This window comes from Typopeltis vanoorti, chromosome 7, assembly GCF_054136105.1.
Source record: "Typopeltis vanoorti isolate ZY-2024b chromosome 7, IOZ_Tvanoo_1.0, whole genome shotgun sequence".
NCBI lineage: Eukaryota > Metazoa > Arthropoda > Arachnida > Uropygi > Thelyphonidae > Typopeltis > Typopeltis vanoorti.
The window spans coordinates 135,218,634-135,290,722 of NC_143555.1; the positions used below are offsets into that span (position 1 = coordinate 135,218,634).

The 72,089-nt window shown below is 34.9% G+C and overlaps 1 protein-coding gene across 1 annotated transcript; it reads left to right on the forward strand.

Annotated features, from left to right (window-relative positions):
• Positions 1 to 10,841: 10,841 nt before the first annotated feature.
• On the forward strand, positions 10,842 to 38,034 carry LOC150105097 (juvenile hormone acid O-methyltransferase-like). Its single transcript, XM_090396153.1, has 5 exons — positions 10,842 to 10,874; positions 17,382 to 17,672; positions 19,079 to 19,292; positions 22,284 to 22,443; positions 37,798 to 38,034. The coding sequence occupies exons 2-5, from the start codon at positions 17,389 to 17,391 to the stop codon at positions 37,971 to 37,973; spliced, it is 834 nt and encodes a 277-aa protein (XP_090252279.1). The 5' UTR covers positions 10,842 to 10,874; positions 17,382 to 17,388; the 3' UTR covers positions 37,974 to 38,034.
• The last annotated feature ends 34,055 nt before the right edge of the window (positions 38,035 to 72,089 follow it).

Here is a 72,089-nt window from a genome sequence, read left to right on the forward strand (position 1 = left end):
CAAATAATAATATGTTCCCCAAATTTTCGGTTGGCACATTAAAATCTTTTGGCACGCACAGTTAAAAAGGTTGCCTAACCCTGGTCTAGGCTGTATTGCGATATATTGCCATATATTTATTATTATTTTTTCACAACAAAAGGTAGAAATCTTTTCACATCTTTTTGACTTAGCAGCCAAGCGATGGGTATTAGCGATGTTTAAAAACAACTGCCATATTTACAGAGGTTTTCTGTTCTATATGATTGTGATGCAGTCGTAGGCGGGAATTTTTAACTAGTTACTGAGACTGCAATGTATCGTCCATCTACTTCGTCCGTCTAATTGTTGATTCCATAAAACTTCCACAGTGTAGGCTGTATTGCATTATCCAGAAATATTGCATAGTTATTGACGTCGAGTTCATCCTTTCAGGCACTAAAACCAAAAGCTTCATTACTAGCAGAAGAAACTTCTTAGGGCCATTACATCTCAGTCACCAGTCTTCCCAGATTGATTGCATTATGGAATAAAGTATTTCTCAGACATCTTTATACTTACACTCACCACATTGAATCACCAAGATTGTCGTATTCTCATTCAGGATATCCTCTTTGCTCCCTCGAAATTAACTTTCTGGATATTCTTGATTGATGTGATATTCTTCCATTCCTGTTAGCTGATAATATTGCCTACAGTTAAGAGTAATAACGAGGCCTACAATTGCCAGACCTTTAGGATAACGTCATTTTGCCATAATGTAAGTTTCATGTAAGTTTCATGTGCACTTTCAATACGCTGACGTATACAGTCGATTCTCACGGTATATATGTTTCTCGTATAATAATAATAATAATAATAATAATAATAATAATAATAACAGCATACATCTTATCTTTCCTGAGTGTTGTGTCACGTACACAGATTAATAAGTTTTACGTCATGAGTACAAATTAAACAACTTTTTTAAATGTCTTCACGAGAAATATAATATTACCGGAAACAAAATTTGAATACTTTGACAAATCTGTTTATTCCATACCTATCGCAATCTACCAGTCATTCGGCAAAGTATGTACCATACTTTAACCTAAAGAGCATTAAAGTATGCTATTTTTTCCTACGGTGGTTTCGATAAAAAACAAAAAACTTGTTTCTGACACACACAAAAAGGTCACTTGCCGAATATTAGTTAAGCAATAACAATATCGCTCTGTTAATCGCAACGATCTCTCCGGATAAATGGACTACTATACTTTGTACTCGTGAATAAAGTGCGACTTGTTCTTGGCAAAAAAAAACAAACAAATAAAATAAAATAAAATAAAAAATAAATAAGGATTCCATCTATGAGTCAGGCAATGACCTGTTATATTTATTCCTTATGTAAGCGAATCTCGGTAGATAAAGCTTTCATTGTTTACATATCGTTATTTTTAATGAGGACATAAAATATTGGAGATACAGGAACAAATTTACAGTTTGCTACTGTATATATTTTTGCATGTATTTTTGCGAATGAACAGGAAAAAATGGTATCATGAACGAAAATAAACACTTAAGTTTTTTTATGGAATGTACAAATACAATGTGCTTGTGCCAAGAAAGGCAAGAAGTTAATATCATCAAAGTATATTGGTATCGCATGATTACTGTTTAATTAAAAAGTTAGTCTATTTTAACTGATTTACATTTTTAAAGATTTTTTGTCCTGTTTTAATAAAATATTTCTGTTTTCCTAATATTGTAGGCACTTTCCAATCTCGCTGTGCATTTTCCACTCGTATCCCTTCAGAGCACCTCGGTGAATTCATACAAGATTTGCATGACATTGGCCAGAAAGTCATCAGGAAAACAGACGATGGAAAGCCAATATTGGACTACACTTTAATGATTATACACGCCAGTAAAGCGATTTTAAATAATGCATGACAACGTGCAAATAATGAAAACATGCATAGGGTGTACCAAAATTCACGCAAGATGTAAATTTTGCGCCATTTGTACTGTAAAGTGTTGCCAGCGAGAAAAAAAAAGACAGCGTGACAGCTTACAGTTCAGGGTTATTAAAAATGGAGCGCTACACGAAAGAACAACGCATTTTCATTGTTGAGCAATATTTTAAAAATAATGAAGGTTTGGCAGCTACAGTTCGCAGTTTTCGTACAAAATATGGTCGGAACAGTGATTTAACTGCATCAACTGTGAAAAGATTAATTAAAAAATTCAAGGAAACTAGATCAATTAGTGATCTTATACACTCTGGCCGTCCTTAAACAAGTCGTTCAACAGAAAACATCGAAGCAGTTCGTGAGAGTGTTGCTGAGAGTCCAGGAACATCAATTCGGCATCTTAGTCTTGAATTGGGCGTTTCGAGAAACTCTCTACAGCGTATTCTCACGAAAGATTTGCATCTTTATGCTTATAAAGTTCATTTGACTGAAGATCCGAAGCCTAATGACCACACACAGTGAAGAGAGTTCGTTGAATGGATTATGGAACAACAACAAGTGGATGCTTATTTTTCGAACAAAATCATCTTCAGCGATGAGACTCATTTTCATCTTGATGGCTTCGTTAATCGACAAAATTGTCGCATTTGGGGTTCAGAATATCCACGAGTGATTGTTGAGAAACAAATGCCTCCAAAACGTGTCACTGTTTGTTGCGGATTTTGGGCTGGATTCATCATCGGTCCATTCTTCTTCGAAAATGCGGCTGGTAAGGCAATAACAGTTAATGGTGCTCGCTATCGCGACATGATAATCCAGTTTTTTGCGCCTAAATTGCAAGATATGGATGTGGACGACATGTGGTTTCAACAAGACGGTGCCACATGCCATACAGCCCGAGAAACAATTCAATTACTGCATGAGTCATTTCCTGGTCGTGTCATTTCCCGTTTTGGTGATCAGAATTGGTCGCCCAGATCATGTGACTTAAAGCCGTTGGACTTTTTTCTTTGGGGTATTTTGAAGTCTAAGGTTTATGCCAACATGCCCACGACCACCCACGCCTTGAAGGAGGAAATTGAGCGCTGTATCAACGAAATTCAGCCACATTTATGCAAAACGGTCATGGAAAATTTCGACAAAAGAGTGCGTATGTGCCACCAAAGCCGTGAAGGTCATTTACACGATATGCTATTCCATGCATAACCCTATACTGTATACTTTGTGAATCAATAAGAAATTTCAAATTTTAATTAAAAACTTGTGTTTTCTATCAAAATTACTTCCTGCCTGAATTTTGGTACACCCTGTATTATTATAAAGTGTATTCGTATGTCCAGTGTTTGGTTACGGTTTCTATTAATCGGATGAGTCTAAACTTTTCAAAATAAACAAAGGTAAAAATAACGAAGGAGTTAATGAACACCTTTCTTAAATCCTCAACAGAAATATGGATTTGGAAAGACTTTGCGAAAAGTGACCTTGAATAAAACAGTTGTTAGAAAGATGCCATTCAGCTGAAATCTAATGATCACACACACACACACACACACACACACACACACACACACACACACACACACACACACACACACACACACACACACACACACACACACACACACACACACACACACACACACACACACACACACACACACACACACACACACACACACACACACACACACACACACACACACACGAAGAATCCTTAAATTGAATGAAAATTTTAGAAGTAGTGTTTCCGTATTTCATTACAGAGGATGGAGTTTAGTGTCTACAGAGTTTGTAGTAACTTCTATGGTGATTAATCTCAGAACAAAGCCATTAAAAGTTTGATTTGACAGCAATACTTTTTTTTAGCTTCTTTTCACCCGATTTCGAATTAAATCTTCGGTACAAGTAGATGATGAGATTGACAGTGCAGATATCTATTAGTATGAGTGGGGTTTCTGAATATAGAAATTTTTACTCTCTCAGAGCATCGTGTAAGAATTAAATCCAGGGATGGAAGGCAGTTATTACGTTTTAGTTACGCAGTGAATTTTATATTAGGATATTGGTTGTTAAGATGATGAAGAAAATCCATGAAAGATGTGTGCCCGTGTCTCCATATAATGAAAATGTCGTTAACATAACGTAACTAAAGTTTCAGTTTAAATGAGAAGGACGATATGGGTTTCGTTTCAAATTCTTCTACGAAAATGTTTCTTACACGATGCTCTGAAGAATTTAAAATCTCTATATACAGAAAACCCACTCATGCTAATAGATACCTCCACTCTCAATCTCATCATATTCTACCACAAAAGCTCAGAACTATTTCTCTCCTAGGACAAAAAGCACTCTCTCTTTTGAATGAAACAGATGAACTCCAAAAAGAAATTAATCACCTTTGTCTTATCTACAAACAAAATGGATATTCTAAAAAAACGATTACGAAATTTCTTCTGGATCCTCCAAGCAATGCACTACAGAAACTACTATTTTTAAAGGTAGAATCTCCATCCCATACATTACTTCAGTCTCCATTAAATTTGGCTAAAGTCCTTAAAAAATATATCAGGACGTTTTTCACTACACTTCCTAATATTCGTTCTCTTATAAGCCATCCGAAGCCTATTCATCATAACCTGAAATATCCAGGTGTTTACAAGTTATGATGCGACTGTAATATTCCTTATTTTGGACAGACTAACAAATCTGTTGAACTGCGTATTGAGGAACATAAGAGAGACATTTCCTATAAAAGATCACATGCAAATGCGTTATCCAGTCATGTTCTTTTCTGAAACAATCCTCATGATGATCTCCAATGTCACTCATTTTGCTGGGATAGATCAGAAAACACTTTTCGCTGCAGTGATGAGTTTGAAAGGAAAATTGTGGAATCCAGGGAAATCCCCTTTAATCCTGAACACTTAAACAACAATTTGAGTTACAACATCCCTGATAGCCATACTGCAGTTGTTCTATACTGGCGTTCACGAGAGCCTACAAGCACGCACGCAATAAACAATGGCACGTTGGATAGAACAACTTGTAAAAATACAACGTTTTTTATATGTCAACTAAGTATTGCCTTTTTACCTGTGATTCTCAGATTTCTTTAGAAAATTCAATTTTTATTATTATTTTCTACCTTTAATGGATACCTGATGAAGATGAAGGCAGTAAAAACCTGAAACTAGTTGTATCGTTCTCATTAAAACTTAATATAGATATTCATTTAAATAGGGATTTAAAGTCATTAAATCTCTATTTTTAAAAAAGATATATAAAAAGGATATATATAAATATTTTTTTTTCTTTTTTTTTTTTTAAAGCCTAGCTGTTCTACAGAAATGCGTCAGATTGCTTAACTATTTCCAAAATTTGGGACTCAAACAGTACTACCCAATTATTTTTTTCTGATAAAGAAGACTGAAAAATTGGGAGAAAAACTGTTATCAAAAGCAAATAATACTGAGGATTAATTCTCTCTTATTTGGTTCCTAAGCGTTTAAACTGTAAGTTACCTAATAAGATGCAGTGATCTTTGATTTTATTAAAAACTGTTTAATCATCAAGTGGTCGATGCTGCAATGGGTTTTTATTATTTTTTTTTTTATGAAGTACTCGGCAATTCTTTGAACCGAACACAAATTACACCCCTCTAATTTATATATGTAAATACCCTCCATGATAGCATCAATGTGAAAACATGTACACTGTTAAAAAAAAAAGTCAGATTTATTATGTAAACTACGACATATAATTAACTATATATTAATATTATTAATAATACCTTCATTAAATCTCTAAATTCATTAAATAGTTATGGCGCCCACCTTAATAAGATGTAGAAGCTCATCTTTCACTGCGATGACTTCAGCAATCATACGGGACATATTTTACATACGCTTACAATAGCAATCAATGGGAATTTTGAAGCCATTCTTGCTGCAGGCATGTAATGAGATCCTGGACTGTTCTAGGGTGGATATCCCTTGCTCAGTTCATCCCACAGATGTTAAATACGGTTGAGATCAAAGCTCTGTGGAGGACAGTCAAGTGTGGTGCTCATATCCGCAAAGCACGCAGTTACAAAAGTAGCCTTGTCTTGCTGCATTGTATTTCTGAAAGACACAATACCAGAGATAACTTTCAAAGTTCTTGCCACCACAAACAGAGGTCCAAGGCGAAACCAGGAAAAACACGACCATACCTCACACCGTCACCTACGAATTTCACAGCCGGTGTTGCGCACTCTAGTAAGACAGGTTCAGTGGGCATTTCCCATACCCATACCAGATAAGTGAATGTGATTCGTTGCTCCACATAACAGAGATTTCCAACTTATCACGTTCCACTGCACATGCTCTTTTCCCCGCAGAGGTCGAAGTTACTTTTGGTTCTAGTAATGTGATTCTTGCATATTGCGGCCCCGTCATGGAAATCCATGCTCTGTGCCTCGGGTCTGAATGGGTTTTGTAGATTAATGATCCAAACGATGCCGGAATTCCGCATTCAACGTGTCAACAGAAGAATGGCGATTTTTACATATCTTCCTTAGTAACACCCTACAGTGCGATGAGTCCACCAATACTGTTAGCATTACTGTGTGTTCACCTGGGATGGCCCAATTTCTCAACAATTTGGCGAACAGATCGGCCTGCAACATGTCATCCTACTACAACACCTCTTTCAATCTCCGTCAGTTCGCTTCTTGCAGCCATTTCACCCGGACACAGTTGCACTGACTTGAGAGCATCATATTCCTGCAATTTATACCGGCTATAAACACGTCACTCGTTACGTGCCACAATGTGCCTTGCTCATGCAGTTATCCCTTGATTTCTTGCCAAGCTGTGCAATTTAATGGTAACAACAAACTGATAATTTAAAGTAACACGTTATGAGATTATAACTTATAATTTGATCTAAAATTAAAGGCGACTAATATATAATTAATTAAAATTTATTGTCACGCAATTCAAACTAAACAACAGGAGTATTGTTATTATGGCATTCTTATAAAGAATATTGTTTTCTAAATTCATTTATATCCCCTTGAACAGCTCAATTTCAGAATTTCATCCTGTCTGGGGCGACGCACTGTTAAACAAGGCCCCCCGTTGATTTCGCCAGGGAACCAGGGCAAACAGCGAAAAGTCAGCTACTGGAACAAATCTGAAAGCACACCCCAACTCAACATCACCAGAGTTAAAGATCGGTTTTTTGAGGAATTAGATAAGTACCAGATCTACATAATAGGAGTGACTGAAACTAAAAAGACAAAAACTGGTGAGATGTTTCTGAGTAATAAATACAAAATGTTATATTCACGCAATGGCAATCAAGGAAAAGACGGAGTAGCCATAGTATTCAACACAAAATACGAGGCTAATCTTCTTTAATGGCAGGCAGTCGCAAGTAGAGTGATGTGGGCAAATATTAGAAGAGAGACCTGGACAATAAGACTTATTTGTGCCTATGGTCCCGCAGAAGGTTCTACTAAGGTAGAAGTAGAGGAAGTTTTTGGGCTTTAGAGAAAGCAACTGACACAATGGAAAATGAAAAGTTGGTTCTTGCGGGGATCTAAATAGCAGAGTAGGAAATGATTTTCAGACATACAAAAATGTTTGGGTAAAATTTGGAGAAGAGATTAAATCTAATAATAAAGGCAAATATTTGTTGGATTTCTGCTCGGGACACGGACTGGTTTTTACTAACACCATGTTCCAACATAAAAATGTGCACAAATTCACATGGAGAGAAGAGGCAAAGAATGAGAAAAGTCTCATTGACTATGTTATTGTAGATTGTGATGTTTAGAAAACATGCTGCAATAAACTATGCATACAGAGGAGTTGAAATTTGAAATGATCACCATTTAGTCTTGAGCAGGATAAAATTTAATTTCATAATGAAAAGAAGAACATGCAAGAAAGTTTTAAAGCGAATAAATGTTCTGCATCTTTCAGATGTGAAACAGTTTCAGAACAGGCACCAAACCTTGGAGATTCAGTGACAAGCCCTGAAGAAAATATTCATTCAGCCAGAGAGGCATGTGGTGAGGTTGTCTGCGAGGATAGAAAAATCAGAACGCCATGATGGACACAGGAAGTTTAAGAGGCAGTGAAGGAAAAGAAGAAAGCATATCAAAAGTTCCTAGCAAATAAGTCAGCTTGTACTCGAAGAGAATACAGAGACAAATGTAAGAAAGCTAAGTACTGTGTAAAACGGCTGAATTCATACAACTCCCTAGTAAAGCTTTATATATATTGTACTCTATCGCGGAATCAAGATGAAACCAAATGCCGAGTTGCAGACAAAACACCACAACTTTCCTATCAGAGACACAAAGGACAAAAATAGACAGGAGTTGAAATAGACCTAAAATAAGATGGTCATGGATACTGGAAGCTGAACAGGGGATACCACCAAAAACATTCTACGACCAAGATTCCAAAAGGTAAAGAAATTAGAAGCTATAGATGTTGTAGAAATATGATTCAAATTGCTAAAAGGGAAATTTTTTCTGATGAAAGCAAATTCTGCAATTTCATCAATTTTTACGAAATAGAATTCTAAAATAAGTATATGAATAAAATAATTGTTTATATATATATATATATATATATATATATATAAATTTTCAGAATAAAAGCATCTGTGGTTGATATCGTTCCTGGTATTACTGCCGTTAAGAACCACAGTAAAATCCAACTCACTAAAATATCATTCAATTCTATTACGATCCGTGGGGTTCTTCATCAGGAATAACATCCTAATTTGAAAAACGTGTTAGTTACGGATAAGTTACAATTTTTACTCAGTATTTTTCTGTTTTATCATACTGGAATTAAGATCATAGGAGAGTTTTATTAATTCATATCACTTGCACGTAATATATGATTGAAACTGCTAATGTTTCCGAGGAAATAGAATATTCCATCAATTCAGTCTCGTCCGTCCAAGGCGAACTGAATCTCCTGTTTAGAAGTTTTACGAGGGCCATCACTCTCGTAAAACCTCTAAATCGCCATCATCCTCTTTAGAGTTTTACGAGGGAGGAAGGTGATGGGCACTGTTTTTTGGGCCACTGTTGTTTGGAATTTCAAGGAATCATCATGAAAGACTATTTGAAAAAGGGTAAGAAAATAACAGAAATCTATTGTGTCATTGTTGGACAGTTTAAAAGAAGAACTGAAGAAAAAATGGCCAAAATTGGCACAAAAAAGTGCATCAGGACCATGCACAGTCCCACACATCGGCCGTCGCAATGGCAAAATTGCACGAATTGAGTTTTGAAATGGTTCCACATCCACTGTATTCTCATGGACTTGGCCCCGTGTGACTTTTTCTTGTTCCCAAACTTAAAAATTTGGCTCCGTGGGAAAACATTTTCTTCGAACGAGGATGTCATCAAGGCTGTCAATGACTATTTTGCACAATTTTACAAATCCGACTTTTTAGATGGGATAAAAAAGTTGGAAACTCTCTGGACCAAATGTGTAGACCTCGATAGGAATGTGTCGAGAAATAAAGGTGATTTTTTCCAAAAAAAAAAAATCTGTGTGTGCGCTATTTTCAGGGACAAAAAACCACGAGTTTCCGAGAGGGAAAAAAATTCCATTTGATTGAAAGCACCTGATAAAGGTCCCTCACTTCATAGATAGGATTCGAACCCGGGTCTTCCCAATTAAAGGGATCGTGTATAGAAACTAAGTTACGGAGGAAATAGAATATTAAAACAGAAAATAGAAGATTTTCAGATAATAAGCTTAATATAATAAGTATATATTGTATATAATAATTAATAATATAAAAAATATATATATATATATATAATGTTAAAGATACCAAGCTCTTTTATACCTGGTTTTACTCCATTTCCCAAGTAACCGAACAGACAAACAAGTCAAGTTTGTGCCTGCACGTATTGAGAGTCTAACTGACCCTAAAATAGCTTGGTATCTTTGACATTTATTATACCCATGGTAAAATACTTTCTACATTACGAACTAAAACGTATACCTGGTTTAATAGGCTAAAAGGTATCATGGTGCTGTGTTTGTGCCAGGATAGGATACAAGTGAAAGACAATACAAGAAGATAAAACTTGTCGGACTATCAACTGGGATATTATTTGAAATAAGGGGGAGGTTAAGCAAGATCTTGCTTTCAGGTAGGATTATTTTACTTAAGTACATAAGCATTCATTCATTTTGATATTTATTAAAAAGAAGCAAAATAATTGGTCTAGTGTCAAGATCTTTGTCTATGCGAACAGTACAGAAACAAAATAATTGAAAACAATTAAAAATTAGAGACAATCGGTTTGTATCTATTAGAATTCAAGGAAATACACTGAAATTATCATCATTGTAAATTATTCAACACAATCACAAAGAGTATCTAGTAAGATAACCTCCGAACACTAGGAAGGTTTAAGAGAGTCATTTTTGTTCAGGTTAGGATGACGAATGAATGATATAAGCACGGCTTTCATCATTCAATCTTTCTAATAAAAATCAGCTCCTGTAATACCTTACTGTTTTTCCAATGAATGCTGTATCCAACACGTATGACGAGACTGGCAAGACTTGACTTATCAGAATTATTGAGCTGGATGGTATTATAAATGTTCTCTAGATTTATTTGAGAAGGATGACCTTTGTGCTCATAATAAGATCGCGGTTGCTTGAATAAGTAATTCTGTAAACTTCTTGATATCAGAGAGAGAGATTTATCCTTAGAAGAGTGTCGAGTGATAGTACGCGATTATATGAAACACTTTCTTATAAGGAAATCTCTACTGTTTTTTGTGTCGTCATCAGTTTATTTATACATATCGACCAATCCATAACGAGTAGATAATATATAAGAGTGCTACTAATTGGACTTCTACCCTGATTTGAATACTGGATACAAAACGTATTTCTGTATCAAGAGGTAAGTTCACGTTATATCCTTTGATTTAACTGAAATTATTTTATCAGATTAGGAAAAAATAGCGCGATAAATTTATAAAAAAGCTACAGAGAAAATAACGCAATATGCAAGTCATTTTGAATACTATTGTTGTAAATTGTAACATCCACATATCATCATCGTTTTATTGATTTAAAAAAACAACGTTAATTAACTTATGCGCTCACTAGTGTAGGAAGCGATAGTATAATTTTTGCAATGCCTAACCCATCATATAACACAATAATCAACTTAAAAAAATTGAGGGGTCTGCCTGTTATTACTATAACTGTTAACAAAGCAGTGTCATCTACATATTGATGTATCTGACCTTGTGTTACTGTGCACGTCATAAATGTATGTGTTGAACACAGTAGATGATAATGTACCAAGTCTCTTTGAGGGACTTCGTAGATTATTTGTATACCCGCTGTGCTTCGTGCCTATTTTTGCTACTTTTATGTTCTGTTCGACTGTTAGATAGTTCGTTAACCAGGTAAGCAGTGTTCCTCCTATTCCTATTGAGTTCAATTTGGCCAGCAGTATGTTTTGGTGAAATGTGTCAACAGCTTTGGTTAAGTCATAAAGTAATAACGATATTAATAACAATAATAAGAAGTAACAATAACATCGATGAATAGCTCACAGACTTCTACGAGTCGCGGCTAGATGATATTCAAGTTTGTAATCAAAAATATCATTTTTTCAAAAAAATAAAATGAAATTAAAATTAAAATTAATAAAGAAAGAAAGAACTTAGCATAAAGAAATAAATTTGAAGAAGAAATAAGAAAATTCGAAATTTTTCTTATTTTAAAGAAATAATATTTTTTATTTTTAAAAAGCGACTTATTCGAAACCAGCAAAATAAACCTCTCATTGTTTCCATAAACCGAAAAGTGAGTCTTGGACAATTCAATTTATGGATTATCAAGGTTAAATATCGAGTGCTATTGATATTGAATGAAAGGTGTCTTATTTATTATACAGACCACCTGTCTGTATAATAAATAAGACGATAATAACAATAATAATAATAATTTTTTTAGATATTTTTTTATTGATTTCTAAAATATTTACACAATTACAATAATCGTCTTTAGTGACATTCCAACTTGTAATTTTTACAAAATTCAGCAATGAGTGCTGCATGTGTGATTCATTTTCTACATTGCATTTCATTTAAAAATTTTATAATAATACTGTTTTTCATCTCTGTTTACAACACGTGTTCTTCTAATATTAACAATGACGATTACACGGAATTTTTGAATGATGGATAATAATAATAATAATAATATGATGATGATGATGTCTCAGATAAATTACACACATAATGTATCTGAGATGATTATTACAGACAGTTTTTGCATGTTTACACATTATGTATAAAATAACAATTTTTCTGTTCTCATCGTACAGAAGTATTTACATATTTCCAATTAATCCATATTACACTTGCTGCTCTGTACATTATAGTGTATGCAGTTTAAGGCACATTATTTCTTTTCAATATTTTTTTTCTTTGGATACAAATTCATATACGTTTTTTATATCTGTATCTGCATTATTATAATACACTGTACTCACTGTTTTATTGCATAATTTGTAGTATTTAATTATGAGGATTACGTGTGGATGAATGAGGCGAACTAATCCCACATACTTCGAAGCTTGGGTTAGCTTTTATGAAGAGAGTGAGATTAGCCTTCACTATTTATGTTGTTGTTACTGTTTATGGATGGAATGTAGGCATTGGATGCTGGTGATTTGTGACGTGTATATTAGTATTAATGGTATATTAACTTCCGGAGTATATAATCCGGAGTTTGGTAAGTAGGTATTCTATATGTTTTGTCTATTTGTAATATGTAAATGTGAATTGTTCTACATTTTCTATATCGGTTCCATCCACTTGTATCTTTTGTTTCATGTTCTTCTCACCAAATACCATTGTCTTTGTTTTTTCCAAGTTCATAACAAGTCCAAAACGCTTCCCTTCCTCATTTAACAGTTTCAGTGATTTTTGTAGTTCTCTTTCGTCTTCTTCAATAATAACACTGTCATCTGCAAATCTCAGATTGTTAATTCTCATTCCGTGTAGTTGTAGGTTTGGAAATTATTAATGTTTTATGCCAAATTTCTGTGTCGTTTATTGCAACTTCGGTCAGCATTAGCGCATCTATGTTTGTCATGGTGTAGTTGAGCAGTGTTATGAATGTAAGCTAGTGTTTTTTTATACTTGTTATGTTTGTGTGTACGATTGTGAAGTAAGTATTGGTGGAAATGTTGTCTGACCATTTCTTCTAAGAGTCAAATAATAATAATAATAGCTTAATTATTGAAAATGAAAAACGTCAAAATATTTAGCATTAGAGCAATGATGATTTTATTTCGTTCTACGTGCGATGATATAAACAAAAATAAACAAATATAAATAAATAAATAAAAAAAGATAAAATAAATAAGTGATCTTTATTATTACACATTTTAAAAAGACTTAGTTAAAGTATGATTTTAGGTGATTCTTTCTCCAATTCTAATATCTTACCGAACTAATCAAATATAAACTACAAACAAGCATCAGATTCAAATCCAGCAACAATACATAGCCTTCAGTCAAATAATTTTTTGACACGGACAAGCTTTATTTTCATGCAGTGATACAATGAGACATATTTTCTGTACAAAGATTGACTAAAATGCAGAGTATTACTAAATTCTTTAAAAAATACAACACAGTTCAATAGTAACAATAATAATGATCGATGATTTTATATTAACATACATAATTTTTCTATATTTTGTCTTTTATGTTTTCTTTCAATGTTTTTATATTCTGTATTTAATACAGATCTTTTACTTCTTTACAAAAGATTGGTGTGCAAGTTGCTGAGTACATTCTTTTATGATATACTTGTTCGCATATAATCTCTGCAGAGATTATATGCGAAAGATTATATGTGTTTTTTCTGGTTTACCTGTAGAGGCGAGTAAATGGGCCCAAGGACTACCACAGCTTAGGCACGGTCTAGAGCCTAAAAGGTCTAGAAGGAAAGGCGGGCTTCTGGATTTAAATATGGCGTGTTTGTGTCCTTCTATTGGTATTTGAGAGGAATTAGTTTTAGATTGTGTGTGTGTGTGTGTGTGTGTGTGTGTGTGTGTGTGTGTGTGTGTGTGTGTGTGTGTGTGTGTGTGTGTGTGTGTGTGTGTGTGTGTGTGGTGTGTGGTGTGTGTGTGTGTGTGTGTAGCACCTGTTTCAGCTCTCTGTAGGTCCCTAGGTTTCTGTCGTCGAATGGCAGTTTGTTGATCATGTCAGGTATGCATAATCTTCAGGTAGCTTTTGATTAGTGATTTGTATATTTATATGTTATATAGTTTGTTTACTATGGTCTTGCTACCTGATATGTCGTTCTGGTTAATCCGTAGGTTGGACTGAAGTAATGTTTTAGCATGACTGTGTAGTGGCAAAAGTGTTTCAATTTAAAAATTTTGTGTTTTGTCCTTGCCTCCCGTATAGGTGTGGACTGTTCTATTTGTTCCCAGAATATTAGTTTTACCATTTTATTTTGCAACAATTGTAAGCTGTTAAGTTTGTAGTCTATGCAAAATGCATATGATATAATTGCATATCTTAAAATGTTTTCACATAATGCTTTTTTATTGATCTCGCAAATATTTATGTATACAATGAAAATCTTTGAGTAACATTCAACATATTACTTTGCAAAGTTCAACACTAAGTGTTACATATATTTTTCACAATGATGAGATTTCAATAACAGTGATGATAACATAGTTTTTTTGCTATTTTTTTAAATAATAATCACAGTAATAATTTACAATTATATAGTTCGAGTTATACAAGTTAAATAATATTAAATATTGTATTTTTCTAAACAATAATGTGTTAATAATAGTTACTATGGATGGTAATTTATAGTATGTAATTTGAAATATATTATGTTTTTAACAGCATTTGTAGTGTAATAATAAGTTATATATATTTCACACGTTTTGCGTTTAGTGTATTTAAGCGCTGTAACTACAACACCTCAATGTAATACATATATATATATATATATATATTTTTTTTTTTTTTTTTTTTTGTTTAAGTTAAGGGATATCCCTTAACTTAAACAAGTCATGTCGCCGAATTGAAGCCTTTGGCTCTTTATATATCCAATAATATATCTAATATATATATATATATATATTTTTTTTTTTTCTGTTGATTTCGGTTGAGATGTAATTCTAGGCTTTCATCCTCGAAGCTTTTTAATTAGCTTATCTGGGGATGACACCGGTTAGATATTTTTTATTGCTGTGTTGGAAGTAGGCTGGTGTTTGAAAAGTCAAATGAATCATCTGAAAAGTCTGATCAAAGTGATATTGCCGATAATTTCTGGTGTTATTGCATCTGTCTTGATGATTCACATTCATTTTTATTGTGGTCCTCTTTTTGGACTAATTAGGGGAGTTTTGTTTTCACTCTGGCAGCCTTTCTATGTCTTCTGAACTTTTAATTATTATTAGTTTTGATGGGTATGACTTCTTCAAGAATATCTCGGCATCTCTGATCCACAAAAATTGGTAATTTGTTTCTGTTTTTGCTTTTCTTATTTGGTATACCAAATTCTGGTTGAATGGTGTTAAATATTGGGATAGGAAGATGGTGTATTCTTGCAATGCGTTCAAGTCCTTGGCAACTGGTTTTTCCTGTCTGCTGGATTTTATGAGATCGTCTCTTGTGGACTTCCTTGTAAGGTGAACTATGACTGGTGCAGGTCGTGGCAAGCCTTGTTTTTTGCTCTTCCTAGGAATCCGATTTATAGCCTGAATGCGGTTAAGCTGTAGGGGGATATCAATTGCATGGCCTAATTTTAAAACTACGTCAGCGAGGTTTTCTGTAGGTGCAGTTTCAGGAAGATCGTTTTGAGAAGATCTTCTTTACGTTGTTGCTGATTTAAACATTCGTATCGTAGTTTTAGAGAATCAAGTTCTTGGCGGAGTTCGGATGTCTCTTTCTTCAAATTGTGTTGCCTGTCAGTTAGTGCGTTAATGCTGATTTTAATGTCTTTTACCGTTTGCAACACTTCTATCACTGCTAAATTATTATGTTTGACCAACTCTTCATCTTCGCTAGATTTGTTTGTTATTTGTTCGTTCTGTTTCTCAAAGAGTTATTGTACAAGATCTACTAAACTAGCTTTTATAGTCTCTAGACCGTTTTCTATTAGTATATTTAAAAGTTGAAATTATAGGACTCACCTGTATTTTTTGTCTGCTCAGTTCGTCGTTTGATTTTGGCTCCGGTATGATCGGCTTCGTCATAGGTGCTGCCTTAGACGCGTTTCTTTGTTCTTCCTACACAGTACGCACTTCCATTCCTCGCGTGTTGCATCAAATTTACGTTGCCGGGTTGTTTCTGAAAAGCAGGCACATTTTAAGTGTAGAATCCTATTGCATTTCGTACAGGTTATTTGATTTCCGTCGGAAGATAAATTCTCCGTAATAAATCTTCCGTCGGAAGATTAATTTTATCATCAACAATCATATACAATTATCTTATTTTGTATAAAAAATAATAAAAATCCATCTTTTTGCACTTAGGAGGACGCTAGCAGCACTGTAGCAATATGACACCACTGTGTCATATTGCCACGCACGCAAGCATGTGCACGTCATAGTGAGATGCGAGCTCTTAGCGTAATACAGCACTGTCCGTCGCGCAGTTCCACTGTTTTTTATATGCAGTTTGCGGAAGTAGTAGAGTGTTTGAAGTGCTTATTGTGTTTCCTCCGTCTCTTTAAATATTTGGACATTACAATTAAAGGATTTAATTATAATGTCCAAAAATTGTAAAACAATTCCTTTAATTACAATTAAAGGAATGGATTTTATTTTTAAGTAATTTTGAATTATATTAAACTGTATAATTTTATCGATAATAAAAATTATTTTTTTCATGTTTAATTTTTTTTTTTAATTTCATATTCATATGAAATTAAAAAAAATTTCATTCATATACCATAAATTTCATATTTTATCCAGACACATATACACTGTACTTACAGTATGTATGTATATTTCGAAAGTTGCAGCACCCCCACGATTTTAAGCCACAAGCCTCCATTGTACATTACGTACATTTGATTACATATGATGCATACGTTGAATAAAATTTTTAAAATTCAATCTCTTTTTATTATTGAAATTATGATTACATTTTGTGATTGAATTTTTTCAACAATTTTTTTTTTTTTTTGTAACAACGAAATTCGTACAGATTTTTTTTTTTTTCTGTATAATGTATTAATAATAGTTATTGTAGTTGGTAATTTATTGTTACTGTCGGATGTTTATAAACATATTATCAGCTGGTCTGGTCAGTGGATTTCGGAATATCATTAATTTTGTCTTATTTGAGTTTAGGTGTATGGAGTTTACATAATTGGCATGTAAATTTAATTCTGTTCTCTTCCCCAGCATCAAGATGAATCCAAATGCAAAATTATACACCGAAAACCACAACTGTCAGATCCGAGATGCAAAACAGCTCTTCCAAGAACTTCGTCCACTGCTGAAATGGAGCGAAAATGAGATGCTGATGGATATCGGATGTGGACCTGGAGACATCACCAAAAACATTATATTGCCAAACTCTCAGAAATTAAAGAAACTAGTAGGCATAGATATCATAAAAAACATGATTGAATTTGCTAAAAGGGAAAATTCATCTGACAAAATAGAATATTACCAGGCGAATATAGAAAACAAGTGAGTTTCATTCGTATACGCAGAGAGTTTAAGTGTGTATTATATTGTATTATTGCTCATTTCATTCAGAACAAAAATTAAGAGAAAATCTTTTCACTTATTATTATTATCGCTATTATTTATTTATTTATTTATTTATTTATTTTTATGTATTTTTATTATTTATTTATTTATTTTTATGTATTTTTATTATTTATTTATTTACTTTTTTGTATTTGTATTGTTTATTTATTTATTTTTATGTATTTCTATTATTTCTATTATTTATTTTATTATTATTATTTATTTATGTATTTTTATTAATTCTTAATTTAGTTTATTTTATTTTACTATTATTGTATTTTTTTTTCTCTCATCTAAATGGTGTGATTTTTGAGTGTTAGAGATGAAGTGAAAAATGGTCCAGCGAACCATTAAATTCGTAATTCTTTCATACCTTCGTAACGTTCTATCTTTGAAAATAATCCGACTGCAACAACAATCAAGTGACGAGATTTCTCTAAGAATTTCAAATACTAAATTTCGATAAAACATATATAAATATTTATTTCGATTAACTGATTATAGACGTTACTTTTTTATACGTGCGAGTGAAGTTTCTTCTGTTGGAAGAAACTCAAATTTTTTAATACTTTAACTCAGAGTATAGAATGCCCATACATACACAATTCAATACTTTTTGAAGCCACTGGCTGCCTCCTATAAGCTAGGAGACTATTACATCGTGTCATTAAATGCATTTACCTAAATATAACTGCATAAGAAACGCAGCCTATTGTTTGGACAGTAACAACATACGGTAACCACTCGGTCAAATACGCTAGTGTTTTTTTCTTCCATTTTTTATTTAATTATCTAAGATTCTAAGTGTTTGCTTATTTTAGAGCACGGTGAGATTAATACATGTATTTCAATTGTTCATAACAACAGTGTATGTTACATGAAATCGAATTTGACGTCATGACCATCAAACAGCTTTCACCAATTTCTTTTTGTACGGATTAAGTATTTCTCTGATATTACATTAGATGATAGCGCCATCTCACAGCATAGTGTGTCAATACGATAGCTTCGTGAGCAGCAATTTATAATAAATTATATGACATTACAATCAGAATTAGTACCAAATATTCACAAAATTTCGGGTATATCTGGAAGCACTGTATGTGTGATCATTGTGGATATTTTCTATTGGTTAAAAAATGTTGCATCATTTTCATCTGTAAATCTGAATAAAAAAATCGTTTTTTTTTTAAAAAAAACCTATTGCAAAAAAATTAAAGAAAAAACATGAATTGGAATCGTACATTCAGTGCTACAACAAAATTAATTTATTAAATTAATTCAGTAATACATTTGCTTGCCAAGACATAAACTGAGCAGATTTTCGTTGTAATTTCTTTTAGGGCTTCGTTTCTTCCAGAATGGAAAGGTCAATTTACAAAAATATTTTCCATTCACTGTTTTAATTGGTTAAAAAACCAGAGAAAGGCATTTGAAAATGTATTTTCACTGCTAACAGAAGGAGGGGAATTGGCCATGGTATACGCTTCTACCACACCTTTCTGGAACGTAGTCGATGACATATTGGAAAACAGCCGCTGGACTCAGCATTTAAAGGTAAGATTACATTAAAATGCAATTTGATCAGCATTTCTACAAAGTAAGATAGGTAGTGAAATAACAAAGTGGTTATTCTGATACATTTCCCAATGCAATTGCAAAATAAATGAATAACAATAATTATGAATTTAGACTCTTATTACACTTAATAAAAACTGCACAAAAATAAAAGAAAAATTCCTTTATTGCAATTATGTTTATGTATTTTTATCCAGAAGAGGTTTGTCGCGAAATTAGTAAGTTTCATTATTATTTTGTAGTTGTGAATTTCATTTATGTTTCCTACATATATTTACAGAACGTAACAATACTGTAATGTATAACAGTGCCAAATTATGTTTCATACAATAATATACAATGTTAGGGTTGGTGTCGTTGTCTACGAGGTGGTATCAAAAAGTTTCGAGACTAGCTCTGTTAACGAGAAAATACTTTATCTACGTTTACACACTATCACCTTCAAAATAGTCCCTTTGCATAGCAATACAGCGCTCCCAGCATTCCTGATATTTCCTGAAATGTGTACTGGAAGTCTTCTTTTCGAAGCCTGCCAACCATTTTCTGCGATTCGCGCTAGATAAACTGCGACCTTTTAGCTGGATCTTCATCATCGTGAAGAGGGCAAAGTCCGCAGGAGCCAAATCTGGCGAGTAATGTGGCGCGGAAGTGAGATCATGATGTTTCCGGCGAGAAACTCACGTGTGAGGAGAGCTCGTTTGAATTTTATGTTTGAACGTCATATCAGGTTATCAACTATCTATGAACCATAACACTTTGACTCCTTAATAATTTATATGCTATACAGTGAAACTTGACTTATTCAAAATATACAGAAAAGAAGTGACCGCCTGTCTCTTCTAGATGTTTTAGACTTTTTGTACCCTCTGTATAAAATTGCTGAAAGTGATGTCATATTTTCATACGTGGTTCTTCATATTCTTCACGTGCTGTCGGTATAGAGAAAGGTTTGAGAATCAGTTGGAGTAATAATAAAATGTCTCCAGGCTTACAAGGTTATCCCAATTGCTGATACTGATGACTGCCGTTGTTATTGTATAGAGATAATTCGAAGTTCTAATTAGCCCAATAGATACAGCATGTGGTTACGGTTTCTATTCTTAGCCGGCCAGTCCAATTCTCAACGTTATTTTGTAGAAACCAGTCTCAGACACCTAGTGCAGTATGGCGTTGTAGCGCTGAAACATGCAAGGGTCATTGCCAAAATACTTCCTCAGGGTTGTAAGCGAAAATTCCAGGTAGGTAGCTATCAGGCGTGATAGTTTTCGGCACATCCACCAACGGACCAATCCTCATCCAGCTGAATCACCCACGTACCACTACCGAGCCTTCACCAAACTTGACAGCTGAAGTGATGCAGTTCTTTCAGAACAATCCCGGGCAATCTCCAAGACCGAACGCAATCATCAGACTAAAACATTCGGAAGTGTGGTTAGTCGATGCACAGAACCGTTTTTCTTGCTCAAACTTCGTTCGGCGTTCAGGGGAAGATGTATGACTTGTTAGCAGCAACTCTGACACGATAGCCTAAGGCATGCATCGCTCTGCGAACAGTTCTAGTGCTAACAGATGTCGCTCAACATTTTCCAGGTTAACTGCGAGGTTCCCCACTGATTAGGTGCTGGATGCTCGAACATTCCGAGAGAGAGCTCGTGGTTCTCAGTAAGTGAGTGTCGGTTGCCTCCCAGAACGTTTTCCTGTTGTGGTAGCACTTTCAACTTTCCATCGATTATTGGCATAATCAGTGCTGGATTTCGGTTTACTGAGAGGAGTAGCAATGTCACGGATAGAAAGATCACTAATGTGATACCAAAATACCAACCCACGTTGGAAGACTGTCAATTCAGCTTTTTTCTACACCAATAAGGAATTCACAACTACTACTAATGAAGAGCTGTCCTCATCATTACCTGTTCTGTATTCCACTTTATTAAACCAATGTTTTGCTTAGCTTAGATTGGGACTTTGTGTGCTGCCGTAGCCAGCCGCCCATTACAATTCCAAACACTATAGCGCTACCCCTGAATAATGGATGAAGTGATGGACAGTAGCATAAAGCTGTCCCAAGTAAGGCAAGTATAATTATACAAAATATCAATATAGGAACCCACATTCTTCATTCCATGCATTATGATCCGTTACATAATCCATGCCTTCAGAAGCAACTCCACATTATTTCTTTCCTTTCTGCCTCAGCTTGGTCATTGAAACAACACGCTCAGTTAATTAAAAAAAAAGACATTTTTTTTCAGGCATCCTCCATATCCATACATATTTATCAAACTGGAAAATCATATAGCACATCTCATTCCTCTGTTACTTTACCTTGTTATATTGTCATCTGGTTCTCTCTATATTGGGCCCAGTCAATCGATGATCTGTGTTCGTTGGTAAAGCAAATGCTTTGATGTTATCTTCCCTAAACATTCATGGTATGCATTTCACTATGAGTGGTAAAAACACCACAGAAATGCTTGTAGCCATTTATATTTAAGCACAGATTTCAGATTACTGAGATACTCGCAGTAACTTAGTAATCTGGTAAGCATTATCAAAGGAATTTATCATCGGTCAGTGAGTTAGTTTTATATGCCCATTCGCATCTGTTTTCCGGCAATATGAAGAATATCCCCAGTGCTCTTTAGTAGGATATAAGCTAAAACTACGAAGTTCCCCAATTGGCTTATGAAAAGAACTAATTTTTTCATCTTGGCGAATTTCCATACTTTTCTTTTGTCATTTTTTAAGATGAGTTATTCGTTCCCAAACGGAGGAGGCTACTTTGCCAGTTCCCCCTCCTGAAAAACGAGTTTACCATCCGCCCAAAAGTCCATATAACTATAATTCATTATACTGAAGTCATTGGTAGATTATTTAAATGACATAACAAATTCTTACAGAAACTAATATTGAGTATGCTTAAATTAACATTGCTATTAAAATGAATGTTCATATATTTCCAATATTTAGTCACAGAATGCTGAGACCGGCATCCCAGAAACTCATTACATAGCAGAAGATCGCAGAGTGCAAATGTATAAGGAAATGCTGCAAGACATCGGATTTTCTATTGTAAGATGTGAGGAGGAAAGCCGAACTCACATTTATCAAAGTGAAGCGGAAATTAAAAGTAAAGAAAGTGATTATTCTAGAAAATAGTTATTAAGAGAGAGAAAACGTAATTTCAAAATTTTAAAGAAATAGATTGTTCACAATACAAATGAAGTTTCTCATAAACAGAGATGCTTCTATCTTGTAAAACCTATCTGAAGATCCACCGTGTTGTTCACAAACACTTTATTCTTGTGAACCACCCAGGGGATTTTGTTCAATGAATACAGGTAGAAGATAGGCCTGCTTCTTTCGCCTTTCAACTGACATTTCAGTTGTTGCCAAAATTCTCAATACCATTCATATCGGGCTGTGTTCTCACCAATTTTACCTGCATACTTTCCTTTTCTCATATCGTGTGTCTACACTCCATGAAATATGTTTAATCATAATACAGTGCACTATCACAATGAGGTTTATTTGGATTAATTCCATAGAACTGCCACATTATAGACAATACAAACATCTCCAGAATGTCAATTCTGGAGAAGTTTGAATTAAGATAAAACTGCGTTTTGCATTCATTTTCCAACTAACATAACTCCGAAAAAGCTTATTCCAGTTCTGGGTTATCACTTTCCAAGGATGGAGTAAGATGACTCAGTGGAAAACCTTTACGATAAATCTTCTCAATATACATTAATAAACATCACCTAAGTGATTTCTACCTTAATTTCTAGTTTTGTATTTTGAATAATTAAACACTAAAGAAATTATTGAAAATGATGCCGATAAAACATACAAAACTTCAAATATAATTAATTCTCCCATTCGAACCTATGACAAATTAACTGTGAGTACTCACTGTAGGTCCAAATGATTGGAACATTAGAAATGTTGTACAAGTTATTCTGGCGTCACTTTTTATTTCTCTAATACAGTGTTCCGATAATAAACCACGTGGAAGAATAAAGTATGATGGTTACGATGCATGAAAATTTATTATAGGTGTGTTTATTACAATATTGGAGAAGAAGGAAGTATGACTACCGCATGCTGCAACGAGTCCATATGTTGCAACATCAATAAACAGTTCATTTTAGGGAAAATTGCACAAATGCTGATTTCTATTGGGTTGTTAACTGACAAGTATATACGTTCATAGTAATGTGAAAATCATAGTAAAGAATAACAGGAATCATGTACCGAATTTATGCATACAAATTCATGTGATAAGTCGCATAGCATTGTAAAATCGCGCACGACAAGTTATTCTATAACTTACTATGCTCGGTTTTACAAGGATCGTGAGTGAGAAAATTGCATAAGATATAATGTGAAGTTGATGTAAAGTATATACGAACTAATAGTTATAATGTATAATACATGTATGATTTTTATATTACTTGTAAAACAATTGTGCTCAACAGCAAAGGAAGACAATCGCTCTTTGTTAAGAAATGAGACAGCAGAGAAGTTGTGTAGATTAGTAACGAACAAAGGTAAAGCCCTGAAGGAAAATATCTCAGCGACTTGCAAAGGTTAAAAATCATCAAGAATGACGACTATGGTAAACGCACGCGAATGTGACGTCGGCACGCCTGAGGATAAGCGCGAAAAATTGCGGAAGTAAAGACGAAGAAAGGACAGGATATTTAAGCGATCTAGTGAGTAGGAAAGGTTGTTCCCCGGGTTCACTCGTTTCCATGGTTCAGAAGTCCTGAAGTTGCAGTCTGTCATTGACAACAGGCATCTGTAGAAATGAACGGAAGGATAGTTCTCGCCGATGTTGTGCAATTCTCCTCAGGAATTATCCCAAGAGAAAAGCTTCCAGTCATCGACTACAGAAAAAAAGGAAAGGAAAAACACCACTCATAATTCGCATCGAGCCACCATAAAGGATGAAATGCATTGCGATGATAATATATTCTGTGCAAATTTAGGGAGCAACCAAACTCATACCAGTAAGCTTTTTGTCTCAAAGCAGTATGCATTCCAGTCTTGCAGTCAAATGAGTCACTTGACCCTGACAGCAGTACAGCTACGTCCATTGCTAACTTAAAAAGTATGATTGCGACTTAAACAAGGAGGTAATTGAACTAAAACGTTCTGCTGAATACACATCTGCCAAAGTAGATGAGTATCTATACGTGATAGTTGGGCTAACAGAGAAAATCAAAGAACTTAAATCTGAAAATATAGAACTGGGAAAATTCCAGTTAACACTTATGGCGTGAACTTAAATAATTAACCAAACTGTTCATGATCTCAGTCAGAAAGCCATGAACAAAAATTTAAAAATTGTACGTGGTCCTCAAGCGGACTTTAATGAAAAGGATATCTGAGCTCCCGACAGCCTGCATAATACACAAAAAAAGAAGCCGAAACATGTTATTGTAAAATTCAGGATAAAGGAGAGCAGGCATGGCTAAAAGGCACAAGAACATAAAATACAAAATAAGTACTAGTGATATTGTAAAATCTCACACGATAAGTTATTCTATAGCTTACCATGCTCGGTTTTGCAAGGGTCTCAGGTCAGAAAAATGCTTAACATATGTAATGTAAAATTGACCTAAAGTATATATGAAAATAACAGTTATAATTTATAATATATATATGATTTTTATATTATGTTTATTATATATATGATTTTTATATTTATATTATATTATATTGTTATGCAATGAGTCCATTTCACGACAATTGGACGACAGTCAACTGGTCGATTCATAAAGGACAATGATCAACTAGGAATCGCAATAGCCAAGCCGGCATCCCTCATTTGGGTGACAGAAAGTTAAACATTTTTGCACGCCAAGCAGGCATATGATTTTGAGGATTTTTTTTATAAATATTGGTAAAATATATATAAATATAAAAATGGTTAAGACTTATGAAGTGTGAGTTAGTTATAAGTTATGAACTGTGAGTTATGAGTTATTTCCACATAATTGGAAAAAAAAAACTAATCCAGAACTAATCCAGAACAGTAGTATGGGTGTCACTGTAAACAAGATCAAGATCAAGATAAGATAAGGAATTGTGATGTGATTTCTTGATAAGAAGATGACGTCATTGTGGGTGTGATGTCATGTGATTTGAATATTAGGAATTTCCCTGAGGGTATATGTTTCAGTGATGGGGTTTTTGTGTTTTGGTTTGCGTATGGAATTATGGGTGATGGTAGAGGATTTGTGGTGCAATTCTGACCAGATCAAGATATCAAGATAAGAAAAGGAATAGTGACGTGGGTGTGTTTTGTTATGAGATGTGGATATGTGACATCATTTGTTAGTTATAAATAAGTGACATTATTGTTTTGAATGGAAAAGGGAGATATCTTAGTGGATAAGGAATCGTCTCATGATTGGTCGGACACTTCTGTCAAGATCAAGATAAGATAAGGAATCGTGAAGTGAATGTTTGTTGTTATAGAGTTTGGAATGTTTGGAATTTCCCTCGGGCCCTCGTGTGTGAGGGATATCATGTGATGTGTTTGGTTCACAAATAGCATTGTGGGTTTATTTACAGATAAGAATCGTGACGTTATGTGTTTGGAAATTTCTGGGGAACATATGTCTCCCTGTGATATCACATGGTGTTTTGGTTTGGCTACGGAATTGTGGCCGATGTTTATGAGATAAGATATCTTGGAATTTTCCCAATGTGGCACACAACCATCACTGTCGTCATGTTTTGTGTTTGGTTGCTATAGATGGGTGTACTAATTTTCCAGTACATTTTGGGTATTTCTTTCCTGTTAAAGGGTGGGAATTCTTCGAGTAGAGTGGAGTCATGATGGAGGCCGTTTTTAGGATTTTCTCAATAATTTAATCATATGCTAATGTCACTCAAACATACAGTTTTTTATATATATATTTTGTTGTATTTCTTTCCTGTTAAAAGGTGGGAATTTTTAGAGTATACTAGATTCTAGTGGCGGTTGTGATTAGGCTTTTCTGAATAATTCAATTATATACTAGTGTCCTCAAACATATACTTTTTTTTGCTCCGATGTTATCACTATCAGTTGGAGGTGACATCACTAAAGGTTTATTGGCAAATGACAACCTCTTTTCGAATTAACGTTTCCTTGTTTACTAATGTTTGGGTAATGATGTTTTTTAGTTTACCTGAAGAGAAAAAAAAACAAATGGTATTTTAAAAAATAAATTAAAAAGAAACAGAAACTTAAACGCTTACAATAACTTTTTGTATATAGTCTAGAAATTCTACTTATAATTAAATTTACTTACGGTTTTCCAGAATGATTCTTTTTAATGCAAATATATATTTCAAAATAGTTGAATTTTTATCCACAGCAGCACACACACACAACACACACAAAAAAACACAAGGTTGAAAAAACGAAATTTCTGTAATAACCTGTAAAACTATTTGAATTTTGTTCCTTAGATTTTCTATCCATTTGCTACAACATTAATTCCTTTGCAATGGATCATTCTGTCCTTTGCTGACTAATATATCTGGCAGCAATAGTTAATTGTTGTGTCTACTTGTGAGCTTTTCTGAATGGGAGGGATTGGAATTCTCTTGGTCTTACTTGAGAATTGGATAATTCATTCCAAATGTCATCTTTTTGATGACTCATATTCTCCCTTTGATGTTGTGTGTGGTATTATCAGTGTCTATAGTTGAACTACTTAATTTAGATTACTATCCGATCGGTTCCCTGCTTAATTCCTTCCCACAGTTGCTCATGATATGTTTTCCCAAGTTTTTAGGGAAAGTCTATGCACCTTTTTGTTTAGCTAAAGTGTTATATCCTGTTTCAAATTCTGAGTGCTGTTAGAATATGGAATTCTGACAAGAAAAATAATTTTTTTTTTCAAATTGACTGGTTATTTTCTGTATAATACTTTTAAAATTCAGTTTAACTACATATTCTAATAGAAGAACTGAGCAATAATAATAAATAAATTAAATATACGTGAATTTATTTTCCAACACTGTAGATATCTCATTAAGTCTTATCTTAAAGATATCCCTTTTAGCCAGTTGCAAATTGTTGTACGTAGGTGAGAAATTATCTGTTTAGGTTGGAACTCTTGGTTCCAGGGAACTAATTGTTGTAGTAAACTAATGCTTCCATTTATTATTTTTTAAACCAATATTGACTATTAATTTTACCAGTGATTCCTTGTGCTCTTAAATTATTTCTGTAACTGGAATTTTTATTTATTTATTTTAGTTTTCTTTAGCATTAGTAATTTTAAGTAACGGATATGAGACAAACAAAGTTTTGAACTCTCTGCAGCATTTTTTACAGCAATCTTTTTAAGATTTTAGTAACGTGTTGGTTTAAAATATCTAATGGCTCTGTAAAATAACCATGTTCTAACATTATTGTGACTTTTCAGGTGAAATCTTCTCCACTAAAATTCTTGCTATTAATTTAATACCTGATTATTCCCTTTGCTTCCAAGAGTTGAAGTTTCATGAAATATTTCATGAAGTTTCATGAAAAAAATTTCACTGTGTGAAAAAAGAAGTCACTGGTTAGTTTGTGGCATGAAATTTCATAAGGAAAAAAAATGTTATGGTCTTACTTAAATTTGTATAACATATCAATGACACTCAGCTTGTTCATTTAAATTTACACACTTTATTTGAATGAATTATTATTTACAAATTGTATTTACTGAATCTAACATAGAGAAAATAAATAAATTGAAAAATATATCAAAGGTTCTTCCCATGCTTGTGGAATTGCCATCATGTAGTTTTTGACAATGTGACTCTCATCTGAATGTTAATTTTTCATTTGGTGATCTTTGGGAATTTATTACTGTAGTAAAATTATGGATTGTATATTTATGTTTTTGAAACCAATACATATACTTCTGAGAATTATTAAAACCACAGAATCTTTTGTTATGTTTTCAAAAGCATTTAAAAGTATGCATTATGTTTCATGTTATGTTTTCAAGAAAAAAAAACGCCATATTTTATTTTTTTTCCTCCAAAGTTATCAGCATCAGTTGGAAGTGACATCACTAAAAGATATCTGAAATGATTAGCTTGCTCATCTCCACTAGCCTGAGCAGACATCTTCTGCTCAGGCTATTGATGATGAGAGCAGAGGGAGAGAAGAGGGTGGGAGTGAGGGGAGCATTGCACGGAAGTCCTCTGTCATCCTCTTGAAAAACATTTCACTTCCACCAATGTCTCACAGTAAGATAATATTACATCATCATCATATCCAACACCATGTTGAAACATGTCCGTGAATCATCTGCATGAAAGATTCATTTTGGAAGGAACAGTCAGGGTTAAGGTTCAGGTAAACAGTACTATAAGGAAAAACAAATGAGTCAAGTGTCTTTGCAGTTATTCGTTCATCCAGTGCATATATCGTATTATGTTGTGGTGTTTGGCATCCAGGAAAGTAAATTAAAATAATGGGTGAGATACAAAAGTCATTGAAATTTTCTTTCTTCAGGAAAATAGCACGAAACAAAACTTTTCACATAGCTCTAAAAGAATGGAAACTGATTATTATTTTAGAAGACAAGTACATTGTGATGTATTTATCTATGATCACTTGGGAAAAGTTATGCAGGAAGTGGTCTGATATCCTCGGCTACTTAAAAAGAAGAGTTGACTACAAAATGGACCTCGGTGAGTGTTATATAATGAAATGCTAAGATGGGCAACTAATACTTGATGATACAGGAGCTCATGGAAGTAAAGTTTTTCCTATTAGTTGTGAAGAAGCTGAGAGATTTTCACCAAAAATGTATGACAATGATAATCATTTACTATTTTGTAAACTGAATTACTAGCTATTACCAGCTATTTGTATCATGGGGAAAATTATTAGTAATAATTTAAATTCATCAATGGTAAAATTAGACTTTTGAGATTTTAACCAATTCGCTAAATATTCTTTATTTTGGGACATTTACAAACATTTTACAAAAACTCTTTGTGTATATTTACTGACAAAAGAATACACAGAATGTTTAGGGAGGCTTCGTGTCATTTACAGACTGACATAATATCAAATATATGGAAGCGTGCTTATCATGGTATCTGATTTTAAAACTCTTTTGTGTGACCAACTATTTTCATGTAATGTTACCAAGAAACAGTGAGTAACAAAAATTTTATTCATTGAACTCTTTCGAAAATGTTAAGAATGTAAACTAAATATTGGGAAATATTTTTAGGTAATTAAATGTTTCGAATTTTTCTCAGTGAATATACTTGTAAATAGTATTTCAGCAAAATAAAATGTGCATTTGTAAACTTAAATGAACAAAGATGTGTGTTTTTGTTGTTGTGTTTTTCCACTGTGAATTTTTTACTCAGTTATTCTGATTAGAACTTGATATTTAAATCCACAACTTTATACCTTAATGCAATTCTGATTAATTATTTAAAAAAATTACAACTGTGAAATTAATGCCAGGAATGGTAAAAAAGTGTTGAAAACTGATATTCATGTATTGATCATTTTAGAAATTGTCTAATATTACCTATTGACATTGTTTGAGTTATCTGAAAACAATTCGTTCACATCATCGAAAATTCGAAATGTTAAAATTTGGTTGTTTTACAGGCACATACCAGATAACTAACCCAACACGTAACTTAAACTCTTAAAGTTTGGTATAGAAAAAATGTTTGTACTCACCTGATAACACAAATACAAATTTTACCTTTTCCCACACAAAGTAAGATAAAAACACATCAACAGTATATACAACAGCATGTGAAAACATGTCATTGAGTCATCTGCACAAAAGTTTCATTTTTGAAGGAACAGTCAGGGTAGGGTATAGTAAGGGTAAACAGTACTATAAGAAAAACCATGGAGTTGAGTGACTTTGGACTTAAGGTAATCGTTCATCCACTGCAGCTGCTGTTTTGTGTTGAGGTGTTTTGTGTTTGGTAATGTAAATATAACAGGTGAGCCACAAAATTCATTGATAGTTTCTTTGTGAAAAGTTCTAATTGCTTAGAACTTTGTAACAGAAAGTTAACATAAAATATAAGATTAGAACTAATAATCAGTGAAATAATAGTAATAATAATAATAAATAACAATTTATTAGTGGTGCCATATGAAGTAATCTAAGAAGAAGAATGAAGGAAAACGATTATGAAAAATTGACAGTGGGTGAAAAATCTGAATTTTCAGTTATCATTGCTATAATTGATTGCGAATTTCTTTTACATAAAAGTTCAAATTTATTTCCTAAAGAAATTTGTATTTCTGATGGAATTAGTGTAAGATATGCAATGACAAAATCACCTTCTAGTTGGAAAGGATTACCTGAAAGAGTTAAAAAACAGAATTTTGGTTAATAAAATATAACCATCAGCTGAAGTGGGATATTGGTTCGCTATCTTTGGACAAACTAAGAAATTGGATGATAGAATCAACATGCAAATATCAAATATTACATGCCAAAGGAAGAGAAAAATCAAAAACATTAACGAGGTTAATACGTTCGCTGCTAACTACGAGTATGCTTGTAGTTGGTAAACCAGCTACACTAGCCAGCCACGACTACACTCGTATGATGCTTACCACCAGCAAAAAGATGACTGTACTGACCTAGAAGAATTGAAAATGCTTGACTTGTGGAGCTAGCATCTAAACTGTGTGTTCTCATAGATAGTATATGCTCTGCACAAGCGAACTACAAGTATACTCGTATGATGCTTACCACCGGCAACTAGATTACCATACTGACCTTGAAGAAGTGAAATTGCTTGGTGTACAGGAACAGACTATTCTGAGGTAGTGTGGAAGCAAAGGTGTTAATTGGGAGGCCTGTTCTTGATTTAAATGAAATTGGATGCCCAAAACTTGAAAACATAATGTGTACTATTAAATGCTTTTGGAAACATAACGAAAGATTCTGTGCTTTTAATAATTCTCAGAAGTATATGTATTGGTTTCAAAAAAATAAATTTGCAACCCATAATTTTACTACAGTAATAAATCCCCAACGACTACCTAATGAAAAATTAACTTTCAGATGACAGTTGCATTGTCAAAAACCACATGATGGCAATTCCACAAGCATGGGGAGAACCTTTGAGGTATTTTTCAATTTATTTATTTTCTCTATGTTAGATTCAGTAAATACAATTTGTAAATAATATTTCATTCAAATAAAATGTTTAAATTTAAATGAACAAGTTGGGTGTCGTTAATGTGTTATACAAATTTAAGTAAGACCATAGCATTCTTTTCCTTGTGAAATTTCATGCCACAAACTACCCAGAGACTTTTTTCCACCCAGTGAATTAAAAGTCTTATTTGTTATGCAAGCCCTCAAATATTTCATGAAACTTCAACTCTTAGAAGCAAAAGAAATAATCGGGTATTAAATTAATAGCCAGAATTTTAGTGGAGAAGATTTCACCTGAAAAGTCACAATACTGTTAGAATATGGTTATTTTACAGAGCATTAGATATTTTAAACCAACACGTTACTAAAATCTTAAAAAGATTGCTGTAGAAAAATGCTGCGGAGAGTTCAAAACTTTGTTTGTCTCATATCCGTTACTTAAAATTACTAATGCTAAAGAAAAATAAAAAAATAAATAAAACTTCCAGTTACAGAAATAAGCTAAGAGAACAAGGAATCACTGGTAAAATTAATAGACAATATTGGTTTAAAAAATAATAAATGGAAGCATTAATTTACTACAGCAATAATTTCCCATGGAAACCAAGAGTTCCAACCTAAACAGACAATTTCTCACCTACATACAACGATTTGGCTTTAGTTTTCAGAATTCCATATTCTAACAGCACTCGGCATTTGAAATAGGATATAACACTTACGCTAAACAAAAAGTTGCATAGACTTCCCTCCAAAGTTGGGAAAACATAGCATGAGCAACTGTGGGATGGAATTAAGCAGGGAACAAATCGGATAGTATTCTAAATTAAGTAGTTCAACTATAGACACTGATAATACCACACACAACATCAAAGGGAGAATATGAGTCATGAAAAAGATAACGTTTTGAATGTATTATCCAACCCTCAAGTAAGACCAGGAAAATTCCAATCCCTCCCAGTCAGAAAAATTCACAACTAGACAAAACAAGTAACAATTGCTGCCAGATATATTAGTCAGCAAAAGACAGAACGACCCAAGTGAAATAATTAACATTGTAGCAAATGGACAGAAAATCTAAGGAACAAAATTCAAATAGTTTTTCAGGTTATTAGAGAAATTTCTTTCTTTCAACCTTGTGTTTTTTGTGTGTGTGCATGCGTGCATGCCTGCATATATGTGTGTGTGTTCTGCAGCAGATAAAAATTCATCTATTTTGGAATATATATTTGCATTAAAAAGAATCATTCTGGAAAACTGTAAGTAAATTTAAATTATCATTAGAATTTCTAGACTACATACAAAAAAGTTATTGTAAGTGTTTAAGTCTCAATTTCTTTTTAATTTATTTTATTAAATACCGTTTGGTTTTCTTTTCTTCATGTAAACTAAAAACCCCATTACCCAAACATTAGTAAACAAGAAAACGTTAATTGGAAAAGAGGTTTTCATTTGCCAATAATCTTTTAGTGATGTCACCTCCAACTGATAGTGATAACATCAGAGCAAAAAAAAGTGTATGTTCGATGGACACCAGCATATAATTGAATTATTCAGAAAATCCTAAATACGGCTGACATCATGACTCTACTCTAAGAATTCCCACCCTTTAACAGGAAAGAAATACCCAAAATGTATTGGAAAATTAGTACACCCATCTTTAGATAACCAAACACAAACATGACGACAATGACAGATGTGTCATTGTCATCACCCTGGGAATATTCCAAGATATCTTATCTCAAAAACATTGCGCACAATTCCGTAGCCAAACCAAACCATCATATGATATCACAGAGAGACATATGTTCCCCAGAAATTTCTGAACACATAACATTACGATTCCTATCTCTAAATAAACCCACAATGCATTTGAGTGAACCAAACACATCACATGATGTCCCTCACACACGAGAGCCCAAGGAAATTCCAAACATTCCAAACTGTATAACATCAAACATTTACGTCACGATTCCTTATCTTATCTTGATCTTGTCAGAAGTGTCCCACCAATCATGACTCGATTCCTTATCCACTACTATATCTTCCTCTCCATTCAAAACAATAACAACACTTATTTATAACTAACAAATTACGTCCCTTTTCTTCTTCTGATAACAACAAACATTCACATCAGGATTCCTTATCTTATCTTGATCTTGATCTTATCAGAAGTGTCTCACCAATCACGACACGATTCCTTATCCACTAATTTATCTTCCTTTTCCATTCATAACAATAACATCACTTATTTACAACTAACAAATGACGTCACTTATCTACATCTCATAGCAAAACACACCCATGTATATTCCTTATCTTACCTTGATCTTGATCTCGTCAGAAGTGCAACACCAATCACAACACAAATCCTTATCTCTACCATCACCCATAATTCCATACTCGAACCAAAACACATGAACTCACATCACTGACACAACTGCCCTCAGAGAAATTCCTAAAATTCCAATCATATGACGTCACACCCACAATGATGTTATCTTCTTATCAACCAATGATGTCACAATTCCTTATCTTATCTTGATCTTGATGTTGTTTAAAGTGACACCCATACTACTCAGAACTGATAATCTTACCTACATGTATTGCCTTTGATATTCCAATTTTCGATGAATTAAAAAATTTTATTTTTTCAAAGAATTGATCATTCGAAAAATTTACTTTTGAAGATTTTGTGTTTGAAGAATTATATCATATATCAAATTTACTACCAAGAAAAGTCAAAATAAATTGCAAATGCTTATTGAACTAAATAACCCCACAAACTGCACAAATGATAAATTCCCAAAGAAACCTTATGCAGTGAAACTTAGAAATACTTCTAATTTTTGAAAATTATTTGCTCTTATAGATACTTATTTTAGATTCATGGTAAGTTCTTCGTAAACAAATTCTTAGAAAACCAGTTCTTCAAAAACGAATTCTTCAAAAACGAATTCATCAAAAACAAATTTTTCGAATGCAACCGATAGGGAAAATATAATAGAATATTTTCATGCTATTGCATTTAAGTATTAATATGAATTAATAATTTTCAAATAAAAATTTTGTTTGTGCAATAGCTTTTCATTTTTAAGTCATCATCGGACCACATTTTTTACCCTCTCTTTCTTAAATGATCCTACAAATTTTGATATATGATATCAACTAAAATATTTATTAACCAGCTGACTCATTTTTTGGGTGGGACTATTCTTTTGTTGATCACTTGGCTATAGCCCACTTGACCGTCGTTCAGTTCACCGTCACCCAAATGACCATCGCCAATTCGGCGTCACCTAGTTGACCATGTCTAAATGAGTCAGCAGAAATGTTTTCTAGATTAGTAAAGAACTAAAGAAAGTCCTGAAGGAAAAAGTTGCAGAGACATGCGAAGATAAAAAATCATCAAGAACAAAGAGTTCGGTAAAGGCGGGCGAAAGTGATGTCGACATGCATGAGAATAAGCTGGAAAAATGCAAGTAAAGACAAAGAACGGAAATGGATTTTGAAAGACCTGGTGAGTTGGAAAAGGAGTTCTCACATGTTCCCAGAGTTCAGAAATTCCGAAGTACGAACGTTTCCAGGATCGTAGCGACCACCGGCTCCTGCAGTCCAGAACTGAAGGAAGGATCTCACGAATGTAGTCAAAATCTCCTCAAAAATCAATCGGATAGAAAAGTTTCCAGTTGTCGATTACAGAGAAAAAGGATAGAGAGGTCATCACTCATAATTCGCATCGAGCCACCATGAAGAATAAAATTGATTACGAGGGTGGTCTGAAAGTTTCTCCGTCTAACAATGAAAAAATGGATTTATAATTTCAAAATAATTTTTATTTTTCAACATAATCTTCCTTCAGGCTAATGCATTTATTCCATGATGTTTCAGCTCCATTATCCCGTCCATTTAGTGGTTTTCAGTAAGCTCTGCAAAGCCTTTACAGCTACAGTCACCGCTTGATTCGAAGAAAAACACTTACCAGCAAGAAAGTGTTTTAGTTTTGGGAATAGATAGACATCAGAGGGAGCAAACCTGAGGAATAGGGTGGATATTCCAACAATTCATAGTGCAGATCCCTAAATTTTCCCATTGCCAAAGCACCTTTGTGGGTAGGTGCGTTGTCCTCATGAAAGATGTTTTTTTCCCTTCTGCACACCGGATCTTTACTCTATTTTTCCCATCTAGTCTAGTTAAAAGATCAGAGTAATATTCCCCGGTGATTGCATAACTTTTTCAAGATAATTAATAAATAAAACATGCCTTTAGCATCCCAAAACACATGCTGTGACCTTTCTTGCTCATGTGGACAGAAGCTGAACAACCAGCTTCTGTCCACCGTTTTGACTGCTTTTTGGATTCTGGTGTGTAATGTCGAATCCAAGTTTCATCCATAGTAGTAAGTCGACATTTTGCACACTTTTGATGGGTCCGAACTAGATGAACACAAAGCCAAAATCATTCTCTCCTTGGAATCATTTCCATAAAAAGGCCATCCTGTTATTTTGGATTATAAACTGATTTTTTGCAAAACTGCAAAAAATCAGTTTTATTCTTATCAAAACGTTTGAAGCACTGTTCAGAGATTTTCATGCCAGTGAGTTTTTGATGTGCTGTGAGTAAGCGAGGCACCCATCTTGCACAAAATCTTTTCATATGAAATTCTTCATGCAAAATACATCCTACATGTTCTTTTGAAATGCTTATAGTCTCAGCAATTTCACGCATTTTGACTCGCCGGTCATCCAATATCTTATCGTGCACTTGATCAATGATTTCTTGTGGTCTTACACTTTTTGGACATCGTTCACGTGGATCACCTTCAAGACTGGTAAGGCGACGTTTAAACTAGGCTGTCCATTTTTTAATTGTCGCAAATAAGGAGAACAGTGCCCATAAACCTATATGAACTTCGAATGAATTTCTTTTGGTGTTAAACCTTCTTTTACAAAGAATTTTATAACCGCACTACATTTAACTGTATCCATTTCAAGACAAAAGTTTGCTTCATACAGCTGTATAAAACAAGCTACTTGATAGAATGACTTGCAATTTCACACATATACTTATGACAGATGAACCAATTTTAAAATAAATCTTCCCGGTGGTGTTGCCATCTATGGTCTAGGCAGAGAATTTTTCAGATCACCCTCGTACTACGACGTCCTAGTGAGAAATAGAAACGTCGCAATCGAGACAGAAGAACGAGATAGCCTGACGCAATTTTCACTGAGTACAATGGCCTGTTTGTAAAGGAAGACCTGCAAATAGCTGTGATAAGTTGCTACTCTTGTCATATGGATATAAGCAACTTTGAAAAGATATGCAATTAGTTGTCATCTCATTTGTGTATATTACCGTTTTGTATAATAGCGTGTTGGATAGTATTGCATTGTATAATAGGGTATGATAATCAAGATTTTTAAAGGCTAGGGAAGTGCAGCCATACTTAGTTGTTGCTTCAACTTTACATGCATGACTTGCAAACAACATGCTGAACTGATACTTGTGAATGCACTATCTCGAAAATATTACGAACCTGGATTCGTAATTTAAGATAAGATAGCGAGAAAATTCTGTTCAAGTTACGAGTCCCAGTATTGCCGTTATTCCACATTACAATCCCTCACTCTCGGAAGTACAGTCTGGGTGGCGCAGTCGAAAAGGAAATAAATTTTGCCACACTTTAAAGCGCAAGGCACTGGATAAGTCGTAGACATATGGCTCGCGGCAATCAGAATTAAAGCCGGCCATGCTCATGATAAAGATTAAGGCAAGGATGAAAAGGGGTGGAAACGCAAATTCAGCATAAGCAAGTTAAAAACATAAGGGAAAAAAATTTTGCTTTGGAGCTGTATAAATAAAATATAACAAAATATAATGAATGACAAAAGAAAAAATTTTTCATCAGCAAAGAAAGAAGCTGATCAGAGTACTGGCAGGAAAATCTGAGCATTGTGAATCATGTATTTAGTGAGACAAACACAGCCAAATACTGCTTTCTGTGAAAATTCTTTAGTGAGCTGTCAAAACAATTACAGTCAATTACAATATTTCTCGATTACTCTCATAGTCCAAAGGTAATTTAATATAAGGTTGAGTGGTGAAGAGAACAACTTTATTAACATATTGTGTTTCAAGTCCTACTGTAACATGAATGTTTGTAACAGACGTTAAGAAAATTTATTGTTAAATTAAACGCCTGCGAAGTACTGATATTTCATCTATATTGGTTTTAAGTATGAATAGTATATTTTCATTGAGTGACTTTAAAAAACAGTGTCATATTTTTAATCGAATGTTTTCTTATTTACAAATTTTAGATGGTACACTGACTCGATGCGCATTATCTGCTTATTTATCATCAGAGCAATTCCCTGAATTCATTCGAGATTTGCATGCTGCTGTCCAAAAAACCTTCAGGAAAACAAATGATGAGAAACTAATATTTGACTACACTCTTATGATTATACACGTCAAGAAGCCGATTTGTAAATAATGTGCTGTAAGTGTCTCAATGATGAAGTGACGTACTGATAAAGTCAAATTGAATAACAAGTATTACTATTTTCTGTTACTGATGGTTCAATAATTCATTCTTGAACAGGGTTTTCAAACAAAGGTGAGTTATTCGGTCTCCCATGGAGATAAAGGGCTTCATCTCAGGAAACTACTGTTATAAATTGTTGCCCTTAGGGGGATGCAGTAAAAGTGTGATGTGCCTTCTACAGTATTCGGTCAGGATCCCTAATTTGGGAACTTTGCCTTCCTAAGGAACCGATGGGTTGAAGAAGAGTGCGTTATTCTCACAACAAAAGATTAAAATCCTTCGTCAGTACCGTTTTCCGATAACTACATTTTGTTCTTTATATATCTTCTCCTTTGCAACGTGTATCCACATATACTCATCTCTAGGATAGAACTTACGTCTTGGACTTTCACAGACACAATGTTTCAATGCAGATATTTCTCATTTATAAAATTAATTCAAATTAAATAGGATTGGGTTCAGTAATTCTATCTTTGGCTCAAGTAAGAAGGGGTTTTTCCTCCCGTCACCTCAGGTTTTGCTTGACTTCTCGAAAAATCGACAGTAGAAATTACACACCTGTTAGGATTTCCAGTCTCGAAAATGGTCCCACTTGTTTCCGCAAGGTCACGTTTATGTGATGGATGAAGAGTGGAGCCTTCTGCACTCTTAAAAAAGAGTTAGGATTAAAGAACTCAACCTCTCTCTCTCTCTCTCTCGCTGGCAAAAACGGGCCCAAGAAGTTTTATTTACATTTTAATTCCCAAAGATCGACTTAACGTGTTTGCACGTGATTATTCAACTCACCTCCACATCATGAAACATTGAACCTGAGCAAGCAGCCAACTAACTTAGCAACCAATTCTAGATTTCTTGCCCAAATACTTCGACTTGCTTAGAAAACAGCAACCCCTTCAAACGCTTTCTTCTTCCACGTTCAGATGCAACTCATCTCTTGCATGCATCTCTCGCTTTTGCCATCAAACACACTCCACACATCAACACATTCCAGACCTCTTTTTCTGCACATTCTTGCAATCACATCTTTCGTTATTACTGCTCTTCTACTTAACTTATAATTATCAAAACGAGGCAGCACATTCTCTGTCTTCCCTTTGACACTTTTCTTCTTCACTATGTCTCTCATTATTCTTGAATCGTGTGCCATCCGATTATTGCTACCTCTGAGGTCATTTTTCTTAAGCCTGCATACACTGAACCATGTATGCAGGCTAAAGAAACCAGAGTCCATGTTGCGCTGTAAGGTTGGCATGTCGCTTGATGAGAAAACTATTGCCGCATCAACAGTATATCTGACTCGGTTCCCATTCAATTCCGTTGAACCGAAGTTATAAAATAAAATATAATAATAATAATAATAATAATAATAATAATAATAATAATAATAATAACGTCCTAGAACTGAGCCTTCAGGAACAATGGTTTTGATAAGTTGTTTTTCACTGAAGTTCAACTGTTTGTTATGTGATTTCTAAATACGATTGAAACCATAGGTGATGGAAATTCTCAGAAATTTTCTTTCTAAAATAAATGGACTTAAAAGTAACCTAATCAATAATAAAAAAATATTTTCAAGGAAGAAAAACCCCAATGCAGATAAATAATTCGAATTCGTACTTTCAGTTTGTGTAACTGGGAATATTTAATAAAACAAGTGTCAAGTTGATTATAGCGACACCTGTACTGCTAATGACCGTGCGAGTAATACAGCTACCCGCATGGGAAGAAACATTTTATCCCCTGCTTGGTGGTCTACAACAGTGCTTCCGAAACTTCTGGATGTCAGGACCCCCTTTGGAAAAATTAAAATATTTCACGGCCCCCCCCCCTCGAAAAAAAAATCCTTATATAGACATGTATTATTATAATATTTCTTGTATTTATATTCAATGCAAAACATACACAGCGAATGTCGCAAAAATCAAATGCAAATATTACATTTTTAGCATCTTACATACACATTTAACATGGGACATTTTCTCATATTTTTATTTAGATAGATATCTTGTTATTGTACATTTGCAGTACAAGCACATGAAACGCAAAACGATTAGTAATAAAGAAAGAATTAAAAACATAAAAGAAGTTTAATAACAATTTAATGTGATGGATGTGTTTCAATACTCTTGCACAAAAAGTCAAAATCAGGTGAAATATTTGAAACTGCAATTCTCAGATTTCTGCGTTGAAATGAAACTTATATGAATAAGCATATATTTACTAATATTCATTACGCACCGAAATATGTAGTGAGCAAAATTTGTGAACTAGCACCAATTTGTGATTTTTTCATTAAAATATAAAAAATAACAGAAAAGAAATAATAAATAATAAAAAATAAATACGTTTCTTTTAAGATAAAAAAATCTACTTAGTCTTAAAACATTTTAAATTTGTTTTCACTATTTGACGGCCCCCTCAACAAAACCTACGCCCCCCCCCCGAGGGGGCCGCGGCCCACAGTTTAGGAAACGCTGGTCTACAAAAGCAAGGTCAGTGTACGTTGTTTATTTCTTTCAAGGACGGTTGCAGTTCAAAAATGAATTATAAGTACGGGTGTTTACAAGGATGCCTACATTATTTATACTGGGAAAACCGTAGAAGGTAGTGGTGGTACAGTAAATCCTTGTGGGCTAAACGAGTCTCTTTCATAATATATAATTAGTCGCTTGACTGAGTGTTAGAAACGGTACATTGCAACAGGTATAGGGGATTTTGTTGAGTTGTGAATTATGGCCCAAGCACCCACCGGCCATAATTGAAGGCCAGTGGCAATTGAAGGTTTGCATTTCGAACTTAATAATCGCACTTGCCAAAATTCACGGTGATTCTGCTTACATTAAAAGAAATATAGTATAAGTAGGCGCGATATATAAAGCATTTCGTTCATTTATTAGCTAAAGCATATACGAAAGAAAAAAAAAAAAAGAATAGAAAATTCAGTCGATAATTAGTCAGAAAAAAGAAACGATAAGAAAACAGTCAGTTATTTCAAAATGAAAAACAAAACAAAAAAAATACTATAACCCATACAAGCGACAAGATGCGCATACAAAGTACAAATTTTAACCTTGGATTATTTTACCACAGGAAACTAATATGGAAAATAATTTATCGTGAAAAAATGGCACTCTTTTATTTGATAGTACCTTGCAAGTGTTCCCAAAACGCGAGGGATTACCATCAGAGCATATTTATTAATTTTTTCTTGTTTTATTACCATTCCCATCATTATATTAGCATTTTGCAAATTGTAGTGTAATAAAGTCCATTAATAACATTCAATCCGGAAGGTTCGTTCACTGGCAACAATATATCGGCATGGATGCTTCATAGTATGGAATTCATCCGTTTCTAATTAAAGACTCCTACTGCGAACAATAATGATTTCTGTTATTATTATAATTATTGTTTGCCTTATCCTCTTCTCTCCTAAACCGAATGGTTGGTAGGGTTGCAATGCTATTTTACTAGTAAATAATTAGAGAACAAAATGGATTCCCCTTGCCTTCCTAATCCAGGTACGTGTTGTATGTCTGTGGATATGTGTTCATGGGGCTGTTCTGAGGGATTTTATGCCGAACTTTCCAGGAATTCCTGCCATAACTCACCTTCAGTTGATGAGGACTGATACAAAGTTTTCCCATCATGCACGGGATTCGAACGCAGGTCTTTCTAACTAAAGGACTTCGTTTATACCGACTGATCTGCAGAGGCTCCATTATTATTAGTAGTAATAGTAGTATTAGTATATGACGTCTACACACACACACACACACACACACACACACACACACACACACACACACACACACACACACACACACACACCTGTTGTAAGGGATGAATTTTACTCCGATTTGGTATTTGAACCTTTTACAAAAAAAGTCGAACCATTCCAGTTTTCAGTTCAACTATATTCGGGGCTACAAAGAAACCAAATGTCAAAAAATGTTATATTGCAATAACCCTCTGACTTAGTGGAATACGCAAACATCGGAATTTGTAAAACGTACAAGAAGTCTGTTTGATTCAGGTTTAGTACCAACAGGATCACTTTTATTAGAAAATTTTGGAAAGAAGTTTCAAAATTATATTCGTAGTTCTGCTCTGATTAGATGAAATTTTATAATTAAAATGTATATTAAAATTTGTCCGTTTTGATTTCAGTGTGATTATTGTTGTTGTTAAAAAAATTACGTAAAACGAACTTTTTCTGCCTTAGATAAATCGCTATCGTCACAATGAAGTAGCAGACACGCCCACAGAATAATGTAAAAACAATAACAACAAAATAGTTATAACGTCTCAGTGACTACCTGTATGTATTGTCTATATCTTGGGTGATGTTTCTTGAAAACAATAGTTTTCAAGAAAATTCGTCGTTCGATGAATTCTGTCATTCATCGAAAAATTATCGGTGAATTTTTTTTTTCGATCAAATGCATTTGCACCGAATTGCCGTGTGATGAACTATCGTTCGACCAATAGTTTATTCGATAGATTACCTTCTCTATGAATTGCATTCGGTTTTCAGTGGCGCACTCAGGATTTAATCTTGGAGGGTGGGGGAAAAACACTTATAATTTAATCTTTTTTTTTGGTGGGGGCGAGTTGAGTAGACGATTTGAGAATACACATTACGCATTGCATACGACCTATGACAGCATCTGCGGTGACCGCCAATACATGTTACCGTGATCTCTGCCCCGACTCGGGGAAACAAAGTAACGCACGAACACTACTTCGTTCGCCTTGGGTTCACAACGGCCGTGATTCCCGAGGGTATTCCCACGTTATGTGACCGCTAATTCATAAGTGGTATAGAAATAAAAGACGCGACACAAGATAAATAAATAAAAATTAAAAAAAAGATTAATTAGGAAAAGAGCTTTGGAAATTTTTCTAGCCTTTTTTCCTTTTTTCTTTTTGGGTGGCCAGGGCCTCTTGTCCCCCTCCCTGGGTGCGCCAATGCGGTAAACTGTCTTTCAACGAACGATATTCGATGAATTTTCATGGAGCCAGCAGTAGCTGTAGGTATGTCCTTTGCTGCTTCATTTTTCTCAATTCGAATTATTTCAATTTCCTATCCAATCTCTGTTCCCAGTGTATCTATTTTTTTTAATTTTCTTTTTTAATGGCATCGCCATGCGCCATGTCTTTTCAAGTAAAAGTAAAAAAAAAAAACCCCCCACCCCCCCCCCCCCCCACCCCCCCCCCCCCCCACCCCCCCCCCCCCCCACCCCCCCCCCCCCCCACCCCCCCCCCCCCCCACCCCCCCCCCCCCCCACCCCCCCCCCCCCCCACCCCCCCCCCCCCCCACCCCCCCCCCCCCCCACCCCCCCCCCCCCCCACCCCCCCCCCCCCCCACCCCCCCCCCCCCCCACCCCCCCCCCCCCCCACCCCCCCCCCCCCCCACCCCCCCCCCCCCCCACCCCCCCCCCCCCCCACCCCCCCCCCCCCCCACCCCCCCCCCCCCCCACCCCCCCCCCCCCCCACCCCCCCCCCCCCCCACCCCCCCCCCCCCCCACCCCCCCCCCCCCCCACCCCCCCCCCCCCCCACCCCCCCCCCCCCCCACCCCCCCCCCCCCCCACCCCCCCCCCCCCCCACCCCCCCCCCCCCCCACCCCCCCCCCCCCCCACCCCCCCCCCCCCCCACCCCCCCCCCCCCCCACCCCCCCCCCCCCAGTAACAGAAATGAATAACAAAGACAACAATAATAAAAGTCAGAAAAAGGAATAATCATAACAAGTAGAAACGCATTATTGTGACATCACAATGGACAGCTACAGTATATAAACTGGAAGATAGCATCTGAGAATTCGAATCTGAAGTTAGCTTACTAGTGATCAAACTTTCAGGAAGAGGAATATGTTTGTTAGAAGGAATCAGTGATGATTTGGCAGTCGTCAAACTTCTATAAAAGAAAGTCAACACTGCGGAGTGGCCTTTCTGATACCCTGATAGCTGTGTATTTCGGTGATAATATTATTGGATCGGTACTGGCAATATCGTGAATTAATGTTATTCATAATATGCCTTTAAAAGGGCATCGTAATGCTCAGAACCCTCAGTGTAAATCAGTTTCAACTGAATTTTTTCAAAGAAGCATTTTTAGGAATGCTACTCTTTGATTGTTCGGTGGTCAGTCTTCTTTAGTGCTTTTAGTGCTGCCACTAAAATATTCATTTCAGTTGCCACTGAAATCTTTATTTTTGTGGCAGCACCTATTTGAACCAGGAGTTAGCTTACTAGTGATCAAACTTTCAGAAAGGGTAATATGTTTGATTAGAAGGAGTCTGATGATTTGGCAGTTGTCAAAACTTTATTTAAAGGAGCATATATGCGGGAGTGGCTCAACTGATGTCCTGCTAGTTTGTGTATTATGGTGATAACAATATAGGATCGGTACTGGCAATATCGTGAATTGATGTTATTTCTAATGTGCCTTCAAAAAGGCAAAGTAATGCTTGGAAACTCTCAGGGTAAATCAGTTTCAACGGAAATTTTTCAAAAAATCATTTTTTTTTGGATGCTACTCTTTGCTTGTTCATTGGTCAGTCTTCTTTAGTGCTTTTAGTGCTGCAACCGATATCTTCCATTTGAGTGGCAGCACCTAGGAAAGGAGTTTGTTGTTATTCACAGTTAAGACGCTGCACTATCGGCGATAACTGGTAATACACAATTGTTATGGATGCCAGCTACCCTCGTTGGTAGAATAATGACACTGTTCAATATCACGGAAGTGTAGGCACTGATCCATGAGTGACATCAAGCGCCACCTAGTGTTGAACTGAATAAGTTAGCCACATAAATGAGTAAGTTCTGTTGGAGATTCTAGTAGATTGAACTTGACTGAGTTCTGACCTTGTGGAGCGTGTCAGTTCCGTTGTGTAAGTTCGGATGGGGACTTTGTTGCCTTGGATGTTCTAGAAATGGCAGCAATTAGTCGATTAAGAAAAATTACTTGGCAGGAGGGTGCATGTGGCGGGATGGTGGAAATTTATGTGAAATATAGCATTCTTAGGACGTTTCTTTTAATTGCTTTTGTCTAATAGGACATTACAATTAAAAGAAACGTCCTGTTATATGACATTGAGATACCCAGTAATTGGATGAAGCGACCTTTCTCTTAATATTAAAGCCAAAAAATGATAATATAATTTCAATTTATGTAAAGTAGGAAATAAATTGTGAAGGACACTATTTAATACCAAAAAATCATAGCAGAAAAATGGGGCTTATTTTTGAGAAAGTTATGATTAAATTTGTGATGGGATGGGAAACTAGCAATATATTATAATATTTACTGAGGCTAGTATTAATTAATTTGTTAATTAACAAAAGCATTGCTCTGAGATCAGCGAGAAATATTCCTTCACAAGTTTCAGATTTGAAAAAAGCAGATCAGTTGCAATAAAAACATGACAAACTTTTCATATTCTTCCAAAAGTGTACAATCAAATCTTCAGATAAATACTTCTTTTGTGTTAAGGAAAGTTAAGATTGGATATTTCTTTGAAGTACCTGATATTTTTTGGGACTTTTGGAAATATGCCACACGTTTATAATAAAAATAATGACTCTGTTAGTGACAAAGAAGACAAATGAATAGCCGACTAAACTGAAATGAAAGACCAGCTTTACGTATTCCACTTATGATAAAACAATAACACATTTTACTTCCATTTAATCATGTTCAACCTGTATATCCCAGGCAGCATTCTGTTTTAAAGATACCAAGAAATTATATACTTGATTTAATTCTTTATCCAGGCGTAAGCAAACATAAACTTTATATTTCAAATTGTATATTCCAGGCGCAAGCTTTGTTTGCTTACACTTGGATAAAGGATTAAATCAAGTACATAATTTTTGTGTATCTTTAATGTGTAGTATAAGCAAGTGGAAAATTTTTAACAAGTGTTATATTTTATTAGTAACAGTTTACAGACAGAAAATTAGGAAATTATGATTTTATGAATGCAAAAATATTAAGTTTAGTTCTTGGTATAAACTTACTAGCAAATAATAGCAAAATATAATGCTGGCTATATACTTTAACATAATTAAACTTCCGCATTCACCGCATTATGGAGTTCAATGAAGCAATCGGAATTTCACCAAATTTGGTATGGAGACATGGGAATGGAAATTGTGCTAAATAAAAAGGTCTAAAAGGCATCTATAAGGTAAATGTGGTGTTCTACAATTTAAAAAAAAGTACATTAAAGTTGATAGACAGATAAATTACAAAGATTAAACTGAAATGAAAAACCAGATGACACAATAAAACATTTGACTTCAATTTAATTTAGCACAGTAATTATGGTATTTTGACCGTGTGAGTATTTGAAAACCGTTGTGTATGTTGGTGGTAGTGTTCCCAACTTGCATATCTTGGAAGAGAACATAAAACGGACTGTTATGAACATCCACTCCTTATGCTCAGCTGTAGAGCAAGTCGCACACTGGATGCAATTTGTTGTACACAAGAAAGGTCTGCACATTGAAAATCGTGTATGTTGTGCAGGAGACACTGATTCTGATGAATAAAACATTATTTCCTGTGAGTTCAAGCACTACATTAATTTCTGACTCTCCAAGTTGTTATTTTTGCTTAATTATTATTATTATTATTATTATTATTATTATCATTGTAACGCGCCACATATCCAGCTGGAATGAGAGACGCGGCTGCCGCTTACACCGTCCAAATGTTATTATTCCATTTTATCTGCCTTTAATGTATCCCCTTGTTTTCGACTCCGCCAAAATTTCCCCTATCGGCGAATTTTGGTACTAAATCTTTTTTTTTCGCGGAAATTAGTGAGGATGGGAAGGAGAGAAACATTACTTCCTGAACTGCGTGAATATTGGAAGCTTTAATGTTTTGGTTAGGCTTCCCCAAATCTATTAGGCATTCCTACAGTTAAAGAAATGATATTCTATTGTTTTACTACAGCGCATGCTCGACAAGCCGGAATTTTTTTCGTTTTCCTACCTTTAAATAAAATCCACTTCAGTGGGATCTAGTAGGATTTAGTATTAATATGACTTGCACATCAGCTCTTAATCCGGTAGCTAATAATCGTGGTAGTCTAAAACCAGCCGGTGTCTCTCCGATTCCATGGCGGTAGTGATGTTAAATTCTTTATGTACAATTTCCTTAATTACTGCGCAGATTTCCTGATCATAATCTAGGCTCTCTATAATTATCAATACCGAAAACCGGCAGCGAAAACCCTAATGGGTTCCAGGTCATTGTTACAACAAAACTAATTAGAGGATTATATTTTATTCATCATCCGAATGATGTTAATTGCTTAAAGATTCTGTGAAATCGGTAGCACTGCGCCTCTATTGATCCCTGGAAGATGGAGATGGCGGATTTCTACTTCTTGGAACTTGTGAATCCAAAGAGGCGCAATGGGTAGGGTTAGTTGTAAAATGTGTATTTCAGCAGGTAGTGGTACTACTTTAATAATAAATAAAGGCACTTCTTTAAAAGGCACTCCTAAGATATCGATGGGTTTCTCCTTGAGTATTAGCTCCTTGAGGAGGCCACTGCCACTGCCTTTCCAATCATCGATGGTCATTAGTTTGGTAGTGTACTGGACAGTATCGAGTTTAGGATATAAATCCCTAAAAAGGACTGAGTAACATCTCGATGTTGTCCTTCGCAGCTCTGATTTGATGAATTCAAATCTGCTCATTTGGAATGCGAACAAAGTTTGACCAAATTAAAATGACAATCATGCAATTAAAATCTGAATTAAAACAAAAAGTTATAAAAGCATTATGGATACATCTTCAAGAGGTATCTTTTCTGTTTTAAGAATCGATGGAGAGAGAGGTGTAGAAAGAGTTAATTTGATCAGAAATTTTGTTTTGCTCAGTGAGGAGATGTTTTTACGTATCTCTGAATGTGTATGGTATTTTAGACATTTACGAGAAAAACCATATGTTTTTTTTTTGTTTGTTTGTTTTTGATTTTTCTCGCAGGTGAAGCAAATTGTGGCAAAACCACCTGAGAGAAGATTAGGTCTGAGATCGTAAGTACTTCAGCCAGTCTTCACCAAGTGTGTATATCTTCTTCTTCTTCTTCCCTCTTCCGTCATCTATGTGATGATGAAGCCGAATAAACTCTTTCCACTTCAGTTTGCCTCTGGAGAGTCCGAACAGTTCTGACCAGATTCCCATAATTGGAGTGACGTTAACTGCTGCACATCCAAAATTGCAAAAACTTCTGTCTGATCTGTATATTTTTTCACCACTATCTGATATTGTTCCCCACAAAAGGAGTGGAGCAGTAAACTTTCGTTTATCTAGCTGGGTCACGTAGAACCTAGCGCCCTATACATTTTTGTATTTTAGCGTCTACTTTAAATCCAAGATTCCTAAGTCTAGACAGAAGCGAAACGAAACCATAAATAAAGACTTGTACATTAATATAATAAATGAACATTCTTTAAAAAAATCTACAGTGTGCTCCCGTAGGAACAACGTCCTACCAGCAACAAAATACTATAGGTCTACTAGCAACATAATCCTATAAGTTTACTATCAAAAGTAAAATAAGGATAAGAGAGAAAAACATGATCTTAATGTTCAAGAGACTACAACATCGCAAGCTCTCACTTCTTGATATTTAAATTTGCACGCTCACACACACACACACACACACACACACACACACACACACACACACACACACACACACACACACACACACACACACACACACACACACACACACACACACACACACACACACACACACACACACACACAAATTCAGGTTGAGAGCAATTCACAATTCTACCCGTGAATTTCAGAAACGTCTGCGAGGTGACGTCGTCTTAAAATATGGACTATTCGAAGTAATGCTGTTTTCGTACATCATAATTCAGTGATGTTTTGGTCTTGTAAACATTTGTATGGGTTCCTTGAAATTGCACCAAGTGAACTGACTGACTAACAATTAGGATGACTTTGGTATGTTTAAGCCACAGTAGGTTAACTTCGATTGCCAGATGTCGACAATTAGTCCCCCTCCCCCAGTTCTTTGTTGTTGATGTTGTTATCAGTAAGCACAGAGATGTCAAGAATTCAAACTTGTCGAAGTTCGTTAAATGTGATGTCAGGTCAATTGCGTTCCAAGAGCCGATTAGTTTGTATTTTAAAGTCTGAGAGAATGTTTGGTGTTTCGTTTTCCAATACTGTCTTTATTTTATGCTGCCACCAGAAGAATAGGAAAACCATATTTTTGCATACATCCCAATGACATATTTTGTCTACTTGACCAGGATGGAATTTGTAATCAGTTTGCACTATTTTGCTGCAGTACTGCTCAAAGGTTTTGCAGTTTCATCTTGCTGATCTCATAATCTGCGTTTGCTGTTATTAATAAAATTCTCAATTTTTGCTTGGACTACATTAGTTCGTAACGTGTTTTCGAAATATTCAACTGTTCAGAACAATCGTAATTTATGTGAAATATAGCGTACTCTATTGATAGTCAAGTGCGTTTGTCTATTATAATATTACGGAATATATATATATATATATCAGCATTTATTCTATATTATTACAATGAAAACTATCAATTACAAATGTATAGAAATATTACATATTTGAAATCACAAAAGCATTTTAGTTCAGAAGCATTTCGTCATAACTTTCAAATTTCACAATAGCAGCGGATTAATTGCAATTAAAATATGACATACTTTTCACGTGCTTGCAAAAACGTATAATCTTCTTTTTAATAAAAGAAGCGGAATTCTTTCTGGATTGTTCAACTACCATACGGCCCAAAACATGAAGGAAAAACAGTACTGAACTTCCACGCGCCCTTTAGTACACGCGATCTGAAATATGCCGTTTGTCTGCCTGCACATTAATAAAAGAGCACGTGTGGAGTCTAAGCCATTACATTTAGCTGCAGCATTGATATATTTACATTGGAAGAAAAGACGTATATTTTTTATCGTTATTTTCCTTCACATGGTCCAATCCTATGATATTTTTGAGCAATTTCTTTGTCGTTTCCTTAAGCCTCCCCGAAGGAAAAGTATCATCATTGTTTTAATCACAGGTTCTAACGTACCGGGAGTGTTCTGCCACAATGTAAAGGACATTCAGAGACCACGAATTGTTGACGCAAATAAGAATCACAGGCGTGTGTCGGAACGAGTGTTACAGTCTCCGAAACGTAGTCAACGACGAAGAGCGATAAAACTTGGCATACGAAGGCCATCCACTACAGACAATCGTTAAGGAACTAGGAATGTCTGGTTCTCGGACGAAGCATTTCCATCTGAGCAGTCATGTAGACAGACGAACCTACAGATTTCTTGGTTTCTCGAGACCTGAATTTGTCCAAGAAAACCTCTTCATAGCAAGAAGGTCACCACATGGTGTGCGGTTTCCGGCCATGGTATAATTGTGCCCTACTTCGTTGAAGAGGGTGTTTTAATCGTCACCTTTATTAACGAACCCTACATTGAGAATGCGTTGGTTTCGTCCACAGAGGATTTGTATAGGGCTTGTCGTGCAAAAAGCATTCCATTTCGTGCACAGGTATTCCAACAGGACGAAGAACCTGTCACACATTAGATGATTCTAGCGCCTATTTATCAGAACACTTTACCGGGAGGTTCATTTCGAGGCACACAGAATTCCAGTACCCTTCTCGTTCTCCTGATGCGATTTATTTGGCGTATGTTGAAGGAATTGGTATTCCACCGTAACCCGCCTTCAGACCTTGATGAACTAAGGGACAAAATTACACGATATGTCCAGCATATGTCCCAACCATTATTTTTCAATATGACAAAGAACTTTCGCATGCGCTGAGAAACTTGTCTTGAAAGAAAAGGTGTCCATTTCAAGCATGTAATCTACCGTCATTAATGCTTTATTCGACCAAGATTCCACCGATAGTTGTGGATGTAAATATCATCATCATGTGTAAACATATATTTCTTTGTAAATAAATCCGTTTACTCCATAACACATATCGCTGTAGTTATTTGGTATTGTTTTCCTCCTCTTCCTCTTCTTCTTCTTCCATGCTGTACATTAATAATTCAATATATAGGCTTCCTGATACAAAGCCTCAAAATTTCCTACGTGAACTAGAAACCTGGATAAACGGCTCGCACAGCATAATGCCTTAAGTTACCCAAAAGAAGAAGAAATATTTGAGAAACACACAAAATCATGCATCGATCATATCAGCATAAGAGCGCCTAGAAACTCATACACATCGTCAATTATAATAGCAAAAATAGCGGAGCATTACCTAATAGGCACTTCTTTCTCCACCACCAGTTACAGCAGTTGATTCACAAACAAGAGCAAAAAAACTGCAAAGGAAACTATCTTGACCATCATTGTAAAAACAAAATTATAAACGACCTCATAAAAACCCAGACTGAAACAGACTGAGTTTAGAAGATCCAATAAATTTGCATATGGTGCTTAAGGGTCATAGCCAAGTGGAGACCTTTACGTAGCCTTTTTTAAGGAATGCAAGAACCGACTGGGACTTTGGACCTGATGTGCAATCTTCACCTTCTCGTGTTGCACCCTGGATACTGAGCAAACGAAAATGGGCTGGAAATTTTGGATTTAGCCGACCAACTACAACTTAAAATGATGGTATAACATTACAGAATTTCATGCTGAGTGGGGAGTCATCGGACTAAAGAAGGCCCTAGCTTCCTGCCGGAAACGGTGAACATCGAAAAATTCAGCTGCTGGAACAAATCCCAAAATATGTCTGAACTTTATATCAACAGACTTCACGATTAGTACTATCAACATAAGATGCATCAATGGAAAAGGAACTAGCAGAATCGGATAAGTATCAGATCGACATAATAGGCATGACTGTAACAAAGAACACAAAAACAGGTTAGATCTATCTAATTTACAAGTACAAAGTGTTATATTAAGGCAATAATAATCAGGGAAAAGGAATAGCTATAATACTAAACAAGAAAATGAGGATAATTTTGAATGGCAAACAATATCAAGTAGAGTGATGTGGACAAATATCAGAATGGGGAACTGGACAATGAGACTTATTTGTGCTTATGGTCCCACAGAAGGTTCAACCCAGGAAGAAATGTAGGAATTGTTTGAGGCATTAGAGAAGGCAGGTGGCTCAATGAAAAAGGAAAACTTGGTCCTTGTTGGCGATCTAAACAGCAGAATAGGAAATGATTACCGATAGAGAAATGTTTTGTGGAAATTTGAATGAAAAAAAACACAAATCTAAAAATAATGGTAAATGGTTGCAGAATTTCTGCTCAGGACATGGAGTAGTTATTACTAACATCATGTTCCACATAAAAATGTGCACAAATTCACATGGGGAGAAGATGCAAGAATTAAGAAAGTATCATTGATAATGTTATAGTTGACGTTGATGTTTTCCCACTCCTTCACGACACCAGAGTATTAGAGGATTTGAAATTGGAAGTGATCACCATTTAGTTTTAAGCAGGACAAAAATTAATTTCATATTGAAAAGAAGTGTGTGAGAGAAAGTTTTAAAACGAGTCTAGTTAGAGCAGCTTTCAGACGTGAACTGCATACTCAAATACACAAATATCATTGAAGAAAAAATTTTAAAAAAATTAAAACTAGAACCAAACTTTGGGAATTCAATGGCAAACACTGAAGGAAACGTTGATTGATTCAGCCAGAGAGGCATGGGGTGAGGTTATCTGTAAGGATAGAAAAATCAGAACTCCATGGTGGACACAGGAAGTTAAAGAGGCGGTGAAGGAAAAGAAGAAAGAATATAACCTAAATCAGCGTGTGCTCTTAGGGAATACAGATAAAATGTAAAAAAGCAGTATGTAAAACTAGCTAAACAAAAGTCATGGGAAGACTTTGGTAAGAACATAGAAAATAAATATCAAGAAGATGGCAAGATATTCTGGAGGCAGTTGAAAAATCTTAAAAATGCATGAACAATACCGTAAAAGGAATCAGAAATGATAACGGTGACCATGAAAACTGAAGATAACGATATTCTAGATGTTTGGAGTCATTACTTTCAAGGACTGCTAAATGAAACAAGCAGTGACAGCATGGTGGCAGATAACTCCTAACAGTCAGGAATACATGTCGATACTTGAAGTAGAAAAAGCCATCAAAAACTTGAAATGTGAACGGCAGCTGGAGTAGATGATAGTCAATCATAAATGCTCAAGCATGGAGGTATAAAAGTTTTACAGTGGCAGCATTGCATAATTCAGAAGGCTGGTCAAAGGGTTGAATTGTGGATGATAGGAGTAGAGTGCTCATAGCACCAATGTATAAAAAAGGGAATAAAACTGAATGTGAATTACAGAGGAATTTTTATACTGAGTGATTTGGTACGATTTATGAAAGTATACTTGAGAAACGGCTAAGAAAAATTGTGGAGGAGAAGCTTGGAGAAGAACAAGCTGGATTCGGGCCATATAGAGGTTGTCAAGATTTATTTAAGACAAACAGTTTGGAAATCTTGAGAATATAAGAAGGATTTATATTTGCTTTTCTGTTGATCTGAAAAAGGCACATGACAAGGTGCCAACGCTTGCACTTCAAAACGCACAGTTATTTGGTGTAAATAGGATATTATATCAAGAAATACGTAGTCTCTATTTAAACTGTAAATCGACAGTTAGAATTGAAGGAGCACAGAAAGATGGTTTGAAGTAAAATCAGGTGTGGGACAAGTTATTATCTCCACTGTTATTCATTATCTATCTGGATCACATTATGAAGGAAAGTGGTATTAAATCTGAACATCAAGATTGGCAATGTAAATTTTAGCTCTTCACTTTATGCACATGATGTTACACTTCTGAATAAATCCAGCACTCTGCAAGATTTCCTGGCTAAATTAAATCAACTGTTGTAATAGATTTGGTATGAAAGTCAGCAATAACAAGACAAACAGAATGAAAATAAAGCATTAAAAATATCAACTGCATTGTGAGTGGAGAACCTATAGAACAAGTAACACTTTTCAGCTACTCAGGCACGATTTTTAGTTAAGATGATAAATTAAATATGGAAATACACAACAGAATCAAACAAAATCTGGTATGGTAGAAAGTCCGCTGAATAAATTTATATGGAATAAGAAAGAAATTTGTCAAAACACTAAATTAGCTATATAAAAGAGAGTGATGAAATTAATTTTAACTTATGAATCTTAGAACTGGTTTAGAATAGAAGTAAAACACTTCACCAAAGACTGGAGACCTCAAATATAAGAGTTCTGAGAAGTATTAGTAGAGTGAACAGATAGAATCAATATCACATTAAAAATGAGGATATTAGGAAAGAACTTAACATTGTTATGGAAGGCTTTTCTAAGGAACTGACTGATGTCTCTTTCAGCAAGGCATTTTATTGAGCGACCAATCATGCTACGCCCTGGATGGATGAGTGTGAGTATTGAACTTCTGTTTCTGGAGCCACGAAAATTGAATTCCGAGATGTATCTGACCATTCTGGATAATGCAATGATTCCTAGTCTGTGGCCTTTCTACCGAACTGACTGATGTCTCTTTCTGCAAGACCATGCACCGTGTCTTAAGGCTGCTGCTGTAACTGATTAGTGTATGGATACGAACATCACCACAGGTGACTGACTTGCTTCCATAGAGTCCTAATCTCAGGCCTATTGATCATCTTTCGGATGAATTGGATTGTGGGTGAGTTCAAGCGACGTCTCCTCCACAATAACCGGGGAGTCTCATTACATACCTACAGCAAGAATGGTTCATAATTCATATTGATCACTATCGTACGCTTGTCGAAACTGTGTCCCGTAAGATTGCTGCACTCAACGCAGCGAAAGGCGGTCCTCCATCTTAATACGCTGGGCGCTATGGCTGTTTGTTCATCACACTAAAAGGAATAATCAGGGAGTTGGACTGATGATTAATAAAACAAAATGAAGAACATAATAGAATTTGACAGTATCTCTGATCGAACAACAAGTATTGTTTTTCAAATCTCAAAACGATGCACTCTTAAGATCGATACACTGTTAAGATCATCCAAGTCTATGCAGCAAGAATGAGTCACACCGATGAAGAAATGGAAGACTTCTATCATGATGTATCCCAACTTTACAATAAAGAAAACATCATTTCAGACTTGTAATTTTAATGCTAGAATTAGATACAACAATCGGATGAAAGCCAAATGGAAAAAATCTGAATATGGCATGAGAGATGATAGAGAAGCAAGATAGAGAGAATTTGCAGAAAATGAAAACCTGTACATCATGAATTATTTTTTCAAGAACAAAAAACACACACAAACATAGGAAGTGGACATGGAAAAGTCCAAATGTAAAAACTAGTGAAATTGACTTTATCCTCATCAGTACGAAAAACATCTTTCAAGACTGTTCTGTTATAAAAACCTCCAAAATTGGAAGTAACCATCGTATGATACGCAGTAAGATTAAAATAAACTGCCAAAAAGAAAGAAGAAAAATGTTTCGCGGATCAAAGCTAAACATAGATGTACACAAACTCAACATTAAAAAAGATATATTCCAACATGAACTAAGCAATATATTTAAAAACAGATTATGAAGAAACGAAGAGAAATGAAAGAATCAAATAACCTACAGAATAAAATTGAATACACTGAATTGTGCAAAACGATCAGAAGATGTATCACGGAAGAAATAAGAATTTTCGATTGTAAATTCATACAACAAACAATAGAAAACAACCGTAGTCTCAAAAAAGCCAAACAGCAATTGTTGAATACCAATTAACAGATGGTTGCAGTCAAACTACAAGATGGGACCATAACCGGAAATAGATATACTATAGCAAAAGGAATTGAAGAATTTTACTCAATATTATATCAGGATGATGAATTAAATGAAGAAGACGACAACTATCAATCAACTGAAGTACCACATATTCTACTAGAATAAGTTATGTGGAGAAACCGAGCTTTGAATGCTCCACATAACTGGAAATGGAAATGCTGCAGGTGAGGATGGAAGTAAAGCTGAACTTCTACAAGCAGGCGGAAAAATGATCTACAAAATCTTAGCAAAACTATTTACCTTATGTCTGAAGAAAAATGATGTACCAAGAACATGGAAAACTACCCGAATTCTGATATATAAAAAGGTAAAGTAAACGACTTGACCAACCACCGACCCATCAGTCTACTATCTGTGGTTTACAAAGTGTTTACAAAAGTTTGCTCATGGACTTTTTCCGACTCTATATCTAGCACAACCAAGAGAAAACTCAGGCTTTTGAAGTGGCTTGTGTACAATGGACCATATTCAAGTTGTACAACAGATTATTGAACGGTGTAATGAATATCAATGACCACTATCTCTTGGTTTCATTGATTATGAGAAAGCCTTTTATTCAGTAAAAACTTGTACAATATTTAAATCATTACGAAACCAACAAGTGGCGGGGCCATGTGACACGACTATCAGATCTGCATACATCAATGCAACAAGAGCAATTCATTTCAATGGAAATATCTCTATTGTGGAAATACAGAGGTATAAGACAGGGTGACACAATATCTCCAAAATTATTCACAGCATACCTAGAAGAAATATACAAACTTCTTGATTGGGAATGGAAAAGTCTAAAGATAAATGGAAGCTAATTAACCCGTTTACGCTTTGCAGATGACATAGTTATCTTTACTTCAACTGTGCATGAATTACACACTGGTATCCATGAACTCGAAATAGCTAGCAAAACAGCTGACCTAAAGAAGACACAAGTTATGTTTAATAGCTATGTCCAACTAGAAATAATAAAAATTAATAGTGATGAAATTAAACAAGTAGATCATTACGTATATTTAGGACAACAGATATCAATGGAACAAAATATCATCGGCAAAATTAAAAAACACACGATGCTTTGGTGGAAAGCATTTGGAAAATTATATTCAATTTTCAAAAGCCAACTATCATTATGGCTGAAGAGAAACGTTTTTAACCTGTGTATTCTTCCTATATTGACATGTGGGGTGAAACATAGATACTACATGCAAAGGAATTCAGAAATTAAGAACAGCACAAATTAGTATGGAAAGAAGTATGCTTGGTATCACAAGACTGGATCACAAAAGGAATACGTGGATAAGAAATCAAACCAAAGTCTCTAACATCATAGGAAGAGTGAAACATCTGAAGTGGCAATGGGCTGGGAATATTTCTCGAGGACAATATCAATGATGGACAAAAGCAGTACTGGATTGGATTCCACGAGAGGAAATACGACCACGTCGCCGACCTAAATCACGTTGGATTAATGATATCATCAGATTTGCACGAGTGGCGTGGGAAAGGAGAGCCATAGATAGTTTTGGAGTAAGCTTGGAAAGTCCTTCATCCAGCAGTGGATCGACAATGGCTGATGATGAGGATATATCATTATGCAGATGATACTGGAATGCTAACAATTTACAATTCGATCATAATAAACAAGACCAAAAACTTAATTGTAATTATTAATAACCTACGAATCTCATATCCAGTACCATTTACATTACAGTCATATGTATCATTGTATTATCAATCCCAGTATCGCGTTAGTCATGAAATGCTTCCATAACACATTCTAAACGCCTAGGCCTTCACATTGAGTCACTTTAAATTGGCCAAACACACTGAATACGTTCAAAAGAAACTTGCAGCCATTTTGTTCCAAGTAAAAGATGTAATACCAATCAACGATAAGAGTTATTTATCATAGCAATTGTAAAACAATAGTAAGATATGGCATATTAGTCTTTGCAAACACAGAGAAATTAGAATAGTTGCACAACAGATCATTTCCGAAGCGCTTCGTAGAGCTAATCTACACCAAGCGCTGACAAACATCCTCAATGGCCTCACATAAAATTTTAAGCATACCATACCTGAGACACTATTCAATAATCTTCTACACAACTTAAAACACTTAACCACTTATCAAACATTAAACAAAGCTACAGAAATTGTTCCAGTGCAAATTAACACAGCACATCATATGAACGAAAGGCTACATAGGGTCAGTTATCTATGAGAGTAAAACACATGCACATATACACCGAAACATCAAAAGTAAATGCACAATGATTCCACTGTGTTCGAAAAAGCTTACTCTAGCTTCAAAGAGAGTATGGTTATAAAGCAGCACTATAATCTTATTACTAATATCATCAACAGAACATTGTCCCTGTATTTAACCATTAACAGTAGCATCCATCAGGAAATTGATTTTGCCCATGCCACGCCGATGCCAAGCTGTAATGAAGGTAAGAAAAGGATGCACGAAGTACTAAACAGCAAAAAAGTGAATTTTTAGCATTGAATGTTAGTAAAACTGTGTAGTTGAACTAAGTTTTGATACCAGTAGTTGTTTTTCCAGTGAAAATATCACTGCCCACGCCATTTTGAAACATTTGCAAATTTACCAAGTTTGTTGTCATTTCCTAATTATATCACATCTTGTACAAAAAAAGAGCCAATTGATCAACAATAAAAATGTTGTATTTCGTTCTATATTATCTTCTTCATTATTTGTGACAGTTCTTGTTTAGGATCCTTTTTCAAATAGGCATTCACATTTATTTACCAAATAAACATAGTTTATTTGGTAAATAAATTGAGCCTGTGTAGCTCAGTGGATGTGGCGTTTGCACACCACGGCGCTTGGCAGCACGAAGGAAGACTTGGTTTCGAGTCTAGTAGGCGACTAGAGGAAATTTTTCTAAGGCTTTTTTCGGCCGGTTCCCGAGTTAATCGATCTCTGGCACGGGCAAGCGGGTTTTTCCTCCTGGAAACTCGGGTTTTTCATCCTGTAAACTCAAGAAAATCGACCGTAGAACCCACATTATTTCAGACATTAAATATATTGTGTTAGGGTTAGGGACCACGAGATGGCGGCATATTTGAGGCGTCTCTCTTCACTGTGTACCGCTTAATTAGTGATAGCCTTGGGCCATCTATCTCTGATTGGTACCAGTGGAGATTGAACTGCCCACTCAATCTCCAAAAGTTAGATAGGGCTAAAATGGCCTCGCCTACTCCCCGTATACTGGAATAAAAAGGCGTTAGCTGATTTAAAAAAATAAACATAGTTACAGCAGGTGATTCGGTTTCTATGAACATGAGTATATATAACCTGAAACAGGTAATCATGTACTCTGTCTGTGTAACTGTGAACGATAATGGAAATTATTACTGCGATCGTTATTACCAATAATAATACACGCATTATACTGATACTTCTTGACTTGTTAAAAGTTTTCGGCACACTTCATCATGATATACTGCTAACGAAATCATATTCAGTCAAATAACAGGCTTACTTACCTAGTTGAGGAATTACTTCAGTGACAGAACAAAAGTTCATTAGGCACATATCATAGCTTGAATACAGCAAGGAGTCACTCAATGAGCAATACTATCACCCACACTTTCAATACATACATAAATGACATTCACAACTTGGCCATACAAATTCAAAAATATCAATACGGACGAAACAATGCAAATACTGATCATCAATAACCCACGGAGCATGCACCCCTTCTCCAATAATGGTTTACAGTAATACATCCCATTGCATTATCCATGGCAAATGTCATGGATAATGCTAAAAATCTCTACTTATACATAGACATGTCTAAGAACCTTGATCGCCAAAACAATCCTAAAGATAAAGAATACGACACAGCATACTATTATCAGACACTGCTTCAATAACTTTTATCTTAGCAATAGAGATACGTGACATGACCGATCACAACCTTCTTAAATGGACTAAATATATATATGGAATACCTTCTTAGCAAACTATTGCTGCAAAACTTAAGCAAGCAAAAGACGATATCAAATAACTTGAAAAACCTAAATTATCACGAATTTATGAAACAATATTGAAATACTGCCCTGTTGTCTATGCAAATACAATAAACAGTCAGTTATCAAATTTAGTTAGCTTACTTAATTATTAATAAAAAATAAATCACAGATCAGGCTCACGAAAAGACTAAATAAAAAAAAATAATTAATCATTGCAGAAAATGGACTATACATGCAACAAGGGCTAACTTGGCAAAATAACACCTTGGAATGCTACATATGTCAAAGCTATTTGACATGTGTAGATAATGCAAAATACATAAATAAAAATGAATAAAAAATGAATAAATAAACAAATAAAAATATAACTACTAAACATTATTAATAAATATTATTATTATTGATAATCATATAATAATAATAATAATAATAATTCCTATCAATACTTTTAGTGTGCACAAATGCAAACTTTTACTTCCATTGTGGAGATTGAAGATGACAAAATTAAAGTTTCCTTATTTTATACCCATATAAAATAAGGAACATATAAAATTTATATGTTCCTCATTCATGTATGCAAACAAATAAATATGTAACATACATATACTTTTGTTTTTCCTAGTCCGTAAAATTTATGTTCTTTATTCATTTAAATGAACGATAAAGATACAGAAACAGCATTATAAAAATGATATGTCTAAAACTTATTATTCTTGTGTTTATTTATAATAACTTTATGAAAGTAGTAGTAGGGTGTTTGAGAATTATTAAGAATTTTTTTAAATATTTAAATAGGATAAATAGCTTAATAAAAAATTTTAAATTTAAATAAATGTTTCAAATGCTTTGAAGAAATAATTTTTAGCAATTGTAAAAATAACAAAGCAGGTTATTTATCTTATTTTATTGAGTAATGAAATACAACTCGTTTCGCCATGATCATCAAGGAAAAACAAAAACACATAAAGACACGTACAGAACTCGCTCTTTGAATTATACTGCCAATGTCTCTGTGAGTTTTGAATGGAGCAGATAATTATTCAATCAGGTAGGAAATGTGTGCAGTTGAAAACCATGGATAACACATTTTTTAGCCTCGCATATAGAATTTAATGAAATAGAACTCTTTTGTACAACATTAACACGAATAACTAACAGTGATGTTTTAACATGGCTCCTGCTCTGTCTTGGCGTTATTTGGAAACTATGTTTAGTGCATTAGATTAACATGTTATTCAGGAAAAGCAGTTTTATCGGTCTGTGATATCACGAACTTCACTAGAAGCTTCCTCTACAAAGATTTTGGTGCTTTGTAAGTCATGCAAAACGGTGGGGTGGAATGGGAATCCGTTCGTGCACCTAATCTAGTTGCGGTTTTCAACGTGCAAAAAGATGCTGCTGGATGTCTAGAATAACTTGTAAGTTCGGGAGAAAGAATATCCATTAACCGTCCAAACAAAACCCGCCAGTGATGTAAGAACTTTACATGCCTGGAATACTTTTAAGGGGTTCAACATATCATCCCATCAAGCGATTGAAACAGCATCGAAGATGGCAAAGTGTATTGTTATTACATCGATTTATCAGACATCCAAAGAAAGTAGAATCACACAAAATAGGTGCCACATGGTTGCCGATAAGAGGCTCGACTCCTTTTGCATCTTCCGTGATCTACAAATGGTGCTTTATACCCATATGGCAGTGGGTCACTCAGTAACGGACCATAACATGGTTCTGCACAACATCAATTACTTGAGGTTTCAGAAACATCCAAAAGACACCAACATAAATTAATGAAATTAACATCCACTAATACGTTTAACGAGGATTTGCAACTGCTATGAGAGAAATGGAAGCATATATATATTGAGACTAAGATACACGTATCACCTTTTGAGAACAATATAACAGAACTCTTTCGTAAATGTGAAAAGGAGATCATACTGAGGAAAAATAAATGAGAAAATGGCAAAGCGAGAGAGAGAGAGAGAGAGAGTTAAGATGGTATAAGGGTAACCAGAGCAACAGCATTTCCAGTATTGCATCAATAAAACGTGTAAATCTAGTTGAAAATTGAATGCAGAAAAAATTCAACAAAATCGACAAATTCCTTCATTACGTGTAATCAGTTTCCCTTTCTTTTAGAACCGCATAGCAGTTTAACGATGACAGAAACTTTCCCAAATCGAATTACTATCAAACACTAAAGATATTTCGAAAGATTGTGCAGTACTTTTCGTCATTATGCAATTTTTTTCAGATCAGGTTGAGGCAACAACAGATTGTAATTAGTGCAGCACTGTCATCCTTTTAACTCTGCAAAGTATACCAGTATCCTCGAAAGTGGTCACATTCACCAACAAACAACTAAAACCAAGGAAAATTCTTTGGACCTAGATGGACTAGAAGTAAAATTCTCGACCCATCTGGAATTTCGTCTTTCCTTTTCTGGTCTCCGTATTTAACCTGTGGATTATTCATCGTTTTAATCTTTGTATTATTCATCGTTTTAACCTGTGGTTCGTAGTTACTGAATTTGTCAGTACCTTCATTGAAAAATGTCGACTATATTACATTCAGAAAAGTTACAATTAGTGAGATTCTTGGTCCAGATACCTCATAACTTCCTCTTCGTTTCCAAAAGAAGCTCCACTAACGCTTTTCACTCTCCGAAGGTATTAAGCAAGGCTGTTTAGTACCTGCGGAGAGTGAAAAGCGTTAGTGGAACTTCTCCGTGCTTTTCGTGTGTGTTTTTCCAGATCACTGACGATTCTGGTATGTGCGTGGAGGTAAGGATAGAGATGTATTAATTTTATATGTAATATAAGATCGTTTTCGTTTATGATAGGCTGAACTTTGGAAACAACAGAGAAGTTATCTTCACGTGTATTCAAAGTACTTCCTTTTTTTTTTTTTTTTTTTTTTAGGTGCAACCATTTTACCAGTACTTAAGTACTTAGCTTGGAGAATTGCTGATGATCACCTCTGGTGAAATGAGTAAAATCACATTATCGCCCAAGACGATAATGTGATTTTATTATTGATAGTGAGGGTGGGACAAAACTCTACCCCTGTTCCCTATCTCAGTGCATCTGACGAAGGCTCAGTGAAGCACTTCAGTCATGCTAAACTCTTCGGTACCAACAAGAGAGCTAATTATCAATCAAACGCACTCCACGGATATTTAAACATATACATCGTAATTTCAATACGAACATCACGTCACGATCTGTCCAATACTTTTGCAACATTAGAAATATATTTATTTCAATCATCAACCACTCTCTTTGATTTATTATAAAAAAAGCTACCTGAATCATGATAAGAAAGCCCTTCACAAACGTATTCTGACTTTCACAAATAACGTTATTCTCAATAAATATATTAGTATACGATTTCGTACTCATTTTCCCCAAATATATTAGTTACGATAGAAAGATCACTAATGCACAATGTTTCACAACCTTTCATGGGAAGGACTCACGTAACAAACGAGAAACAAACGAACGAACAAACAAAAAACAATGATTACATAAATCCAGGCACATTTCTTGACAAACAATACACTAAACGTCTACATTGTTCAGCAATTTAGATGACCAAATTATGAAATCATAATAATGCTATCAGATTTCATCAACTCTAAAGATCAGTGTAGGACATTATGACGTCACAATGTTCGGGAGTAATATATAAAGTATTGCTAACCTTGCTAGATCATTCAGAGTAAATGAAACAAGATAGTTTCATGGACACAAGATTATTTGATAGTTCTTCCTACCATTCAGATGTTATACTCTTAATGATGGGGACCTGACTTACAACTCAGTTCATGAACTACAAGGCAACAAATGGGCTGTGTCAGTGATCAATGGTCAATGATACAAACAGGGCGGATGGGGAATGCCTGCCGGGCAGCAGCGAGACACACTTGCATGCAAGCCAGCAGGTAGTGCGGTTGTAGGACTTGTCATTTGAAGGACTTGTGGCATTTTTCTCTGTCGACGTGGTGGAAAGGACGGGGTATTTCTTAACTATGAGGGGTAACTTTCACAGTAAAGGAAAAAGTGATGGGTGGATGTGGGTGGGTAATCTCGGCACAGCAGCACCGTTCTCAGTTAACCAGCTATACTTATTATAGCCTAATGCAACGTTCTCAGCGTGTGGTTGTGGCGTTTATAATCTTAGTTTAAGTAATAGTAAATATTTTATCTTTAGTTTGTAATGTTTAGAAACAGTTTAGAATACGATATATTAAAGATTTTCTATTAACTTAAAAACGTTCTATTGCATAATTGAAATATTGACACGGTATTATACACTTGCTGATACACGACATCGACACACACATTACAATAATTTGCAGTCTATGATTATGAGGATTAGTTGAATGAGGCGGGCTAATCCACCCCTACTTCGAAGCTAGGTTAGCTTTTATGAAGAGAGTGAGATTAGCCTTCACTATTTATGTTGTTGTTACTGCTTATGGATGGAATGTAGGCTTTGGATGCTGGTGATTTGTGATGTGTATATTAGTGTTAATGTTATTATAACTGTGTTGGTATAATTCCCAGAGTTCGTGTTTTAATGTTATGTAGTTATCTTTGTGTTAGAAATTTTAAATTTCTTGGTAGGTCGGATGTGATCTCACAAACGTGTGAGTAGTTAAAACACGAACTCTGGGAATTATACCAACACAGTTATGATAACATTAGTAAGGGTCTAGAGATGTAAACAGTTGTTGTGGGTCGTGTTATGCGATATGTTTGTCTGTTGTTACGATAAGTGATGTTGAAGTAATTTCTTAGTAGCATTTTGTAGCGTTTCTGATTTTTAATGCTCAGGATTCTGTGTGACGCCATATGCGGTTCGGATATTGGCTGTTGTGTAAAAGGTCTCCAAATCACTGTTGAACGATTTTCTTGTGTAATATTTCTAATTTTGTTAGGTGACTGATGTGTTTACGTACACCGTTATAGGGTACCTGAGTGGCGTTTCATAATTTTTTTGACGTAATAAAAATTTATTTATTTTTATTATTTTTTATTGTTTTTTTTATTGATTTCTGAAATATTTACACAATTACAATAATCATCTTTAGTGACATTCAACTTGTAATTTTTACAAAATTCATCACTAAGTGCTGTTTATGTGATTCATTTTTTACATTGCATTTCAATTAAAATTTTGGATAATACTTTTTTGCATCTATATTTACAACACGTGTTCTCCTAATATAATATTGACAATAGAGATTACACGGATGTTTTGAATAATGGATAATAATAATAATATTATGATAATGTCACAGAAAAATTACATATTAAATAAAGAGCCAACAGGCTTCACTTCGGCGATGTAACATTATTTCCACCTTAATTTAATTTAGTATCCCCTTAATTTAAATAATATTTCATATGATTATTACAGATGAATAATACAGACATTTTTTGGATGTTTACACATAATGTATAAACAATTTTTCCCTTTTCATCGTACAGAGTATTTAGGTATTATTTACAATTAATGCAGATTACACTTGACGCTCTGTACATTATAGTGTAAGCAGTTAAGGCACATTATTTCTTTTAAATGTTTTTTTCCCCTTTTGGACACAAATTCATATACTTATATATATATATATATATATATATATATATATATTAAGTATATGAATACTTATACTTATATATATACTTATATGAATACTTATACTTATATATATGAATACATATACTTATATGAACAACCCTACTTGTTCATATAAGTATATGAACAAGTAGGGTTGGATTCGAGCATGGTGTGTGTGTGTGTGTGTGTGTGTGTGTGTGTGTGTGTGTGCGCGCGCGGTGCGTGCGTGCGCGCGCGTGTGTGTGTGTGTGTTTCGGGTGGCTTTGCCGTAGTGATTGTTGTACTTATATGTTATGTACTTTGTTGACTGTGGTCTTGTTATCGGATATGTTGTTCTGGTTACTCTATATGTTGGGCTGTAGTAATATTTTAACATGACTGTGTAGTGGCATAAGTGTTTCACCTTAAATATTTTGTGTTGTGTCCGTGCTGTCTGCATAAGTGTGGGTTGTTCCCAGGATATCAGTTTTACCATTTTATCTTGCAACCATTGTAACATGTTAAGTCTGTACAGAATGCATATGATGCAATTGCGTATCTTAAAATGTTTTCACATAGCTTTATAGATATTATTTTTATGTGTGTTGGGCAATGTCTTTTAATCAGTACAGTTTGCTTCCTATTATCCTAAGCTTGGTGTGGAGGTAGTTTGTATTCCAACTTTGATCAGCATCGAAGTGAAGTCTGAGATAGCGTGTTGTTTTCACCTGTGTGACCTAACAAAAGGTCTGTGAAATCTTCCAGGAGTGTGTTGCTGTTCCTTTATTTTTTTTGAAAGCCGTATTGTGTTTTGGGTATGATTTGAAATTTTTCAACGTATGTGGAGAGTTTGCAATGCACGAAGCGCTCCATGATTTGGTTGATGGGTCTGTAATTACTTATTATGTTTCTTTTTCCCTGTGTGGTGGTTGTGCTTTTAGGTTCAGCGCTTTGTGTATAGGAGGATGAATGTTGGATAAGGAGATATTTAGTTTCTAAGGGCAGGGTTTTGAGGGTTTTTGAATATTATTAGCTTTGTTTTTCCTGCGTGCTAGAGGATTCTACTTTTAAGGGGAAGATGGCTTATGTCGTGTGTGTATATGCTAAATAGAATGAGAGAAAGGACAGCTCCTTGCGATATTCCACAGGTTACATATACCTCTTTGCTGTACGCTGATCCTATATGTGTGATTTGCTCTCTGTTTTCCATGTATGCTTTAAACCGCTGGAGTAGACGATCTCCGATTCCGATATGCGTTAGTTTCGTTAACAAGGTTTTGTGTGTCAAAACCTTTTGTTAACGAACTTTTCACACCTAATGAACGCTGCATTGGATAAAAACAGATTACCATTAGTCGTAATCAATGACCTAACATAAGGTCTGTGAAATCTTCCAGGAGTGTTTTGCTGTTCCTTTATTTTTTTTGAAAGCCATATTGTGTTTTGGGTATGATTTGAAATTTTTCAACGTATGTGGAGAGTTTGCAATGCACGAAGCGCTCCATGATTTGGATGATGGGTCTGTAATTACTTATTATGTTTATTTTTCCCTGTTTGTGTATGGGTATGATTAATGCAGTCTTCAGTGTTTCAGGTATGTATCCCGTTTCGAAGATTTTATTGAACAGTTTTTGTATAACTGGACATAGGTTAGTGGGTTGAGTGTTTCTTGATGTCTGTTGGTCTGATTCTGTCTATCCCCGGTCCTTTGTTAGGGTTAATTTGTTGAATTGCCAGTGCTAGTTCTTCTTCTGTTACTGTGGGGAACCACATCGACTGGGTTGCTCGTGGACCTAGTGGAGAATGTTCGTTTGTGTGAGGAAAGGTTGTTTCTTGTAGCTTTTGGACAGAGTTCACGAAGTGCTGATTAAAGTTGTTTGCCAATTGTTTGAGGGATTTGGGGTCGCAGGCAAAGCTGTGTTTTAATGTTTCTGAGGCAGTGGTTCTGTGTATATTGTCCAGCATTTCATTAATCAGGTGCCAGGTTTCCTTTATGTCATTCTGAGCTGTTGCTAATTTGTTGCTGTAATAGTCTCTTTTTGCCGTTCTAATCTGTGTTGTTAGGAGATTCCGTTTTCTTTTGTATTTAGCTTGTAAAACGATATAGATGCCGTATGGAAACAACACCTTAAGTTTTTTCCATACGGCATCTTTTATTTGTATGTCTGTTAATATGTTGTCTGTTATCTATGGATTCTGTTTCGTTTGGGAGCGTATTTTTATTTTTGTTAATGCTTTCTTATATAAATTTTGTTAAATGCAAGTTTAAGATTATTATATACAGTTTCAGCAGAGTCTAAAGATGCTATCTGCATCCAGTCTGTTTTTCTGATTTCATCGTTTACTATTGTTTCGGTTTAGAATGCTATAATTCTGTTTTGTAGTCTCAGTGAATTTTATGGGTCTTGGTTCAGTGTATAACTGTAATGCTGTGAAATAATGGTCTGCCAGGTTGCATGTTGTGACGGCTGCTGTGTGGCTGTTTGGGTGCGGGGGGGGCGTATATTTATATGGTTTGTACAGGATAAAGTTGTTGTATTTCCGACTATCTCTTATCGTGTATACGACTAATGTTTATATTCATTTCTCCTAGTATTATCAAGTATTCTGAGGGGCCTTCTCTCGTGGCTGAAAGCCATCTGTTTTGTTCATGTAGAAAATTTGTGGTGCTTAAGTTAGGTGGTCTGTGTATTGCGTTTAATATAAAGGAGTTTTCTTGTTTGATGTTTTTAATTTGGATGCATATATTTTCTGCATTTTCTAATTTATATTTTAATTCCTTTACTTCTAGTTTATGTTTGGTAAATATTATTATACACCGCCTCGTTTTGTTTGTCTGCAGTGTTTGTGTTGTTGGAAGTGTGGCATTTGGTAATTGGATGCCTCTTTTTTTTGTAGGAGATACTTCAGTCAGTATTAAAATGTCTATGTCGTCTATATCTTCCAAGATAGCTTGCATGGTCAGCCAGTATTTTTGAATGCTTCTTATGTTGATGTGGAAAATAGATAGTCCTTTTTCGTGGGTAGTCACTTGTTTCCATTCTATTATAGATTTCGGAATGTGGCAAATATTACGTTCCGGGGTGATTACATCTGCTTGATGGTCTGCATATGGCCTGCAATAATAATAACAATAATAATTGTTTTTTAGCATTTTATTATTTCTCAGATAAATTACATACATTATATGAAAACAATTATGCATAACAAATACTTTCTTGTACATAAAGTTTTTTTTAAATAATAATAATAATAACAATAACTGTTTACAACGTATATTATTATACTATTCATAATGATGATTATTGCAGATGTTTCTCTGCAATTTTACACTCTATATATACAATATCAATGGATATAATCATTCTATATTGCATACTTTTGTTACAGTTATTACATACATTACATACATTTGATTACATATTATACATTACTTACATTTGTTTACATATGATACTTACATTACTTACATTTGTTTACATATAATGCATATATTACATGCCTTTGGTTACATATGATGCATCTTGGAGGAGAACTAATTTGGCTGCTTTCATCCTCGAAGCTTATGTTGTAAGCATATATGAGGATGACATCAGTTGGTTATTATTTATTGTTTTTTTTTTTTCTGCTGTGTTGGGAAGCTACGGAATCTATGATTGAGAAATTCGCGCTCACGCACGCACGCACGCACGCACTCCCCCCCCCCCCCACACACACAATAACTTGGAATGTATTGATGCGTCGCTGAACTGGAAGCCTGATCGAATATGTTGTGTTTCATTAAGTTAGTATGGTATTTTGGGTGCGTGTTTCTTGTTCGTAGTATGTCCTTAGAGCTCTTTTCAGGCTATTGTAGTTTGTAAGGTTTCTGTATTCAAAAGGTAATTTGTTTATCATGTCTGGGATGTAGAAGTTTTCGCGTGGCCTTTCCGTAGTGATTATTGTATTTATATGTGATATAATTAGTTGTATGAGGTCTTGTTATACGGTAAGTATTTCTTACTGTCCTGTAGTTGGCATCGAAATAATGTTTTAGCAAAGCTGCATAGTGACATAAATGTTTTGCTGTCAGTATTATGTGTTCTGACATTGCAATGTATATAAGGACGTTAATTTCTCTTTGTTGCCAAAAGATCAGTTTTATCATTTTATACTGTAGCGACATTAATCTATTTAATTTGTAGGGTGCACAGAAAGCATACGTTGTTATAGCGTATCTTAGTATATTCTAGCATAGTGCTTTGTATAATAGCGTTTTCAGGCGTATGGGAACCATGTCTTTTACCTTGTAGAGTTTGCCACTTATTGTTCGGAGTTTGTTGTGTAGATGGTTTATGTGGCTATTCCAGTTCATATCTGCATCGAAGTAAATTCCAAGGTATCGTATTGTTTCACCCTGAGTGATTGTAGTGGTTTTGCTGTTCTGTGTGTTTTTTATGTTGGAAAGTAGATGTTCGATGGTTATATATTTGTTATCAACTGATCGAGTCGGTGAATTTCTGAATATCATTAATTTTGTCTTTTCTGAGTTTAGGTGTATGAAATTTTTCGTGAGCCAGTCTATGATCAGATTTATGTCATGTTGCATATTTGTTTGGGCTATGCTTGCGTTATTATGGATGGATATTATTGCTGTATCGTCTATGTATTGGAATATCTAAACTTTGAGTGGGAGCTGATTAATATCGTGCGTGTAAATGTTGAATAGAGTTGGGGAGAGCACAGCTCCCTGTGGTACTCCACAGGTTACTGGTTGCATTCTGCTTCGGTTTGACCCGATACGTATGATATGCTTTCTACTTTGAAGGTAGTTTGTAAACCACCTGTGCAGAGGCCCGTCTATTCCAACATGCCTCAGCTTTTCTAAGAAGGTTTGATGTGTAAGTGTATTGAATGCTTTAGTTAGATCAATAAAGACTACCATGGCAATTCTGTTTTTCTCTAAGGTGGTATTAATTACGTCTGTAAAGTCTTCCAAGTGAGATGTTGTTCTCTTAGTTTTCTGAAAACCATATTGTGTTTTGGGGATAATATGAAAGATCTCAGTCTATGCTGTGAGTTTCTTCAGTATGATCCGCTCCATAATTTGATTGATAATTGGTAATGTTGCTATGGGTCTGTAATTGCTGATTAAATTTCTTTTTCCATGTTTGTATATGGGTGTGATTACGGCGGTCTTTAGCATACTTGGTATTTGTCCTGTTTTAAATATTTTATTTATTAAATTTAGTAGGATAGGACTTAAACCAGTTCCATGTTGCTTTATATCTTTAGGTCTTATACCATCAATTCTGTATATGCACTCCACACAGAAAGACCTGATGAAGAAAATGAGGAATTGTATGAAAACCTACACACTGTTTTAAAATTACTACCAATAAACGATGGCTTTGCATCTTAGGTGACTTTAATGCAAAAGTGGGAACGACTATGAGAGTAAGGTCTGAGAGTGGTGGGTCTCGTCTCGGTGAACGTAATAACCGTGGTAAACGACTGTTGGAATTTACAGATTCTAACAGATTACTGTTTACATACCTGCTTGCAGAAGCATCCAAGACCTATACTAGGACGTCTAATACTGATAGGTCAAGGCTGATTATATCCTGGCATCGAACGATGGAAGAGAACCATCTTTGATACACAGCGATGCAGACCATCAAATAGTCAGTGGATAATAAGGCAGAGACTCCGAAACCTTGCAATTCAGGCCTGTCCCATTACACTAGATTTCGGAATAATTCCCAATTGGTACTCAGAAGAAACATCAACACGGATGGATGATCTTTTTGGAGACTATTATGTGGAGAGCTCACCTGAAATGCTGTGGGAAATAGTGAAGGTTAGAATGACATTGCAGCCAGAAAGTATATAGGTCCAAGTATAAGACTACAACACCCATGGATATCATACGGAACGTGGGAACTGATTGAAAAGTGGTTGAAGAAACAAAGAGACACCAAAACTATAGTATACCAGTATTTTTTTATATCGTATTCTTTAGAGATTTCATAGAAAATTCAGAAAAGCCATCACACACATTTATAAAAGAATTTATAACAGAAATTGAATGTTATCAAAGAGAGGAATGAAGCAGTACTAACTGAAGAAGCGGAAACATGATGAAAGAATTCTGTGAGAAATTATACAGCAGAGAGGATAAGGAATATCAAAGAATCCCACTCACCAGAAAAAAAATTAATTTGGAACCTTCTCTTCTTAGGTGTGAGGTTGAAAGAGCGTTAATGGCAGATGAGATGGGGAAATAACAGTGTTTTATAGATTGATTGGATTGCAAGGATATGGGAGACAGGATCATCCACTAGACATAGGAACAAGTCGGTTTTGATATCACTTCACCAGAAGGGAGTTATAAGAGATTGAAAGAAATATAGAACTCATTAATTTTGCATGCAAATACTAGGAAGAGTTTATTAAGGATTATTCGGAATAGGACGGAAGCCATATTGAGGGACATATGCCTGATTAAACAATATAAACAAGATGCCTGATAAGAAACAAGAAACAAACTATCATTACATTAAAGCAGAAACGCCTAACAATGCATTACATTTCTTCAT

Coding starts and splice junctions, on each gene's coding strand:
- LOC150105097 (XM_090396153.1), top strand. CDS start 17,389: ATGAATCCAAATGCAAAATTATACACCGAAAACCACAACTGTCAGATC. Junction 19,293..22,283: donor GCTGGACTCAGCATTTAAAG/GTAAGATTACAT, acceptor TCCAATATTTAG/TCACAGAATGCTGAGACCGG. Junction 22,444..37,797: donor AAGTGAAGCGGAAATTAAAA/GTAAAGAAAGTG, acceptor TACAAATTTTAG/ATGGTACACTGACTCGATGC.